We start from the raw sequence: 72,089 nt of genomic DNA on the forward strand, positions 1-72,089 counted from the left end.
GCTTCGGCGCGTCTCACTTTTCCTTCCCCGCGTTTTATCCTCTCCTTGCTGCCCTGTTCTTGAGCACCGACCGCGCCCTGTGCGCTCCACCCTCTCTCTCTCTCTTCCTCCCGACGACGCTGCACGGCCCCTTTGCAGGGCCGCTCGATCGAGCCCGAGCCCGCCGCAGTCCGGAAGGGTCAGCGCACTACCTGCTACCAGCACGACTTGCTGGAACACCTCGACTGGGGAGCCAGGCCCAGCTCTCCACAGCCTCCCCTGCAACTCTCCGATGGATCCCTGGGCGGTTGCCTGCGGTCGACACCCGCCGTTCTGACTTCGACCTCCAAGAAGCTTCTCTTCAGGGAAAAGATCCCCGTGAGGTGATGCAGTGCTGCAGGTGAGTTCAAACCTGCCCGTCGCCAGTGTAGTGTCCGAGGATCAATAATACTCAGACTGCAGGAGAACAATAAAACAGGTATTTACTGACAGAGAGTAATTCAAGACTGAAGTACAGAAGCCTGCTATGGCTTTATATACAGGGGTGGTCACTGCCGGTACTGCAGTATAGAATCAGTTCTTCTCTTAAAGGTACATACACAACAGTATACAGCCATGGTTTTGCCTGATGTGCCTCCCATAATTGAATAGCCCTTACTGTATACAGCCATGGTCTTGCCTGATGTGCCTCCCATAATTGAATAGCCCTTACTGTATACAGCCATGGTCTTGCCTGATGTGCCTCCCATAATTGAATAGCCCTTAATCTATGCAAAATGTGGAATGTGCGTGTGTGTTTGATGAGAGGGCCATAGGTGTTGGATGAGTGTTGGGCATTAGGGTTTTAAGACCCTCTGGCCATACAGTGAGGTTGAGATGGAGGGATGGAGAGGTATTGAAAAAAAGCCACTCACCCTGACGACCTGAGTGAGGTCGTTGAACTTTTTTCTACATTGAGTATGGGTCCTGGGCACCATGCTCCTGGAGGAGACGCTCTGAGCCACCACCCTCCACACTCTTCTGTACTCGTGCAGCAAAGGCCCCCTGCCACTCTCAGGGAAGAGTATAGATCTTCTGCGTTCCACCGCGCCAACCAGAGCATCCAAGGCCCGCTCGCTGAAGTGCTGAGCTCGTTCTCTCACCCTGTCCATAGTCCTTGGCGGGAAGATTTAGGCACAGGTCTCTCCAGGCCGAGATTCAAGGCTCCAATGAGCAGGGTGTGGCTGGAGAGCAAGATCGACCCTCCCCTTTACAAACTGTTCAGCGCCAGTGTGTCTGTGTTCCATCGCTAACTGACATCACCTGCGCTGCGCCCGTACTCTGAGGTAGCGCCTCGTTCCTCGGCCTTTGCACCTTAAGACAGGTGTGTAGCACCTGATTTAGCGCTCCAATCACCTGCAGGGGCGATAAAAGCCAAGTTTGCAGTCGGGGGCAATAATTAGCGCCATGCATTAAACTTTGCGCACGGCCGATAATGGCGCCCCAAACGGGGCGATACTGAATTTTTCCCCCACAGACTTTAAACTGTTTTCGTAGGAAAAGAAAAATTGAGTGAAGACAAGAGCTAGATTTTTAAAACACTGAAGGAAATATGATATGGGTGTAAATAATGGCCCAGAAATTCGGGTCGGAGGCTTCCCGCGGGTGCAAGCCTCCAACCTGCACTTACCTAGCATCGCCGGTCGTTGAGCTGTGGGCCCGCGTGGGATTCCGATCCTGGGCCTGCTCCAACTGCCGGCGCACAGTGCGTGCATATCCCAGGGGCGCAGTTAGTTCGATGCGTCCCCTGGGATCATGTGGGCCATGGAGAGCCAATGGTAGCAGGGAATGCCCATTCATAAAATTGACAGGAAGAGCTGTCAAACTTATAAATACTATAAGCCCCAAAACATCACTAAAACTTCAAATAATTTTTTTTTAAAACATCACATTGTACTCACCCATGGAGACCCGAATTTCTGGGCCAATATATTTAATTTGTACTGTCAGCACAAAATTAGAGAGTATATAATTACAAAATTAATTACAAGATTTCACATTAAAAGGATATCCCCCCCACTCATACAGTAAAGGATATACAAATAGATTTTCAGACAAAGCAGTTAATGCAGTGTTGAATGACAGTTTTACAAACTATAACTTGCACAGTTGAGGGAAGCCTTGGGTCAACTAATGAATGAGGAGAACCCACCATCCACCTAAACACCCCTGTGTACCACATACATGCCAAACCTGACCAATGAGCCATCTAACACACTGGGGGTAATTTTAACTCCCAAGAGCGGGTGGGTTTGGGGCACGAGAAGTAAAAATGGAAAAACTTTCAAATCCAACCCCAACGCGCCTCCAACACCACCCCCCCCCCACTCTTTTGGTTTTACCAGAGGTGGGTCGGAAGGCGGGCGACCAATCCGCTCTCAGGAGGCGGGTCGGTCATTGAAATCTTTTAAGGAAGATGCATGCCTTCATTTTTACATGGTTTTTATTTTTAACTAATGATAGCTGGGTTTCTCGGGGTTCGGGAAACCCAGCAGGTGAAAAGGGATGAGAAGGGCTGGACCCACAAGGCAAGTGCACTTAGAGTACTGCTTGTGGGCTTGGAGGAGCGGGACATTTTCCTCCAGGCCCAACAAGCAAATCTTTTCATAGACCCCGTGATTGTCTACCCACCCCCCCATCTCCCTCATGATCCTACCCCCATCTCCACGATCTCGCCCCCCACCCTCCTCTCTGCTGCCCGGTTGTGGCCTTGTGCTGCAGGCTTTCCTGCCCAACAGGCAGTCAGCTTGTCAATTAAGTTGGCTGTCCAGCGGGAAACCTGCAGAAAAATTTAAAACTTGTCCTGCTGTTAATTTCAGCAGAACGCCCGAGAAACCCATACTTCCAGCGTCCCGTCTGGAAATGCTTCCCCACCCCCCCCCCGCTCTCTTTACGGTCCAGAGTAAATATCGGGACCATCATTTCTGTGCAACCTAAGCTTCCTGCCAAGGAATGATGGTAAGGATTACCCATGTATACAGAACTGGGCTCGTTCCTTACTGAATGCGTCCACAAGCACTATGGCCTAGAAATTCGGGAGCGCCCGAATAGTGAGATCCGAGGCGCCCTTGGAATTGGGCTTCAGATTTCATTGTCATGGGAGCTGGCGGGGCATTGCAGTTAGGCTTGGGGCCGGGAGAATGAGAGGTCGGGAGTTGCATTGGGTGGGAGTTCGGGGGTCAGGGGTCCAAGAGCGGGTAGGGGCCGGGAGAGGCGACGATCATAAGTGTCCTTTAATGTGGGGTAGGGAGGAGCGCGTCTGCTCCTCTCAGCTTCACATTTGGGTGAGTTGTTTACCTTCTTTGTTGCAGGTGTTCCGTAGGGCTGGTTTATCCCAGTGCAGCCAGCGATGGTGCTGGCTGCCTCAGGGCAAAGCAATGTTGGAGTGGGAAACTCAAGCAGACATTAGGCCCCATATATGCATATGCAAAGGATCTAATGCCTGCTTCAGACATGGGCAGAGGACACCTCTTCTTTGTCCTTACCCAATATGGTGGGAATTGTGCTTCCTGCCTGCCATTTTGGGGCCTTAGAAGGCTGTGTAGTGCCTGAAAAACGGGCTCTACGTGACCCAATTTCTAGGCCCTTGTGTTCTGTAATGATGTAAAAACCTGAATTAAATTTGCACAATTCAATTGTGGATTATAAGGATAGGCTGGAGAAAATGGAATATTATGTGGAACATAATGGTTCCTGAGCTGCCAGAACCAAGACAGCATCAAGCCAAAGAAGGCCTAGAATGAATAAAGTAGGATGTACATTATTCCGGCACAACACATAGCAATTTCTACCCCCAAGAATCCAAATATTCCATTTTGAAAAACATCTGCCACAGAAATAGTCAAATTCTGCCAAAAGCATGACTAATAAATAGCCATCCATGTGCCGAGAGACCATACCGTGTATTACCAATGGGGTAAAATCTGAAGATAAATGAAGGGAAGGTAAACTTTTCACTCATTCTGGCTCTGTATACACACTGATGGATGTGTTCTTATCTAGTACACAAAATCTCAATACCCAGAACCTTTCCCTAATGTACAGCCATGATATGACATAAACTACAACATCAAAGACTACACTGTTTAAGAAGATGTTATACAAACAGATCTGCACCATTAATCCTTACAGGAAATGTTTCCAATTGAGAGTACCGTGATTGTTAGATTTCTCTCGAGCCCTGTTTAAGACCAATGTTAGTGAAACCTTAAAGGTTAACTAGTGAGAAGTTATATATTTTATGTTCCCCAGACATCATGGGTTCTACTCATATAAATTACATACATCACTCATGCCAAACCTCCTTCCCTTCTTGTGTAGAAACCAATCCTTAACATGGAGCCGCTAACAGGGAAGGGCCAGTACTGTTCAAACACTTTGCATCGCTGGGCAGGAATGAACTAATCTAACCTCATAGGTGCAATATTCTGAGTTTGCTCTCTTGGCCGGGCACTGTGCTTTCCGAGAGTGCCTGCTGGAAATTCCAGTCATGATTTTCCGACCATTTTGGAAAATCCTGCATGGTGTGTACCAGAATTTACGATATACACTCTTGGCAGACAGGACTTACTGCCGGAAGTGCAAAGTCAGGAAATGTCCCTCGAAATGCAAGGGCACATCATTATAATATTTGACAGCATTCCCAGCTTCTATCTCATGATGTGTCGGGAGCACCAGTAAGTCAGTGGTTGGAGCCTTGGTTGCCAACCGCCTTTGACTGGCTATTCAGTGCCAGAAAGATTTTCCAACACAACGAGAAACAGGCAGAGGGAATTGGGAGGCACAAGGCAGGGGTGCCAAGGGGGCAGCAAACAGAGGTAGTGGGAATTGTTTGATTTCTTTTCAATTGGGGCGTCCCCTTCTGTGCCCATTCCAATTGGGCATTGCACAACTGGGGCACTGCTCTGGCACACCAGTTACATTTTAGGGAGACCCTCTAAATGAACTTTTGTCAGGACCTTAATGACTCCAGTACACTGCCTGTGCACAGGCTCCCAGCACCCTTCAGATCTCTGGCCTTCACACCCAATAACATGGGAAGCAGGCACTCAATGTGATTTTGCATATGTGCTGGGGCTCCCATCACATCATTAGCCCATTGTCACTTTCATGGTTCTCTCATGGTTCAGTGTGAACTTCGTTTAGGAGCAGGACTATTCTTGATTCACCTTTGTTGCACCCTTAAGAGGGACCAGCTCAAAGCAATTTACAAATCTATGTTGTTATGATGGAGCAGCTCAAAATAATAATATCCAGATGGGCGGTAACGGATGGGAAAAATGGGCAGATATTTACTTACCATTTAAATGAATGTATTGAAAATTGTATACAACGCATGCCCCAGTTTACAAGAGACACTCTTGGTGGGCAAGGCACCTCGTCTGAAGCGTGGAGTTAGGAAATTACCCCTTATATTGCAGGGGGCAATTTTGTACGGCTGTTTTCCTTGTGTAGAGCCTCACTTGTGGGGAGTGCACATCAGAAAACGATCTCTGCTGCTGTACTTTCCACTACCAAGGCTGTATGCTGGGAGCAAAATTGCCCCTGTAGTTTTTATAGAAACATAACCAATAGCCATCATGCATTTGAGTTTATAGTATCATGAAAATGGATAGGCCATCAGATCAAAGTTGAAATCCCTTCTGCCGACTTCTGGTTCCATCTCTGTCCGCAAGATCTGTCATGATTATGGGCCATAAATATAAGATAGTCACCAACAAATCCAATAAGGAATTCAGGCGAAATTTCTTTACCCAAGAGTGGTGAGAATGTAGAATGTGCTATCTCAGGGAGTAGTTGAGGTGAATAGCAAAGATACATTTAAAGGAAAGCTAGATAAGCACATGAGGGAGAAAGGAAGATGAAGAAGGGTGGGAGGAGGCACGTGTGGAGCATAAACACCAGCGTAAACCAATTGGGCCGAAAGGCCTGTTTCTGTGCTTTTAATTTTGTGTGATGACAGTTAAGTTATGCCTTCGGCAATTCATCCTTGATTGACTTCTGCTTCCCAGGTGTCCTCTTCTTTGTTTTCTAAAATGGGCTCTGAGTTGGGCATCAACCCACTTGTCACAGAAATTGTACACTTCACGACTGGTTGAACAAACTTTTCAAAATTTGTGTCAGTTAGCTGTTTATAAGTGTTAAAAGGAATGTTATTACAGGTGCCTTGCGATTGGGTGCTTTTCTCCCGTGTGCTAACAGAATTGCATAGGCCAGATTTTTGTCTTTAACGACTGGATATAAGGCTCCGTTGGGCGAAGCACAGAAAGGAAAATCTGGTGCGGAGCATCGTACACCAGTAACAGAGTCCACATTGAAATTAATGGAAGGAAAATCCAGCGAACTTTGTAAGGGGTATGCGATCCACCCTTCCAGATTTTCCTTTCTGCTCTTCACCCAGACGATGCTTAAAACTCAAACAGTAAAGATGAAAATCTACTCCATGTCTCTAAGCTGCACGTTCCTCCGATTTCATGAGTAGATCATAAATTTTGATGAAAAATTGACATTTCTCCCATTTTTCTCAAAGTTATTTGGCACAGTTTTTACAATGGAAGAGAAAACCAAGCAAAGGGCGCCTTTGCATGACCTCCGTGTTCTCCAGGGCAGCAGCACAATTATATTTTATCCTGAAAGTATTTCATTGAACACAAAGAAAACTCAAGCTGTGTAACTCTAGTCATACAAATGATCAGTACGCTTCAAGTTCCTTTGTTTTGAATCTGTTGAACAATTTAGAACCAACTATCATTCATTTATTCCTATATCATCAGGCAGGGCAAACAATACTCCACGGCAACATTACCAATATTAGTGACAGGATATTGATGTTCTATAACTTCCTCATCAATAACACAATGCCTACCAGCACTGCAAGAGAAGTAGCTGCCGTGTGTTTCTTATGTTTCTCAGCTTGCAGTTCCTTTTTGTTATTGTTTTGCTTGCCAGAGACTAAAATGCTAGTGATGTCTGGGAAATATCATAATGCATCTTGGACATTAATCATAACCACAATTACTTTCATCTTGAGACTAATTTATTTATTGGACATAACTTACACAAACACAGTCCTGGTTTCAAACTGGTTTCAATTGCACTTCTACACACATTTTGGGCTATGGCAGCACTCAGTAGAGTCAGGAATCATACATCAAGCATTATTACCACATTCTTCTACAGAAACCTATACGCTTTGGCCTGAGTATTCAATTTAGCTGTAGGCCTAGTCTAATCCCATATAATGTATACCACATACTAAATATCCCTGTATTTTCGAGACAGTAAAACCTTGCAATTTTCATGTTCTGACATCAGTACATGCGCTCGGACAAAGCTAGAATTGTCATTCCTTGTCATTCATAAATTGTTTTAATCATAAATACTGTCTGCTTCTGTTCAATTTCATCTAGTCACGTTATTTCTTTTATAATGACAAACCATTTATTATATTGCATTTCAGAAAAACTAAGGGTCATTTTAATAAATATATACAAAATGATTAATGTGCAACTCACTGGATAAAGGGACGGGTGAAAGAAAGATAGAACAATAGATAGACAAACAGACAGAACAAGAAGTGATGTGACAATCCCAAGCAATGAAATCATGCTGTTTATTATAAGGATTTCATTGTGAATGGATTAAACAGCAACTAATGATCAAATATCGCAAAATATATGAGATTAGAAATATGAGATTAGAAACTCCTGTCAAAATTTGTTATTAAAATTTGTGTCTAGTGGATACATGTATAACATTTGCAGATCTCCAGTGTTGCTGCTTGAGGTAAGCAACGGATGGAGCAAGGGTGTAGAAATGGGGGAGGGAGGGATGCAAACATCATGGAAAATAAAGAAATCAGATTTCCTCCCAACCTCCCCAGCCCAAGCTGTTCCAGCCTGAGCCCTCCCCCCTTACATTTTTTTTCCCTCAACTATATCAGAACTATATAGCTACATACAATAACAAAATCCTTCCTCCCCTCCTAACCTCGCCTCCCCCCCCCCCCCCGCCCCCGTCTCTGCACCTGCTTAATATCTGTTACATCTCCAGCTTTTTCCAGTTCTGATGAAGGGTCCCAGACCTGAAACGTTAACTCTGTTTCTCTCTCCACGGATGTTGCCTGGCCTGCTGAGTATTTCCAGCATTTTCTGTTGTTATTTTATATAGCTACATAACTCTTTTGTCCAATAGAGTGGGTTAGGAGATGAGGCAAAGTGGCAAGTTCTGATCAGCTTTAGTAAGTTGCAGGGTGGGGGGAGGAGGTACTGGGGTTACATGCAGTGTTTTATATGTAGTACAGTATACAGTTCCCATGGCATTGCTGCTGGTATGTCAGAGGTTACACTGTTCCAAAGGTGATTCCTGGGGTGTGGAATTGGGGAGGGCAGCATGTCAAGTGAAAGATGTAAGAGCTTTGTCTGGAGACAGTGAAACAAATACATAATTAGCATTTTTCTTAAAAACTGCAGCTAGCTAAATAAATAGATATACCAACTACACAAATAAATTTGTCATAGGAATAACAGTTGTATCCAAATTCTCAGTACAAACAAAAAGAGTGCTCAAACTACTTAAAATACATTAGAAAATATCAACACTGCTGGATAGAAGCCCAAAATAATATTTACAACATGCCAAAAACATGTTAAAAGATACATATTTCACAATAACATGATTATACTTACAAATTATCTTTTTGCATTTGATGCTTTCATTCATATTTTTCATTGTGAGAAGCCTGCTATTGCAGCTAATATTCCATGTCAAAGTGGAGGTTGTATAGCCTGTTTTATTACCTTTCTTCCATGCATTATCATCCATTCATGACTACTTAACCCAAGGTTTATGCATGTGCAATGGGCCCAATATTCTGTGCACCACTTTTTTCCCCTTTTTTCCAGTTTCTGACATTCCCGCTACGATGAGCTCTGAAGACTTCACTAGTTCGTCAGTCCAATGATCCACAGAAGGTTGTCCAATTTTGTCCAATTTGCCACCTTATATATTTTTGTCCAGTTTCAGCAAATGTCTGAGACTCCAATTCCTCCAATGGCCTTCACTCTTCCTCCAGTAGTCCTCCCACACAGCAATATGATCCCAACAGTAAAAAGTAAACATTAAAGTAACAAGGGTGAAAAGTTGCAGCACAGGGCAAAAGTTCCAGCAGAATAAAATGATTTCAAGGGCTAGAAAGATTGGATGGGCGGCTGCTGGGGAACTAAAGCGATCTGCTGCAGCCGTGGCTACTTTATCATATTGAGACATCCAAGGACAGGGGAGTAAGATTATGAGGCGTACCCTGCAACCATGGTCTTGGCAAAGCAAACTATTGGCATCCTGAAGTAGGTTATCAAATGTCTGGACCATTCAGGGGAGTGCTGCAGTACAGCTCGACCAAGAGGTTTAAAATTAGTGATGCCTGTGTGTGCCTTACCCAACCTCACTCTGCAAAGGTGCCTTGCTATGGATCAGCCAGGAGAAAACAGGCAGCAGCAACGAGTGGCAGAAGACAATCCGATCCAGAAAACATGTCTTCAAAAGGAACCTGTCCTTCAGCAAGTGTCATAAGGCCAAGGGAGGATGTAATAGAGGTTTTCAAAATAATGAAAGTTTTGAGAGGGTGAAAGGTTGTTTCCATTTTTAGGTGAATTGGTAACAAGGAACATAAACTCAAGATTATCACTAGAGAAATGAAGAGGGGGGCATTAGGAGAATGTAAAATACCACAAGTAGCTATTGAGGCAGTGGCCTAGGCTTTCCACTGTCCCTCGCTGATTTTTTGAAAGATCTAGGGTGGGTTGAGGTGGAAAGGTACTCGGTCGTATCCCTACCTCTGAGCGCCTCCCTACTGTTTTCCTGGGACCAATCCTGTTGAGGAAACATATGCCCAGCCGTATGTGCGTGGGAGCATGTTAGCTACATGCAAATGAGGAAAACAGGACCTCCCTCATGGTTCCCACCATTCGAACACTGGACGCAGTTCGATGGTCAGTCGGGGCCAATAAAAATCTCTGTGCCGCTAAGGCCTGTTCAAGCATTCAGGGAGTGCTGCCTTGCACAGATCTAAGAAGGGGGAAGAAGTCAAAAACTTTAGGAAAAAACAGTGGAGCCAGCCCTCATGGCTGACCACATCAAAACTCTGCTCTGTCTTCAACAGGATTCCTTGGCGGAGGCAGGAAGGCCATCTTCAATATAATAATGATACTGAAGCGGAACATTCAAAGGGCCGGGAGGACATCATTATGACGAGTGGAAGTCCGGCCGTATCCACACCCCTGAAGATGTGCAATCGAACGGAAGGTAGAAAGCCTGGACCATCCCAGGCACGCGGTGGAAGCAGAAAGTGTTGATTTATTCTAATGTAAATTAGTTAGGTTCCTTTCAGAAAATAATATAGTATGTAAGTCATTTGAGACTTGACATATGGTAAATGAGGCATGCTTAGAGAAAAAAGATAACTTTGGACTTTTTTCGTTTAGCAATTCCTAAGTAGCTAAGTGAACTAAAAACCTTCACATCATTTAAATAGGAATTGGATAGTATTTGGGGGGAAAAAATAAAGAAAAACACAGGAAAATAGCAAGGAGTGAGATTTAGAGTAGACAGCTCCAATTACAGAGCTTGTGCCAGCTCAGGAACCATGAACCAAATGTCTTCCGTCTGTACTGTAAATTCTATGATCTTATGTAACTTTGCATCCTCTATTTGTGCTGTCAGTCTGAGAAAAAATGCATAATGTACTTCTGGTTCTTTTCCTCCTCCAAATAAACAACAGTTTGTTGAAGATAGTGCCCCTTTAAAGCAAAACATGAAAACGAAAAAGGGAAAGGAAACGGCCTTGCATTTGCTCGTCAATCCTGGCAGTTACACTGGAATCACACCTGATGGTGCCATATAGCACCGATCCGCCCCCCCACAACCACCCCTCATGGAGGCACCCCTCATGGAGGCACCCCTCCCTGACCCTGGCACTCATCCAAGCAAGGTGGCCACAATCCATGAGATTTTGGGGATCAAGGCACCTTGCCTTGCTTGGACCCCACTGATGGGCCCCACATGCACCTTTTTAGAGGCTGAAACACTTCACCTAACTGGGAGTGCTGGCCACCACTGCTCCTCTTACAGTTCTGGGAGTGAGAACTCCCAGCTTAGGGAGTCTCTGTCCGTGGCCTGTTATTGGCTTTGTAAGTGGTAGATGAAAATTCCACCCATTACAAGGCACTAAGGAAGTTTCCAGAAACGGAGGAGACTCAGCAGAACCAGGTCTCTGCCTTTTCTCTAGTGGCTAATGCCAATCTTTCGCCTGAGTTACAGCAGCAGATCGATGGAATCCCCAAGGATTTTCATGCCCAGAGTGACAAGCTCACAAATACTTACTGCACAAGCAACAAGAAGGTCTAATTTTTCATCAAAAAAGAAAGAACCATCTGAGGATCTTTCAACAGCCACACAACAGTCTGCGTCATATGATGCTTTAATCGTTAATCAATTTTGAAAAATATTGTAAAACTTATCGTAACTTTCTGGGTGGGTAACTGTGGGGGAGAAATTCGTTTTAGCCAGGAATGATGCCGGTGACGGGAGCTAACGGCTGCTGAAAATGGCCACAACACTAACGGGGCACAATTCACCTGGGGGGATGGAGCTTGTTGGCGCAGCGCTTACCTGCCGTGCAACGCTGTCCTGGGGGCATTGCTGGAGGCATCCCACCCGAAGTTTGTGTGCAGGTGCAGCGCTGCAGCTTTCCACAGCCTCTGGAAGCAAGGTTGTGGCGTTCGCAAGGAATTGTGGGCAATGAAGAGGTCTGAGAATTAAAGGGGCCATGCACTCTGAAGTAATGCAAATTAAAATGAAGTGAAACAATGCAGTTTTCAGCCTTTTCTGCCTTTTAAAAAAATAGTTAACATTAAAAAGAAGTCCCAAATGTGAATGTTGCATGCCGATTGATGTCACCACGCCGCCATTTTTTCCAGCCTTTCACTGCCAGTTACCGGCAGTGCAAAGGTAAGCACAAAAACGGCAGTCGCCACGGGAACCACCACCAGCTGGCGAAAGAGCAACGGCCAGCATTTTAGCACCATTTAATAGCACTACGGAGTGTTGCTGAGAGGAGCAATCTCTAGCTCTGTGTCTTTTAGAAGTCACATTCTAAACGTGCAATTTTATAAACGAAAAATAGAAAATACTGGATGCACAGAGCAGGTCAGTCAGCATCTGTGGAGAAAACAGACAGTAAATGATCGGGCTGAGCCCCTTGTCAGAACAGATTATGCAAGAACATTGGTGCACCAAAGCACACGCTGACCCTACACGGCATCCACATGAATGTGTATGGATTGCGATGATTTTAATGATTGCCACACTATTGTCAATTGACAGAAATGGTATTGTGCCTTCATATTATGATGTATTGATATTGGTGAGAATGAACAATGCTTCATAAAAAATAGAATAGTCACAATGTAATACTCAGCAAAGACAGAATCAAAATGGAAAAACTCAGTCTAATCCATTTCTACACAATCAGGAAAAACAAATCTCTGTATTGTGGAGCATTAGGAAACAAAAAGAGAAAAAATATTACTGGAAGCCACAGAGAAACTCTGTGGCAAAGTAAATATCGGTGTTGATACAGGGAGGAGCTTTGTCAGTACATATTTAGCAGTAATGCAACTCTATAAGTAAGTTCTTATCAATGATTATACAGCGAGCACCTGTCCGTATCCAATTTGTAAGGTTATCTTCCCTTCTAAATCCTACAAGAAGTTTATCCCAATCTGTGCCTTCCTTTCCTTAGGTGACCATGGCAACCGTATTTAGTTTTGTAAGGCTGAGCAACCAAGTAGGTCAGTATTGTAATCTTCCCGGTGTACCATTCCTTAGGGTGCCAGAGAAATCGGAGAAGGCCAATACCTCCTACTAGTCTACAACCTGACAGACCTAGCAGAGTGGGTGCATGTGTCCTTCATTATATTACTTAAATTCGATCAAGCCTATATGACCTACATGGTCCATGTCCCTTTATTAAAAGCGATAAAGGAACATAGTTTGTCTTCTACCATCCTGGTAGTCACAACGATAATAGAGTGGTTGACAAATCATGGCAATCAATCTCTGTCAATTAGTCTACAACAGTCCCAGACATGAGGTGAAGAAAATCTCTAGTGGTGGAAAGCTTCCGAAACCATGGCCTGGATATTTACAGGGGTGGGTTATGTAGGCAGCGGGGGAGCGAAGTTTCGGACGGGAAACCCGGAAGCCTCCATTTCCCTGGATGCTGTGGAGTTTTAACTCCACAGTGTGCATCTTTTGGCCTGGACAGATTTCCTGCCCAGAAGTCAGCCTGATTGACAGACTTGGCTTCCAGTTAGGCAGGCCGCAGGACTAGGAAGGTCCGAACCACGACCCCGGGGTGGGGGGGGGGGGGAGGGGAGCTCCAATCCCGGGGTGGGGGGGGGGAGAGTCCAATCCAAGGAGGGTTCAATCATGGGGAGGATTCTGATGGGGGAGCTTGGAGGGCCCAGAGGAAGCACTCCTGCTCCTACTGCCCTGCAAGCAGTGCTGAGAAGGCAGTTACCTTCTCCCTGAAGCTATCCTCGCCTTGATTCAGCTTCCGGGTTTCCCGAGGCCTTGTAAACCCAGCCACTCACCATAAAACCTGTGAAGTAGGTTAACTCAGAGGCTGCTAGCCTCATTAACATATTTAAAGTGCCAACCCACCTCCTGGAAGCAGGTTGGCTGCCTGCCCCTTGCCCCACCTCGGTAGAACCCGTAAGTCAGCGGGTTGGAGCTGGCTTTCTGATGCACTCGGAATTTTTCCTGATTTAATCCCCCACCTGGACCCAGTCCCATGCGCTCACCCATGTTAAAATTCCCCCCATAGGTCCAAAGTCACCAGTAGGCATGCTACACTTACCATATGGCTTATATTTGAATGTGTCACACAAGTCCATGCAGCAACAGTACCACTCTACATCTCTACTCCTTGATCATCTGCTTCTGCCTAATGTTTCTCATCATTGCCACATAACATATCTTTATCATATGCAAAATTGCCATGTTCTCAAAATTATAATAATAATACTTGTATTTATATTTCTTATATTCTTATGTTCTTATATTTGCATTTATACAGCCTTATCATGCCAAAATGTCTCAAATCATTTCACACAACAAAATACTTTTGAATTGCAGAAACTGTTATGTAGCTAAGCTCAATTGTTGTTGGGGTGTTGGGGTGTTGGGTGTTGGGGTGTTGGGTGTTGGGTTGCTGGGTTGCTGGGTTGTTGGGTGTGGGGTTGTTGGGTTGTGGGGTTGTTGGGTGTGGGGTTGTTGGGGTGTTGGGTGTTGGGTGGGTTGGGTGTTTGGGTGTTGGGTGGGTGGGGTGTTGGTTGTTGGGGTGTTGGGTGGGTTAGGTGTTGGGGTGTTGGGTGTTGGGTTGCTGGGTTGTTGGGTTGTGGGGTTGTTGGGTGTGGGGTTGTTGGGTGTTGGGGTGTTGGGTGTTGATGGAAAGCTGAAACAACAATTTGCTTTCCTGGTCCAAGCAGAAGTAACCTAAGGGAATGTTTATGCACTGTCGGTCATTTTTGTAGCCTAAGTGGCAGTGTCTGAGAACTATCTCATAGTGAGTGAGTGCTACGTCATCCTCATTGGAGCTATTTGCTGGCCCATGATACTTCAATCTTATACATATTGAAAAGGGTTTTCTTATTAAACCAAACCTGTAATGCCAATCAGTACCAGACCAGTGTAAAAATGAAATGCACGGACTCTGTATTCATCTCCTGTTTTGTTGCTGTAGATAAATGTTTACTTTTTGAAATAGCTGGTGTGACGAGCAAGTATTACCTGTTCTGTTCAAGATATAATAGGTACAATGGCAAGGGTGATTGGCTGTCAGCATCTTTTAACTAGTTATTAGAATTCGAATCACATCACAAACTTGCTGTGTAAGCACTAACAATGTGATACAATATCACTGGATGCCAAGTGTGAATGTACCACAGTATAGATAATGACATTGAACAACAAAGCCACTAGTGAACTAAAAACAGAAAATGTGCAGCATTGTTCAGTCAGCAACTGAAAGAGAAAATCATCACTCGCCTTTCTTTTTAAAATACTGGCCAAATCAATTGCAGATCCAGCATTTTCTGTGTTCATTTCAGATTTTTAGTAAGGTGTCAGCCTTGACTTAGTAATAGCACTTTGATCTCTGAGTCAGAAGGTTGTGGGTTCAAGCCTCACTCCATCCACAGACTTAGGCACACAATCTAGGTTGAGACTTCGAGGGGATTTTAACCTCACCCGCCCAGTAGAAACCAGACAGGTGGGAAGTTAAAATGCCCTGGATAACCAACTCACTCAAAAACGAACCATGATTTCTACTCAGATTTCTGGTCCCGCCCACCGTGGTTTTTACTCAAGCTTCTGCGCAGGCGGCTAAACCACCAGGCCAAAGCCAGTGGGTCCTTCTTTAAATATGCATCATCAGACCCGGACTGCGATTTTAACTCAGATCTAAGCAGGGAAGTTACAGTAGCTTTCCAGCCAGGCTGAAATGGGACCGCCTCGGAAGAGGCCCAAACAAGTAAGTTATTTACTTTCCTTGTGAGACCCTCCAGAACCCCCTTCCCACATCTGTCTTCGTGCTGGCGGGCGACCAAGGGCCTCCCGATTTGGCAGCCACTTCCCAACCATTTCGGGTGGGAAGTGGACTGGCAGAATGCTAATGAGGCCCAGGAGTTAAACTAGCCCGGGCCTGTTTTCTGCTGCAGCAGATGATTTTCTAATTCACCCTGCCACCTACTTGCCAAAAACCCACCCAGATTTAAAATCGGGTCATTCAATGCAGCACTAAGGGGCCGTCTTCCTGCTGTGATGTTAAACTGAAGCTTTGTCTGCCCTCCCAGATGGATGTAAAGGATCACCAAACCCTATTTGAGGAAGCGCAAGGGAGTTCTCACAGATAATCAGATTATCTGGTCATTTATCTCATTGCTTTTTGTTGGACCTTGCTGTGCACAAATTGGCTGCTATGTTTCCTTACATTAAAACAGTGACAGTCTTCAAACGTACCTCATCCATGCCAATGTTACCTCGAGACTTGACTATTCCAACGCACTCCTGGTCAGAATCCCATCCTCCACCCTCCATAAACTTAAGCTCACCAAAACTCTGCTGCCCATATCTTAACTTGCATCAAGTCCCGTTCACCCACAGCCCCTGTGCTCACTGACCTACATTGACTTCCGGTTGAGCAATGCCTCGATTTTAAAATTCTCATCCTCATTTTCAAATTCCTCCATGGACTCGTGCCTCCCTATCTCTGTAACCTCCTCCAGCCTTACAACCCTCTGAGATATCTGTGCTCCTCTAATTCTGGCCTCTTGCAGATCCCCGATTTTAATCACTCCACCATTGGCGGCCGTGCCTTCAGCTGCCAAGGGCCTAAACTCTGAAAATCCCTCCCTAAACCTCTCCACCTCTCCCTACCTCTCTTTCCTCCTTCAATGCGCTCCTTAAAACCTATCTCTTTCTGCCCTAATATCTCCTTATGTGGCTCGGTGTCAAATTTTGGTTAATAATGCTCCTGTGAAGCACCTGGGATGTTTTACTACATTAAAGGCGCTGTATAAATGCACATTGTTATTGTTGTTCATTGGCTGTGAAGCACTTTGTAATATTCTGAGGTAATGAAAGGTGGTATATAAATGCAAATTATTTTATTTGCTGATTTTTCTTTACATGTCTGGTTACAAACTCACTGATATAAGAAAGAATTATATTTTGCCCTGTCTAATTTTGCTACATTACAAATTTAAATGCTAACTTGACCTGCCAGTAAATAGCAAACAGTAATTCAGAATAATACCATGGGACAATGTTCTATTTTCTGAATTAGAATTCTATTAAAGTATCCATAAAGGTAATTGGATTTCACGTGGTTTGCTTAATATAGCGGTAGTGTTTAATTCAGTGAATATTTCTTTTCATCATGAATTTTTTGGTGAGGGATGCTGGAGCTGGGGATTAGAATATGTTCCCAATTTTTATTTCCAGTAACAGTATCGTAGCAGTCTCAAGTCAGGTATGTCATAGCTAGCCACACCGCAAAACTTTCTTTACACTGCCTCAGCAGTCTTCCTTAGTCTCAGGCTTCAAAAAACAAACCTTACAGGCAAATAGCCTGAGGCAGTCACTGTCCAGCTTTACACATGAAGAATAGTCACTTGTGCAAGGTACTGGCGGACTGTCAGCATTCATTAAACCACACCCTGGCATGAATCAGAAGGGGGGGAGGATAAGGGCAGAAAATTTGAGGAAAAACAGGAGGGGAAAAAAATTACTGGACTTTTATTTCACTTGCAAGATTGTTGGAGAGCTTCACAGATTCCTCTGGAACTTTACATTTGGAGTATATTCCCATTGTGGGTTGTTTCTGAATAGGCAGCATATGTTCAATCTGCATTATTTTTAGTCTCTTCCCCCTATATTTTTTCTGCAGAGTACCTGAAGCTCCATGAAATCAGAAGACCTGATGAATTGGATGGAAGTGTTTTACATCTCAAATAAAATGCATAATTTAGAAATTTTTTATCCATTTCATTGGATCCTCCACCCCTCAACCCCCCGCAACAGTTGCACAGAGCTTCAGTAACTCTGCAGAAAAATGTAATCCGATAAAGACGAAGAACATTAAAAATATTCTGTAATAAAGTAAACCACTGGCTGCCAAGTTACAGAAAGGATCTCCACTGAGCAATCATTGCCTTGATTTGTATGCATTATTACGGCAACCAGTCACTTCTGAAAACCTCCATTATTAGTTTACTGCTATTGATCCAAACTACAGTCAATAATAATTGTGTAATAGATTGTGACAGAATTAATTGGTGTATATCAGCCCCTGGACATCGCTGCAGGAGTTCCTCAGGGCAGTGTCCTAGGCCCAACCGACAGCACCTCCCAAACCTTCGACAGCATCTTACAAAACCCATGACCTCTACCACCTAAAAGAATAGGGGCAGGAAGGGATTGGGAACACCATCAACTCAAAGTTCCCCTCCATCCTGACTTGGAAATATATCGTTGTTCCTTCATTGTCGCTGGGTCAAAATTCTGGAACTGCCTCCCTAACCACACTATGGGAGTACCTCCACCGCAAGGACAGCAGCGGTTCAAGAAGGCGGCTCACCACCACCTCCTTAAGGGAAATTAGGGATGGGAAATAAATGCTAGCCTTGCCAGTGACATCCACATCACAAGAACGAATAAAAAAAAATCTTCAGCTGCTTCATCAATGACCTTCCCTCCATCATAAGGTCAGAAGTGGGAATGTTCGCTGATGATTGCGCAGTGTTCAGTTTCATTCGCAACTCCTCAGATAATGAAGCAGTCCGTACTCACATGCAGCAAGACCTGGACGACGTTCAGGCTTGGGCTGATAACTGGTAAGTAACATTCGCGCCACACAAGTGCCAGGCAATGACCATCTCTAACAAGAGGTAGTCTAACCACCACCCCTTGACATTCAACGGCATTACCGTCGCCGAATCCTCCAATATCAACATCCTGGGGGTCACCATTGATCAGAAACTTAACGGAACCAGCCACATAAATACTGTGGCTACAAGAACAGGTCAGAGGCTAGGTATTCTGCGGCGAGTGTATCACTTCCTGACTCCCCAAAGACTTTCCACCATCTAAAAGGCACAAGTAAGGAGTGCGATGGGATACTCTTCACTTGCCTGGATGAGTGCAGCTCCAACAACACACAAGAAGCTCGACACCATCCAGGACAAAGCAGCTCACTTGATTGGCACCCCATCCACCACCTTAAACATTCACTCCCTCCACCACCGGCGTACTGTGGCTGCAGTGTGTACCAGCAACTCGCCAAGGCTTCTTTGGCAGCCCCTCCCAAACCTGCAACCTCTTCCACCTAGAAGGACAAGGGCAGCAAATGCATGAGAACACCACCACCTGCAAGTTCCCCTCCAAGACACACACCATCCTGACTTGGAAATATATCGCCGTTTCTTCAACATCACTGGGTCAAAATCCTGGAACTCCCTCCCTAACAGCACTATGGGAGTACCTTCACCACACGGACTGCAGCGGTTCAAGAAGCCGGCTCACCACCACCTTCTCAAAGGCAATTAAGGATGGGCTATAAATTTTGGCCTTGCCAGCGACGCCCACATCCCATGAATGAATAAAAAAAGTGATTTTTGCTTAACAAGAGGTAATATCCTTGAAAAAAGTTACTTTTCTTTGGCAGGGAGGGAGAAGAGCTAGATGAGCTATTATTATTTTCAGCACAAGTCTCAGAAAAGGGACACTCTGATATGTTTCAATGTGATCTACATCAGCAAAAAAGGTTTGTCGAACACGGTTGATGAAGATGGTGTCCCTTTAATGGTAATTTGGTAAATATTGCACTAAAGAGGTCTGATAACTGCTGTTAGTCAGACAGCAAATGATTCACAATTCTGCTTCCTGATACATATGTAAGTAACACTCCCTGTGGGAACAGTCAAAAAATAACACGCACTAATAAAACTGGGGAAAATTGCCCAATACATAAAATAATTGAAAAACCATCTTTCACATTTGTGAAAGTTGAAGTCTGCAGCATTTATCCTGATTTATGATAAACCCTCAAATATGTGACATATACAAACAGCATGGACTGGTTGGGCCGAATGGCCTGTTTCTGTGCTCTATATTCTAAGTAAAAATGAGGCAGACATGTAACTTATTTTCAGTGAAACTTGCTAAATTGTAGGGATAAAAAAAATAAAACTTACACCCCTGTCTGTCTCACTGCATAAAATCTACTTCTCAATGGGCAGGTAATTGTCTCACCACTTTCTCAACAAAAATTTTTTCGCTGTTGACCTTGACAAGAATAAAAAGGGTCAGCTCTTTTCTCCTTCTCCTTCTTGGTGGTCAGTCATTGCCAATTTCTTTCTCAAGCAGAGACCACACTCTGCACTGCCCCTTTTTTTCCAGCTAATGCACAGAGTTGCTATTATAAAGTGTGCACCTGTAGAAATTACCTGTGACCTTTCCCATGGGTACTTGCAAAGACCTTTCCCCCCCGCACCCCCTTGATAAGGATAAAGAAATTAGCATTTCATTCTTCCACTTACTCCTTCTTTGGAATGCTGGCTGGCGAAATGGTAAGAATAAAACAGTTATTGAAAAAGCCTGGAGATCAGACAAGCATGGCTGAGTCCAATGGGGAAATTTGATAAGGAAATAAGATGCTTTGTAGATCAGTCTGTAGTGATTAGCCTTTTGAACGCTTGAATTAATATACATGCAACAGGGGGGCCTATTGTACAGAGGCAGCTACCACTTAGCTCTGTATTCTTCTTGCTAATGAGGAACATAATAGCTTGGCTGTTTACAAACTTATTTTAAAAGCACTCTGCTGTACTTATGTTAATGTGGTGCAGCTAAACTTGAAATTGGTCCAGTCATTCTCCACAGAGGTATGCAAAGCTACAAAGGTCTGTTTTATAACAGCTCCCATCAATCCCAGGAAAATGTTATAGTTCAGCAAGCTACTTAATTCTTTTTGTGGATGTGTGAGATCATACCTCACCCTTACCATTTGGTATTTAACAAAAGTTTTTAAAAAATGATTCTAGAAACACTGAAGAACAAAAGTGGTTTGTACTTTTCAGTAAGGACAGTTTATATCAAAACTAAACTGAAATGGTGTCAAACAAGGGATGGGTACTCACAGAGGACAAATGTGCATTAGGAATATCTGTTGAATTAGTGACACCTGAATGAAACTGAAAATTAACAATGACATGGATGCCTTTGGGAGATACATATCATATGTATAATAGCAATGTTTTTTTCCTTATTGAAGTATTTATGCAGCAGTAGGGGCAGTACAATTGCCCTCATTGGCCCCAGTCTAGGAAGGGAAAACATCAGCTAAAGTTTACCTTCCTAATTGTTATCCAGTGGCCCATGCCAGAGAGAGCACATGTGCGGATGTCAAGTGAAGACAACATGAGGCCTGATTGCTATACGCCCCCACAGTTGAATAGCCTGCCAAGTCGAGGTGCACACTACAAGACAGCGCAAGAGCGGGAGATTGAGCCGGAGAGAAAAGGGCGCCACTTAGCCGACCAGCGGGACTACAAGACAGCGCGAGATCGGGAGATCGGGCCGAAGAGAAAAGGGAGCCACTTAGCCGACCAGCGGGACTACAGGAGAGTGTGAGAGCGCGAGATTGAGCCGGAGAGAAAAGGGAGCCACTTAGCCGACCAGCGGGACTTCAAGAGAGCGAGCCCGGAGCAGCGCCAACCGACCTGGGAGGGTAAGAAGTAGAAAGATTCAAAGTGGGACGTCACAGGAAAGCAGGGAAGCGATTGGTTGGTCAGTCTTTCTCTCTTTTTCTTGGGCATTGGTTTAAATTAAGAGCCGGGATTAAAAACTAAACATTCAAAACTTAAACACTTAATTAATTAAATACATTAGAGATGGCAGGGCAGGCGATGTGCTACTGTTGTAACATGTGGGAGCTGGTGGACACCATTGAGGTCAAGGGCGACCACATTTGCAGTAAATGTTGGTTGCGCGAGGAATTTCAGCTCCGTGTTGATGAGCTGGAGTCTGAGCTTCAAACACTGCGACACATCAGGGAGGGGGAGAGTTACCTGGACGCTGTGTTCCAGGAGGCAGTCACACCCCTTAGATTAATTAATTCAAATTTGGTCCATGGTCAGGGACAGGTGGGTGTAACTACGAGCGAGGCAGGTATGGGGACCCAGGATGTAGTGGTGGAGGAGACTCAGCCCTTGGCCTTGTCCAACTGTTACGAGGTTCTTACTCTCTGGCCTCGATTTTAACTGACCCGTGGAGTCGGGATTGGAGGCGTGCGGGGGGTTAAAGTCCCGAATTCGGGGGTCCCGACACCATCCCGCCCCAAACCTGCCTCCATATAAGTTTCAAAGGAGGCGGGTACCCGCCCCACACTGGGACCCGCCTACCCGAGGCAGGAAGGGATTAGTGACAATTAACTGCCTGTTAACAGGTAGTTGACCGGCAGTTTTTAGCCTAATCCCTATTTTAAAGCTTGAAGTGTGGGATTCCCGACGGCTCCAAACCACGCCAAGTTGGAGGAGTCAGGCTGTCGGGTTGAAGGACTTGGAGGGGTCGAGATGTCGGTGTTCAGGTGAGTGATGGGTGCATGAGTGCAAAGGTAAGTGTGTTTGGTGTGTCAAATGTGTGTAAAGATGTTTAAATTACCTGTACTTACCTTTTTAGCCTTCCTTCCTCTAGGTTTCGGGAGTCCATCATCTAACCGGCACAGAAAGCAGAATGGTTGCGAACTGTCAAAAGAACATAAGAACATAAGAAGTAGGAGCAGGAGTAGGCCATACGACCCCTCAGGCCTGCTCCGCCATTCAATAGGATCATGGCTGATCTGAACCTAGACTCACGTCCACTTCCCTGACCTCTCCCCGTAAACCCTAATTCCCTTATCTGCTAGGAAACTGTCTATCTCCATTTTAAATTTATTTAATGTTGCAGCTTCCACAACTCTCTGGGGTAGCAAATTCCATAGATTTACTACCTTCTGAGTGAAGAAGTTTCTCCTCATCTCAGTTTTGAAAGGGCAGCCCCTTATTCTAAGATTATGCCCCCTAGTTCTAGTCCCACCCATCAGTGGAAACATCCTCACCGAATCCACACGATCAAGCCCCCTCACAATCTTATATGTTTCGATAAGATCGCTTCTCATTCTTCTGAACTCCAATGAGTAGAGGCCCAACCTAATTAACCTTTCCTCATACGTCAACCCCCTCATCTCCAAAATCAACCGAGTGAACCTTCTCTGAACTGCCTCGAGAGCAAGTACAGGAAACTTTGGTTTATTCGGAGGTTATATGTCCGGAATACTCGATCTAACGGCAAAAATGAGGAGCCGTTTTCTATATGTTTTTTAGTTCTCGTTGCTTTTTTTTCCCCAGTCAAGCACTGCAAGGTCTGTAGCTATAGCAACAGCTTCAGCTACAGGCGCTTGCAGCTGCAGCCGACTGTTTTGAAGCTGTTGCTAAGCAACAGGGTTTGTTGATTCACACAGAGCTTCTCAGTTCCCTATGTTTAAACATTAACTCTGGTATGTCCGGCACTTTTGATGTTACGGCACCAGCTCAATCCCGTCAGTGCCGGATATCAGAAAGTTTCCTGTATATCTTTTCTTAAATATGGAAACCAAAACTGCACGCAGTATTCCAGGTGTGGCCTCACCAATACCCTGTATAACTGCAGCAAGACTTCCCTGTTTTTATACTCCATCCCCCTTGCAATAAAAGCCAAGATTCCATTGGCCTTCCTGATCACCTGCTGCACCTGCATACTAACATTTTGTGTTTCATGTACCAGGATCCCCAGATCCCTTTGTACTGTAGCACTTTGCAATTTTTCTCCATTTAGATAATAACTTGCTCTTTGATTTTTTCTGCCAAAGTGCATAACCTCACACTTTCCAGTATTATATTTCATCTGCCAAGTCTCTGCCCACTCACAGCCTGTCTATGTCCTTTTGCAGGTTTTTTATGTCCTCCTCACTCGCTGCTTTCCCTCCCATCTTTGTATCGTCGGCAAACTTGGATATGTTGCACTCGGTCCCTTCCCCCAAATCGTTTATATAGATTGTAAAGAGTTGGGGTCCCAGCACTGACCCCTGCGGAACACCACTAGTTACTGATTGCCAGCCTGAGAATGAACCATTTATCCCAACTCTTTGTTTTCTGCTAGATAGCCAATCTTTCACCCATGCCAATATATTACCCCCAATCCTGTGATTTTTTTTATCTTGATCAGTAATCTTTTGTGTGGCACCTTGTCAAATGCCTTTTGGAAGTCCAAATACACCACATCCACTGGTTCCCCCCTATCCACCCTGTATGTTACGTCCTCAAAAAATTCGAGCAAATTTGTCAAACATGACTTCCCCTTCACAAAACCATGCTGACTCTGTCCTATTAAATTATGTTTATCCAAATGCCCTGTTACTGTTTCCTTAATAATGGACTCCAACATTTTACCAACCACAGATGTTAGGCTAACTGGTCTATAGTTTCCAGCCTTTTGTCTACTTCCCTTCTTAAATAAGGGCATTACATTAGCAGTTTTCCAATCTGCCGGGACATTTCCTGAGTCCAGGGAATTTTGGAAAATAATCACCAATGCATCCACAATCCCTACCGCTACTTCTCTCAAGACCCTGGGATGTCAGCCATCAGGTCCGGGGGATTTATCCGCCCTAAGTCCCATTATTTTACCGAGTACCACCTCCTTAGTGATTTTAATCGTGTTTAGCTCCTCCCCCCCATAGCCCCCTGATTGTCCAGTGTTGGGATATTTTTAGTGTCCTCTACTGTAAAGACTGATACAAAATACAGGTTCAGCGTTTTTGCCATCTCCATGTTCCCCACCACTAATTTCCCGGTCTCATCCTCTAAGGGTCCAACGTTCACTTTAGCCACCCTTTTTCTTTTTATATAACTGTAGAAACTTTTGCTATCCGTTTTTATACTTTTTGCTAGTTTACTTTCATAATCTATCTTCCCTTTCTTAATTAATCTTTTAGTTATTCTTTGCTGGCTTTTAAATGCTTCCCAATCTTCTATCCTCCCACTAGGTTTGGCTACTTTATATGCCCTTGTTTTCAGTTGGATACTATCCTTTATTACTTTACTTTTTTTTAATTCATTGATGGGATGTGGGCGTCACTGCCTGGCTAGGCCTGCATTTAGTGCCCATCTCTAATTGCCCTTGAGAAGATGGTGGTGAGCCGCCTTCTTGAACCGCTGCAGTCCATATGGTGTAGGTACACCCACAATGCTGTTAGGAAGGGAGTTCCAGGATTTTGGCCCAGCGACAGTGAAGGAACGGCAATACAGGTCCAAGTCAGGATGGTGTGTGGCTTGGAGGGGAACTTGTAGGTGGTGATGTTCCCATGCGTCTGCTGCCCTTGTCCTTCTAAGTGGTAGAGGTCGCGGGTTTGGAAGGTGCTGTTGAAGGAGCTTTGGCGAGTTGCTACAGTGCATCTTGTAGATGGTACACACTGAAGCCACAGTGCGCCGGTGGTGGAGGGAGTGAATGTTGGAGGTGGTGGATGGAGTGCCAATCAAGCGGGCTGCTTTACCCTGAATGGTATCGAGCTTCTTGAGTGTTGTTGGAGCTGCACTCATCCAGGCAAGTGGAGAGTATTCCATCACACTCCTGACTAAGCCACGGATGGCTATTTTTTCTTTTACTCCCCTTTTTCCTCAGTGGAATATATTTTTCTTGAAAGTTGTGAAATATCTCCTTGAATGTAGACCACTGCTCTTGTACCGTCTTACACTTTAATCTATTTTCCCAGTCCACTTTAGTCAATTCTACTCTCATACCTTCATAGTCTCCTTTATTTAAGCTCAGTACGCTGGTTTGAGATCCAACTCTCTCACCCTCCAACTGAATTTGGAATTCAACCATGTTATGGTCACTCATTCCAAGGGGATCCTTTACTAGGACATTTTTTATTAATCCTGTCTCATTACACAGGACCAGATCTAAGATTGCCTGCCCCCTGGTTGGTTCAGTTACATACTGCTCAAGGAACCCGTCCCTAATGCACTCTATGAACTCTTCCTCAAGGCTGCTATGCCCCATTTGATTTGTCCAGTCAATATGAAAGTTAAAATCCCCCATGATTATAGCTGTCCCCTTATTCCTGATTTATACTCCGACCAACAAAGTTGCAACTGTTAGGAGGCCTATAGACTACATCCACTAGTGACTTTTTCCCCTTATTATTCCTTATCTCCACCCAAACTGTTTCACTATCCTGATCCTTTGACCCAATATCATTTCTGACTATTGCAGTGATTCCATCCTTGATTAACATAGCAACCCCACCTCCCTTTCCTTCCTGTCTGTCCTTCCTAATTGTCAAATACCCCTGTATGTTTAGTTCCCAGTCATAGTCACCTTGCAGCCATGTTTCTGTAATGGCCATCAGGTCATAACCGTGTGTAGTTATTTGTACCGTCAACTCGTCTATTTTGTTACGAATGCTGCGTGCATTCAGATAAAGAACTTTCAAATATGTGTTGTGACAATTTATTCCTGCTTTTACCCCTTTTACTACTTTACCTTTATCTTTATACATTCTGTCCCTTCCTGACACGCTCTGGTTTTTAATTCCCCTGCTACCTTGCTCTATTGCCTTCTCCGCTGTCATTTTTATTTTTTGCTCTCTTAATACCACCCCCCCACTAATTAGTTTAAAGCCCTCTCTACAGCCCTAGTTATTCGATTCACCAGGATTCTAGTCCCAGCACTGGCCAAGTGAAGTCCGTCCCAACGGAACAGCTCTCTCCCTTCCCAGTACTGATGCCAGTGTCCCAAGAAGCAAAACCCATTTCTCCCACACCAGTCTTTGAGCCACGCATTTAACTCTCTAATTTTATTTACCCTATGCCAAATTTGCTCGTGGCTCAGGTAGTAATCCAGAGTTTATTACCCTTGTGGTTCTGCTTTTTAATTTGGCCCCTAGCTGCTCAAACTCCCTCAGCAGAACCTCTTTCCTTGTCCTATCTATGTCGTTGGTACCAACATGGACCACGACAACTGGATCCTCCCCCTCCCACTCCAAGTTTCTCTCCAGCCCAGAGGAGATGTCCTTAACCCTGGCACCGGGCAGGCAACACAGCCTTCGGGACTCTCGCTCTCGGCTGCAAAGAACCCTATCTATCCCCCTAACGATACTATCCCCTACCACTGCAACATTTCTTTTAACTCCCCCCACTTGAATGGCCCCCCGTTCCACAGTGCTGTGGCCAGGTTGCTCATCCTCCCTGCAGTCCCCGTTCCCATCCTCACAGGGAGTAAGAGCCTCAAACCTGTTGGACAAGAGCAAGGACTGCGGCTCCTCCAACACTACCCCCTGGATCCCAGTTGTTGTATCCGTGTGTTAATGGAGACACGGAATGCAGGAGTTGGTTTAACAGGTGTTTACTGAACAAAGTCTGGAGGTGAACTAAAAGATACAAGACACTATACAGGCTTATATAGCACGAGTGGCTACTACCGGCATTACAGTACACAGGGGCTCTTAAAGGCACATACACCACAATTCCTCCCCTTCTAGACAACCAGTTGGTGTAGTAGGTTCTTTTGGCAAGATCGATTCGGCTTGAATGCCAGTGTCGGGTTCATCTGGTTCCAGTATCACCGGATCGGAGGTAGATACTATGGGTATCTCTGCTTCATCATTAGGCGTATAGAGTTGTGGTGTAGGTTGTCCCTTTTCGGATGACTCTATGATCTGGTCAGCATGGCGCCTTATTATGCTTTCTCCAATGTCCACGGTATACATCAGCGGTCCTAGTCGTGTGCAAATAGTTCCAGGCTGCCATTTCTCGGTACGGTAGTCCCAGGCCAAAACTTGTTGACCTATCTGGAAGGTTCTAGTTGGCCTTTCATTCATGCCTTGAAATTGCTGGTTCTCTACGTCCCTTCTGATGTTTGGCTTGATCAAATCCAGCCGGCATCTTAGTCTTCTATTGAAAAATATCATGGCAGGAGTTTGGTTTGTAACTACATGTGTTGCATTCCTGTATGCAAACAAGAAGTTATCTGCCTTATGCTGTATTTTTATGTCTTCATTACCCATGGCCTTTATGGCCTTCTTGAAGGTCTGGACTAACCTTTCAGCCAATCCATTGGTGGCGGGATGGTATGGGGCGGACATGTAGTGCTTAACCCCATTGTTTTTTAAGAACTTCCTGAATTCTTCGGACACAAATTGCGGTCCATTATCAGAACAGATCTGTTCAGGCAGCCCATTCCTGGCAAATATGGTCCTTAATACTGTGATGGTTTTTTCCGTGGTGGTGGAGGACATCTTTATTACCTCCGGCCACTTGGAGTGTGCATCAACCGCTATTAAGAACATTGAGTCCATAAATGGACCAGCAAAGTCGATGTGTACCCTTTGCCATGGAGATGAGGGCCACTCCCATGGATGTAGAGGGGCTTGTGGTGGGGCGTTTTGGACCTTCTGGCATCCTAGACAGCCCTTGGTCATTTCTTCGATGTCTCCATCGATACCTGGCCACCACACAAACGCTCTGGCTAGGTTCTTCATTTTCAGCCCACCCAGATGCCCCTCGTGAAGCTCCTTTAGCACTTTATCCTGGAGTTTGGGTGGAATCACCACTCTGGATCCACACATCAAGGTTCCTCGGCACACTGACAGCTGTTCTCTTCTTTGCGAGAATGCTGGCAACAGTGGTTCGCCATGTGCTGGCCATCCCTTCACCGTTAAATCGTAGACTCGTGAGAGAGTCGGGTCATTTCTCGTTTCCTTTTCAATGGTAGAATTTGTTACTGGTAGACATTCCACTATGGTTGAGTGGAACATCTCCACTGGGTCGACTGTAGGTGCATCTTCTACCGTTGGCAACGGTAGATGCGATAAACCGTCAGCATTTCCATGCTGTTTTGATCCTTTGTATTCTATGTCATATTGGTGTGCCCCTAGGAAAAGGGACCACCTCTGTAGCCTTTGCGCTGTCATAATGGGAACGCCCTTTTTAGGGTTGAATATGGAGACGAGGGGTTGATGGTCAGTCAACAAGGTAAATTTTTGTCCGTGTAGGTAATGGTTGAATTTCTTCACTCCCCATATCAGGCTGAGTGCTTCCCTCTCGATCTGGGCAGAGTTATGCTCAGCTGAGTTCAATGAGTGTGACGCAAAAGCTATCAGCCGCTCCGAGCCATCAGGCAATCTATGCGATAATACCGCTCCTACGCCGTAAGGGGATACATCGCATGCCAGTCTGATTGGCAGTGATGGGTTGTAATGAGCCAAAACTTCCTTGGACGTGATCAAGCCTTTGCATTTATGGAAGGCACGTTTACAGTCTTCGCTCCATTTCCAAATTACTCCCGTTTGTAGCAGTTCGTTAAGAGGGTGCAGAACAGTTGACAAGTTGGGTAAAAATTTATGATAGTAATTTATCAATCCCAGGAACGACCTTAATTGTGAGACATTTTCAGGTGCTGGGGCTTTTATGACCGCTTCAATTTTTTCAGGTGACTTATGCAACCCTTCTTCGTTAATTATGTGGCCACAATATGATATTTGTTTCTGGAAAAATTCGCACTTGGGGCGATTTGCTCGTAGGCCCCGTTCTCTCAGCCTAGTGAGCACCTGCTCCAAATTGGCAAGGTGCTCGTTGTCGTTTTCTCCTGTTACAAGGATGTCGTCTAGGTAGCATTGAGTCCCCGGAATCCCTTGCAGGACTTGCTCCATAGCTCTTTGCCAGATAGCTGGAGCTGATGCTACTCCGAAAACCAGTCAATTGTACTGGTACAGGCCTTTGTGTGTGTTTATCGTGAGATACTTTTTAGAGGCCTCCTCAACCTCCATCTGTAGATATGCCTGTGCCAAGTCAATTTTGGTGAAACGTTTCCCTCCGGATAGTGAGGCGAAAATATCTTCTATCCTCGGAAGAGGATACTGTACCGTGTGAAGGATCGGGTTTACAGTCACCTTGAAGTCCCCACAGATGCGAATTTTTCTCTGTTCTTCAGATTTATCATTACTCAACGTTTTCTTCATGACCGGGATGATGGGTGTTGCCCACTCGCTCCAATCTATCTTGGATATCTTGGATGCCTTTTCCAAATTCTCCAGCTCTGCCTCGACTGCTGGACAAATTGCGTATGGCACCGGCCTTGCCTTAAAAAACTTGGGAATTGCCGCATCTTCCACTTTTATTGAGGCGGTGACGCCTTTCAAGGTTCCTAGTTCCTGTTGAAACACTTCTTTGGCGTTGGCCAAGATGTCTTTTAATCGTTCAGGTATGACATCATCATCATTTTTTTTCTTACTGGTCACCGTCAGTGCCTGAATGGAGTGCCAGTCTAAACATATCTTCCTGATCCATTCACATCCCAACAGCGGTGGACCACCATCTTGCAGAACGTATAAATACAACTTCTGTATTTCCTTGCCGATGTATACAACAGGCAACCTTATTTTCCCTCTGGGGTATACTTTCTGCCCCGTATATGTTTTCAATATAATGGATGTGTCTTTCAAAGGTATATGCGGAAATAGCCGCTCGTAATCCCGTCGACTTATGACAGTCAGAGCTGATCCTGTATCTAGCTCCATTTTAACTGGGGACCCCGCTATCGTGAGGGTAACCCAAATGGCCTGGTAATCTTCTTTGGCAATTACATTATGTAATTTGAGACAGCGTAGTCTCTTGTTTCCGGAGTCGCTATCGCTCTTCTGGTCTTCGGAGCTACTGTTCGTCATCATTTGTACCTTTCTGTACTTTTCCTTATTGATTTTTTTTTCTGTCAGTGGATTTTTTGTTTCCAGATCGGCATACACGTGCAATGTGTCCCATCTTTCCGCATTGCCTGCATGCTTTGTCCTTGAACCAGCAGTCCCTCTGGTCATGGGTGGATCTGCCGCAGCGATAACATCTCTCGAAACCCTGTGTCATTTCATGGGTGCCGAAGTCCTGTGGCTTTTGCTGTATCTCTGCAGCTCCTCTTGCTGCTGCTTCGTATGATACAGCTACACTGAAAGCCTTGTCCAGTGTTAAATCTTTCTCAGAAAGTAGCCTTTTCTGTGTTCCTTCACTTAGGAGACCGCAGATGAATTTGTCTCGAAGAGAATCTGCCAGTCCTGCCCCGAATTGGCAGTGCTTTGACAGCTTCCTTAATTCGGTGAGGTAATCAGCGTTACTTTCATTCTTGTGTTGATTCCTCCTGAAGAATTTGAATCATTCCGCTATCAGCAGCGGTGTTGGGTTTAAGTGCTCCTGTAGGGTATCAACAATTTCTTTAAAATTCTTGTCCATCGGTTTGGCTGGAGTGATTAAGTTTCGTAACAGCCCGTATGTCCTTGCGCCCATTAGATTTAGAAGTACCGATGCCTTTTTATCATCCTCTATTTCATTTGCTGTGCAATATACCTCCACTCTTTCCACATATGTGGTCCAATCCTCTACATCACTATCGAAAGCAGTAATATTGCCAGTCTTAGGCATCCTGAAAAAAAATGGCGCCTCCAGCGCTTTCCTTTCTTCCCTGCCAAGAAAAAATGGCGCTTTCCCGCCGCTGCCGCTGCTGACAACGCTGTTCTCCGCGGTTTTTATTTATACAGATATTTTTAATAGTTGGAGACTCGTTCCCGTCGGACTCTCTGGGACTTTTCCCTCCCTCTGCTTGGTCCGAACGCCGACCTGCTTTGCAGCGCTGGCCGTCTCCCGAGTGCTCCACCCTCCGTCTCTGTTTGCCTCCGCCTTCGCTGCTCGGCCCCGCTGCAGAGCTAGCCGATCGAGCCCCAGCCCGCCGCCCAGGAAGGATTATTGCAGTACCTGCCACCAGCCCGGCTAGCTGGTGAAACCACAGTTTTTTTTCCTTTTTTTTTTCTTCGACTTTCATCTGAGGAATCGATCTCCTTGAGGTGCTGCCGAATTGCAGGTAAGTCCGTTTCCAATTCATCGCCACTGTTGTATCCGTGTGTTAATGGAGACACGGAATGCAGGAGTTGGTTTAACAGGTGTTTACTGAACAAAGTCTGGAGGTGAACTAAAAGATACAAGACACTATACAGGCTTATATAGCCTGAGTGGCCACTACCGGCATTACAGTACACAGGGGCTCTTAAAGGCACATACACCACACCAGTACCTGTCTCACTCCTAGTCACACCATCCTGTCCCTGACCACGGACTACATCTGAATTAATTAATCTCAAAGGTATGACTTCCTCCTGAAACATAGAGTCCAGGTAACTCTCCCCCTCCCTGATGTGTCGCAGTGTCTGAAGCTCAGTCTCAAGCTCATCAACACGGTGCCGGAGTTCCTCTAGCATCAAACACTTACCGCAAATGTAATCACCGTGAGCATCAATGGTGTCGACCAGCTCCCACATTTCGTAGCAGTAACACATCACCTGCTCTCCCATTCTATGCAATTAATTAAATTTATTAATATTATTTAAAAGACCCTCTGCCCCTATTCTAGCTGAGGATCACACCTCTAATTAAAAGAACTTACCATCTTATAAAGGTTTTAGGAAGAAAGACAAAAACAGCTCCTCACTTCCCACTTGTCTGAACTCTCCCACTTACCAAACTCTCAGCAGAAGCACACTTTGCCACCCGCACTCCGTCAAAGTGACAGCCTGCAGCTTTCTGTGCTGGAGAGATTTCTAACTGAGTCTGTGTAGAAGGACTCGGGTTAGAAGTAAGACTGTCAGTATTTGACAGCTTCAAACAGCTGTGAAACACTGATATTTCATCTGTCAAAACGTCTTGACAGATGAAATTTCAGTCTGTGACATCACCTGTTGCCGGGTGGCCCTTAATTGGCCTGCTGAGCCCGCTGGGCGGGCTCAACAAGGTCAATCAAGTTAAAATCGTGTGGATTGGTCGCATCTCGATGGAGGCGGGACTACAACCCCGAAAGTTGTAGTCCCGCCTCCTTCCCGACTTCTGAGTGAAAATCTGTGTGGGCGAGAGCAGGGACTGCAGTGAGGATGAGCAAACTGACCACAGCACTGTGGTACAGGGAGCTATTCAAGTGGTGGGAGCAGAAAGAAATGTGGTAGTGGTAGGGGACAGTATAGTTAGGGGGATAGACGCTGTTCTCTGCAGCCAAGAGCGTGAGTCCCGAAGGCTGTGTTGTCAGGGTAAAGGACATCTCCTCTGGGCTGGAGAGGAACTTAGAGTGGGAGGGGAAAGATCCAGTTGTCGTGGTCCAGGTAGGTACTAACGACATAGGTAGGGCAAAGAAAGACGTTCTGCTGAGGGAGTATGAGCAGCTAGGTGCTAAATTAAAAAGCAGAACCACAAAGGTAATAATCTCTGGGTTACTACCTGAGCCATGTGTAAGCTGGCATAGGGTAAATAAGATCAGAGAGATGAACGAGTGGCTCAAAGATTGGTGTGGGAGAAATGGGTTTCGATTCTTGGGGCACTGGCACCAGTACTGGGGTAAGAGGGAGCTGTTTCGTCGGGACGGGCTTCATTTGAACCAGGCTGGGACCAGTGTCCTGGCGAATCGAATAACTAGGGCTGTAGATAGGGCTTTAAACTAAATAGTGGGGGGGAGGGATCCGCTGAGCGGAAATTAAAAATGAGAAGGCAAAAGTGCAGGGTAGCGATAGGGGCAATGATAACCAGAGTGTGACAGGAAGGGACAGAGCATATACACATAAGAGTGCATCAGAAAGAGGGGTCAGAGTAGTGAAAAATAGTAAAAAGACAAAATTAAAAGCTTTATATCTGAATGCCGCAGCATTCGTAACACGATAGATGAGTTGACAGCACAAATAGAAATAAATGGGTATGATCTGATAGCCATTACAGAGATGTGGTTGCAAGGTGACCAAGGCTGGGAACTGAATATTCAGGAGTATTTGCCATTTCGTAAGGATAGGCAGAAAGGAAAAGGAGGTGGTGTAGCTCTGTTAATAAGGGATGAGATCAGTGCAGTAGTGAGAAATGATATTGACTTAGAAGATCAAGACATAGGGCTCGATTTTCCAAACCCCGAGGAGGTGGGCATGGAGGCCGGACAGCACATAAAATCGGAGAAATTGGGGGCGGGTGGCAAACCCGCCCCCATCCCGCCTCCGTGCCCTTTTGCCAGGAGGTGGGAGGATGTGCAGCTTCGGGTCCCGTCTCCTGGAGGCGGGAATAGCTTTTAATCCTTTTAACTGCCTGTTAACAGGTAGTTAACAGGCAGAAAAAGGGATTAGTGCCATTTTACCTTCACAGGTGAAGGCTTCCCGACCTCGGAGAACCCCGTCGGGTTGGAGGAGACGTGGAGGAGCTCTGCGGCGGTCGGAGGCACCTGGAAGTAAGGTGTAGAGATGAGTGATGGGTGCAAGTGTGGAGTGGTAAGTATGCAAGGTAAGTGATAAGTTTAAAAAGGTGTTCACTTACCTTTTTTTACTTCTATAGCCTTTAGCCATGCTGGATCGGGAGAGCGGACAGACACCTTGTCAATTTCAGGTAATGGCTGATGGACCCTCCGATCCATCAGACATCTGAAATTTACTTTTTTACAATGTTTTTTCAGTCCTCGCCACAAAAACTAATCAAACTAAAGAGAATGTCAGTGTTTGACAGCTTCACAGAGCTGTCAAACGCTGTCATTTCTTCTTTCAAGAAGTCTTGACAGATAGCATGTCTGACGTTGACGTGATCTGTCAGTGACTTCTTCCCTAATTGGCTTGCTGAGCCTGCAGGGCAGGTTTAACAAGCTCAATCAGGGGAAAATCCCTCTGAATGGTCAGGCGAGGATGGAGGCGGGACATTGACACGACAAGCAGCAGTCCCGCCTCCAAGTCGCCTCCATTGACAAAATCCAGCCCATAGAATCAGTTTGGGTGGAGATAAAAAATAATTAGGATAAGAAGTCACTAGTGGGAGTGGTCTACAGGCCCCCAAACAGTAGCCACACTGTAGGACAGAGTATAAATCAAGAAATAATAGAAGCTTGTAAGAAAGGTATGGCTATAATCATGGGAGATTTTAATCTTCATATTGATTGGACAAAGCAAATTGGCAAAAGTAGACTTGAGGAAGAGTTCTTAGCGTGTATGCGGGATGGTTTCTTGGAACAATATGTTATGGAACCAAACAGGGAGCAGACTATTTTAGATCAGGTAATGTGTAATGAGGCTGGATTAATTAATGATCTCGAAGTGAAGGATCCTCTTGGGAAGAGTGATCATAGCCTGGTAGAATTTCAAATTCAGTTTGAGGGTGAGAAAGCTACGTCTCAAACTAGTCTCCTGAGCTTAAATAAAGGTAATTACAAAGGTATGAAGGCAGACGTGGTTAAGGTGAACTGGAAAAATATATTACAGGTTAAGACTGTAGAAAAGAAGTGGCAAACATTTAAGGAGATATTTCATAACTCTCAGCAAAGATATATTCCAGTGAGAAACAAAGACTCTAAGAGAAGGATGAAACATCCGTGGCTAACTAAGGAAGTAAAGGATGGTATTAAATTGAAAACAAAGGCATACAATGTTGTGAAGAATAGTGGAAGGCCAGATGATTGGGAAATTTTTAAAAACCAGCAAAGGACGACTAAAAAAATGATAAAGAGAGAGAGGGTAGCTTATGAGAATAAGCTAGCAAGCAATATAAAAACAGATAGTAAGAGTTTCTACAGGTATATAAAAAGGAAGAGAGTAGCTAAAGTAAAGGTTGATCCCCTAGTGGATGAGTCTGGGGAATTAATAATGGGAAACAGGGAAATGGCAGAGACTTTGAACAAATATTTTGTATCGGTCTTCACAGTAGAAGACACTAAAAGCATCCCAATAATGGATAATCAAGGGGCTATTGGGGTGGGGGGGTAATTTAAAACAATCACTATCACTAGAGAAAAAGTACTAGGCAAACTAATGGAACTAATGGGGCAGCACGGTGGCATAGTGGTTAGCACTGTTGCCTCACAGCACCAGGGACCCGGGTTCGAATCCGGCCTCGGGTGACTGTCTGTGTGGAGTTTGCACATTCTCCCCGTGTTTGCGTGGGTTTCCTCCGGGTGCTCCGGTTTCCTCCCACAGTCCAAAAATGTGCGGGTTAGGTTGATTGGCTATGATAAATTGACCCTTAGTGTTAGGGGATTAAATACGTGGGGTTACGGGGATAGGGTGGGATATGTGTTGGTGTAGGGGTTACAGGGATCGGGTGGGATATGTGTCGGTGCAGGCTCGATGGGCCGAAATGGCCTCTATCTGCACTGTGGGGTTTCTGTGATTCTGTGATAAAGGTGGACAAGTCCGCTGGACCCGATGGCCTGCATCCTAGAGTCTTAAAAGAGGTGGCTGCAGAGATAGTGGATGCATTGGTTGTAATCTACCAAAATTCCCTGGATTCTGGAGAGGTCCTAGCAGACTGGAAAACTGCAAATGTAATGCCCCTATTTAAGAAAGGAGGGAGACAGAAAGCAGGCAACTATAGATCAATTAGCCTAACATCTGTCATTGGGAAAATGCTGGAGTCCATCATTAAGGAAGTGGCAGCAGGTCATTTAGAAAATCATAATATAGTCAAGCAGAGTCAGCGTGGTTTTATGAAAGGGAAATCATGTTTGACAAATTTGCTGGAGTTCTTTGAGGATGTAATGAGCAGGGTGGATAAAGGGGAACAAGTAGATGTCATGTATTTAGATTTCCAGAAGGCATAGAAACAGAAACATAGAAGATAGGAGCAGGAGTATGCCATTCGGCCCCTTGAGCCTGCTCCGCCATTCAATGCGATCATGGCTGATCATCCAAATTCAGTACCCGGTCCCTGCTTTCTCCCCATACCCCTTGATCCCTTTAGCCTTAAGAAATATATCCAACTCCTTCTTGAATATATTTAATGAATTGGCCTCAACTGCCTTCTGTGGTAGAGAATTCCACAGGTTCACCACTCTCTGGGTGAAGAAATTCCTCCTCATTTCTGTCCTAAATGGCCTACCCCTTATCCTTAGACTGTGACCCCTGGTTCTGGACTCCCCGACCATCGGGAACATCCTTCCTGCATCTAGTCTGTCCAGTCCTGTCAGAATTTTATAAGTTTCAATGAGATCCCCTCTCATTCTTCTAAACTCCAGCGAGTACAAGCCCAATCGACCCAATCTTTCCTCATACGTCATTCCTGCCATCCCAGGTATCAGCCTGGTGAATCTTCGTTGAACTCCTTCCATGGCAAGAACATCCTTCCTCAGATAAGGTGACCAAAACTGCACACAATACTCAAGATGTGGTCTCACCAAGGCCCTGTACAACTGGAGCAAGACATCCTTGTTCCTGTACTCAAACCCTCTCGCTACGAAGGCCAACATGCCATTTGCCTTCTTAACCGCCTGCTGCTCCTGCATGCTTACCTTCAGCGACTGGTGCACAAGAACACCCAGGTCTCGTTGCACTTCCCCTTCTCCCAATCTAATGCCATTCAGATAATAATCTGCCTTCCTGTTTTTGACACCAAAGTGGATAACCTCACATTTATCCACGTTATATTGCATCTGCCATGCTTCTGCCCAATCACCCAACCTGTCCAAGTCATCCTGGAGCTTCTCGGTATCCTCCTCACAGCACACACGCCCACCCAGCTTTAAGTCGTCTGCAAATTTGGAGATATTACATCTAGTTCCGTCTAGATCAGGAATATATATTGTGAATAGCTGGGGTCCAAAGACCGATCCCTGCGGCACCCTACTAGTCACTGCCTGCCACTCGGAAAAAGACCCATGTATTCCAACTCTTTGCTTTCTGTCCGCCAACCAGTTCTCTATCCAAGTCAATACCTTGCCCCCAATCCCATGTGCCTTAACTTTACACGCTAATCTCTTATGCGGGACCTTATCGAAAGCCTTCTGAAAGTCCAAATACACCACATCCACTGGTTTTCCCTTATCTATTTTACCAGTTACATCCTCAAAAAATTCCAGTAGATTAGTCAAGCACGATTTACCTTTTGTAAATCCATGTTGACTTTGTCTGATCCTGTCACTGTTTTCCAAGTGCTCTGCTATTACATCTTTTATAATGGACTCTACCATTTTCCCCACTACCGATGTCAGGCTTACCGGTCTGTAATTTCCCGTTTTCTCTCTACCACCTTTTTTGAATGATGGAGTAACATTAGCTACCCTCCAATCCATGGGTACTGTTCCAGATTCCATTGAATGTTGGAAGATGATCAGCAATGCATCTACTATTTCTAGGGCCACTTCCTTAAGTACCCTAGGATGTAGATTATCAGGCCCTGGGGATTTATCGGCCTTCAATCCCATCAATTTCCCTAACACAATTCCCCTACAAATACTGATTTCTTTCAGTTCCTCCCTTTCATCAGACCCTATGTTCCCCAACATCTCTTGGAGGTTATTTGTGTCCTCCTTTGTGAAGACAGAACCAAAATACAGGAAACTCTCGATTTACCGGCACCGAAACAACTGGAAATCTCGGTATACCGGCAAAATTCAGGAGTAGGTTCAGTTAAGTTTTTCTTCATATTAGTGGCTGTTTCTTGATTATTGGCTGTGTAATCGGGGGTTCCTGCACTTGTTGCTAAGCAACAGGGATGCTTGGTCTGTGGCCGGGCTTCTTGCACCTGTTGCTAAGCAACAGGTAAGCTTTGATTTGTTGCTGTGTATGGAGCTCTCGTACCTTTTAACTATAACTCTCTGTAATCCGGACTTTTTGATAAGCCGGCACCACGCCGGTCCCGTCGGTGCTGGATAAAAAAGAGTTTCCTGTATGTATTTAATTGGTCTGCCATTTCTTTGTTCCCCATTATAAATTCCCCTGATTCTGACTGCAAGGGACCTATGCTTGACTTCACCAATCTTTTTCTCTTCACATATCTATAAAAGCTTTTACAGTCAGTTTTTATGTTCCCTGCAAGCTTACTCTCATATTCTATTTTCCCCTTCTTAATTAATCCCTTTGTCCTCCTTTGTTGAACCCTAAACTGCTCCCAATCCTCAGGTTTACTGATTTTTCTGGCCAATTTATATGTCCTCTCCTTGGATCTTATGGTATCCATAATTAACCTTGTTAGCCGTGGTTGAGTCACCTTTTTTGTTTTATTTTTATGCCAAACTGGGATGAAAAAATCTGCAGTTCATCCATGCGGTCTTTGAATGTTTGCCATTGCCTATCCACCGTCAACCCTTTGAGTGACATTCCCCAATCAATCCTACCCAACTCGCGCCTCAGACCATCGTAGTTTCCTTTATTTAAATTCAGGACCCTTGTCTCTGAGTCAACTACTTCATTCTCCATCTTAATGAAGAATTCTATCATATTATGATCGCTCCGACCCAAGGGGCCTCGTACAACAAGATTGCTAATTAATCCTTTCTCGTTACATAATACCCAGTCTAAGATGGCCTGATCTCTGGTAGGTTCCTCGACATATTGGTCCAGGAAACCATCCCGTAAACACTCCAGGAATTCCTCCTCCACAATATTGTTACTAATTTGGTTAGCCCAATCTATATGTAGATTAAAGTCACCCATGATGACTGCTGTGCCCTTATTGCACGCTTCTCTAATTTCCCTTTTAATGCCATCCCCAACCTCCGCATTACTGTTTGGAGGTCTATATACTACTCCCACTAACGTTTTCTGCCCCTTGGCATTTCTCAGTTCTAACCATACAGATTCCACATCATCAGAGCTAATATCCTTCCTTACAATTGTGTTAATCCCTTCTATAACCAGCAATGCTACCCCACCTCCCTTTCCTTTTTGCCTATCTTTCCTGAATATTGAATACCCCTGGATGTTGAGTTCCCAGCCTTGGCCACCCTGGAGCCATGTTTCCGTAATCTCAATCAAATTATATTCGTTTACCTCTATTTGCGCAGGTAATTCATCCACCTTATTACGAATGCTCCTTGATTAAGACACAAAGGCCTAGAAATTCATTAAGGCGCTCCCAGCTTTGTGGCCAGTTACCACCTAAAGAGGGCTTCTGCGCCAAAAATGAGTTTGCGCTGATATTCAGCGCAGCGGTATTGGCGGCGGTAGCCGTTAGCGCTGCGCCGGCACCGATGACGTCATCGGTGTGCGCAGTGCCCCGGTTCCGCCCCGAAACCGGCCCGATCCCCATATTTAGTAGTGGCCACCTCCTCCGAAGCGGCCGCAAACAGCGACCAGAAAACGGGGCCGTGCTGTAGCCTTAGTGGGGCGCTTTAAAGGGGAAGGTGCGGCCGGCCGCTTTTTCGGCGGCCGCCTGCCCGCACCTCCTTCCCCGGCCTCCTCCACCCCACCCCCCCCCCGCGGTATTGCCGGCTGCTTTCCGCGAACCCGGCACTTCTCCGTGGTGCCGGGCTCATTTGCCGGCACTCTCCAGCAGCGATCTCCCCGTTGCAGGCAGCTCCCACTTAAGAGAAGGAGGAGGCCTGCAGTACCGCAGCCTGCCGCTCCGCAGCGGCTGGCGCAGCGGCGCCAAGAGCGCTGAAATTCAGTGTCAGCACCCCAAGCGGAGGCGGGCACACCCTGGTATAGCGCCCGGTTCCGAATTGGGGCGCAAACACTGAATATCTGACGACCGCTAATGGCTCCCCGCCCAGCGCTAACTTTTGGGCGCGAGCGAGCTGGCCGCCCCAAAGTGAATTTCTAGGCCAAAGCCTTCAGGCTTGTTTTTTTAACGTCCTAGACCTATTAGAATTATTATTTACTGTGGCCATGTTTGATTTAAACTGTTGATTTCTCTGACTGCCACTTTTTTCTCCTTCCTATCTTTTGCTTTTATCCTTGTTTCCCTTTCCTCTGTCTCCCTGCTCAGGTTCCCAACCCCCTGCCATTTTAGTTTAAACCCTCCCCCAGAGCACTAGCAAACACTCCCCCTAGGACATCGGTCCCGGCCCTGCCCAGGTGCAAACCATTCGGTTTGAACTGGTCCCACCTCCCCCAGAACCGGTTCCAATGTCCCAGGAATTTGAATCCCTCCCCCTCACACCATTCCTCTAGCCATGTATTCATCTGAAATATCCTTCTATTTCTACTCTGATTAGCATGTGGCACTGGTAGCAATCCTGAGATTACTACCTTTGAGGGCCTATTTTTTAATTTACCTCCGATAAGGTGCCACATAAAAGGTTACTGCACAAGATAAGAGCTCAAGGGGTTGGGGGGAATATATTAGCCTGGATAGAGGATTGGCTAACTAACAGAAAACAGAGAGCCGGGATAAATGGGTCATTTTCAGGTTGGCAAACTGTAAGTAGTGGGGTGCCGCAGGGTTCAGTGCTGGGGCCTCAACTATTTACAATCTATATTAATGACTTGGATGAAAGGATCGACTGTAATGTAGCCAAATTTGCTGATGATACAAAGATAGGTGGGAAAGCAAATTGTGTGGAGGACGCAAAGAACCTCCAAAAGGATATAGATAGGCTAAGTGAGTGGGCAAACATCTGGCAGATGGAGTATAATGTGGAAAAATGCGAGGTTATCCACTTTGGTAGGAAAAATAAAAAAGCAAATTATTATTTAAATGGGGCGAGATTACAAAATGCTGAGGTGCAGAGGGATCTGGGGGTCCTTGTACATAAATCACAAAAAGTTAGCATGCAGGTACAGCAAGTAATTAGGAAGGCAAATGGAATGTTGGCCTTTATTGCAAAGGGAATGGAGTATAAAAGTAGGGAAGTCCTGTTACAACTGTACAGGGCGTTGGTGAGACCACACCTGGAGTACTACGTACAGTTTTGAGCTCCTTATTTACATAGAAACATAGAAACATAGAAAATCGGAGCAGAAGTAGGCCATTTGGCCCCTCGAGCCTGCTCCGCCATTCAATGAGATCATGGTTGATCATCCAAATTCAGTACCCTGTCCCTGCCTTCTCCCCCTATCCCTTGATCACTTTAGCCTTAAGAAATATATCTAACTCCTTCTTGAATATATTTAATGAATTGGCCTCAACTGCCTTCTGCGTTGAGAATTCCACAGTTTCACCACTCTCTGGGTGAAGAAATTCCTCCTCATCTCTGTCCTAAATGGCTTACCCCTTATCCTTAGATTGTGACCCCTGGTTCTGGACTCCCCCGCCATCAGGCACATCCTTCCTGCATCTAGTCTGTCTAGTCCTGTTAGAATTTTATAAGTTTCAATGAGATCCCCTCTCATTCTTCTAAACTCCAGCGAGTATAAGGCCAATCGACCCAATCTCTCCTCATATGCCATTCCTGCCATCCCAGGTATCAGTCTGGTGAATCTTCGCTGCACTCACTCCATGGCAAGAACATCCTTCCTCAGATAAGGAAATAAGGTGACCAAAACTGCACACAATACTCAAGGTGTGGTCTCACCAACTGCAGCAACACATCCATGTTCCTGTACTCGAACCCTCTCGCTACGAAGGCCAACATACCATTTGCCTTCTTAACTGCCTGCTGCACCTGCATGCTTACCTTCAGCGACTGGTGCACAAGGACACCCAGGTCTCATTACACTTCCCCTTCTCCCAAGCTATTGCCGTTCAGATAATAATCTGCCTTCCTGTTTTTGCCACCAAAGTGGATCACCTCGCATTTATCCACATTCTACTGCATCTGCCATGCAGTTGCCCAATCACCCAACCTGTCCAAATCATACTGGAGTTCCTCGGCATCCTCCTCACAGCACACACACCCACCCAGCTTTGTGTTGTCTGCAAATTTGAAGATATTACATCTAGTTCCCTCGTCTAGATCATTAATATATATTGTGAATAGCTGGGGTCCTAGGACCGATCCCTGCGGTACCCCACTAGTCACTGCCTGCCACTCGGAAAAAGACCTGTTTATTCCAACTCTTTGCTTCCTGTCTGCCAACCAGTTCTCTGTCCACGTCAGTACCTTGCCCCCAATCCCATGTGCCTTAACTTTACACGCTAATCTCTTATGTGGGATCTTATCGAAAGCCTTCTGAAAGTCCAAATACACCACATCCACTGGTTCTCCCTTATCTATTCTACCAGTTACATCCTCAAAAAATTCCAGTAGATTAGTCAAGCACGATTTACCTTTTGTAAATCCATGTTGACTTTGTCCGATCCTGTCGCTATTGTCCAAGTGCTCTGCTATTACATCTTTTATAATGGACTCTAGCATTTAAGGAAGAATATACTTGCATTGGAGGCAGTTCAGAGGAGGTTCATGAGGTTGATTCCGGAGATGAAGGGGTTGTCTTATGAAGGAAGGTTGAGCAGGTTGGGCCTATTGATGCACTATCAACAACACCAAAGACTACGAGTTGAACTTATACGAAGTAGGCTTTTATTGACTAAGAACTGGAGCATGCCTCTGCTAGTGGATCCATCCTAAGAGCTCCCGGGGGAAGGGTGGTGAGTCACCTTTATACCCGGGCTTAGGGGTGGAGCCAGGGGCGAAGACATGCCCGGACTTGTACAGAGTTAACAGTGGTTTACCACACAGACATGTACAAGGTTAACAGTGGTTTACCACATTCACCCCTCGTTTAAAAAAGAGTCCGGCGGGGTGAAGTGTTTCAAAAGTTCGTATACGAAAGTCTCTCCGGGGGTCTTGTCTGCCGTAATGAACTTCGTGGTGCCGGTTGCGGCGGTTCTTTGCCCGCGGCCGCTTCTCGCGTGGGACAGAGCACTGGCGTGTCGTCCTCTCGGGGTAGGGATGGCACCGGCATGTCGTCAGTTCGTGGTAGACACCCCGGTGGTGCGTCATGGGTAGTGGTGGTGGGTGGAGGTAGTGGATGGTGATCGATGGTGTTTCGGGTGGTACCTGAGGGTGCGAGGTCTCGAATTGAGACTGTGTCCTCCCGCCCGTCAGGATACGCCACGTAGGCGTACTGTGGGTTGGCGTGGAGGAGGTGAACCTTTTCAACCAGGGGGTCCGTCTTATGGCTCCTCACGTGTTTCCTGAGCAGGACGGGTCCCGGAGACGTCAGCCATGGCGGTAGTGATGTCCCCGAGGTGGATTTCCTGGGGAAGACGAACATCTTCTCGTGAGGTGTGGCGTTTGTGGCAGTACAGAGCAGTGATCGTATGGAGTGGAGCGCATCGGGGAGGACATCTTGCCAGCGGGAGATTTTAGGGCGAGCATGGCGGTCTTCCACACCGTTGCGTTCTCCCTCTCTACCTGTCCGTTACCCCGGGGGTTGTAGCTGGTAGTCCTGCTCGTGGCTATGCCCTTCTCGAGCAGGTACTGGCGCAGCTCGTCGCTCATGAACGACGAGCCCCTTTTGCTGTGGATGTAATTGGGGAAGCCAAATATGGCGAACAGGTCGTTGAGGCACCTGATGACTGTGGCGCTGGTCATGTCCAGGCAGGGGATGGCGAAGGGGAAACGGGAGTACTCGTCAATAATATTGAGGAAGTACGTGTTGCGGTCAGAGGAGGGAAGGGGCCCCTTGAAATCGACGCTGAGACGTTCGAAGGAGCGGGTGGCTTTAATCAGGTATGCCCTGTCTGGCCTATAAAAATGCGGTTTGCATTCGGCGCAGACCTGGCAGTTCCTGGTCATGGTCCTGACCTCCTCGATGGAGTAAGGCAGGTTGCAAGCTTTAATAAAGTGGAAGAACCTGGTGACCCCCGGGTGGCAGAGATCATTGTGGAGGGTCCGTAGCCTATCGACTTGTGCGTTGGCACATGTCCCACGGGATAGGGCGTCTGGGGGCTCATTAAGTTTCCCGGTCCGGTATAAGATATCGTAGTTGTAGGTGGATAACCCGATCCTCCACCGCAATATCTTATCATTTTTGATTTTCTCCCTTTGTGTGTTGTGAAACATAAATGCTACTGACCGTTGGTCAGTGAGCAGGGTGAAACGTTTACCGGCCAGGTAATGCCTCCAGTGCCGTACAGCCTCCACTATCGCCTGGGCCTCCTTCTCGACTGAGGAGTGTCGAATTTCGGGGCCCTGGAGGGTCCGTGAAAAGAAGGCCACGGGTCTCCCCGCCTGGTTAAGGGTTGCGGCTAGGGCGAAGTCGGATGCATCGCTCTCCACTTGGAAAGGGATGGACTCATCCACTGCGTGCATTGTGGCCTTCGCAATGTCCTCTTTTATGAGGGTGAAGGCCGCACGGGCCTCTGCCGTCAGGGGGAAGGAGGTTGACTTGATGAGGGGCCGAGCTTTGTCCGCATAGTTGGGCACCCACTGGGCGTAGTAAGAGAAGAACCCTAGGCATCTCTTCAGGGCTTTTAGGCAGTGGGGGAGGGGTAGTTCCAGGAGGGGGCGCATTCGGTCGGGGTCGGGGCCGATGACTCCGTTTTCCACCACGCAGCCAAGAATAGCGAGGCGCGCGGTGCGGAACATACATTTTTCTCTGTTGTATGTCAAATTCAGCCGTTGGGCCGTACGGAGGAATTTTTCTAGGTTGGCGTCGTGGTCCTGCCGGTCATGGCCGCAGATGGTGATGTTGTCTAGATAGGGGAAGGTGGCCTGCAGCGCGTTCTGGTCAACCATCCGGTCCATCTCCCTTTGGAAGACCGAGACCCCGTTGGTGACGCCGAAGGGGACTCGGAGGAAGTGGTAGCGGCGACCGTCAGCCTCGAAGGCCGTGTACTGGCGGTCCTCAGGCCTGATGGGGAGCTGGTGGTATGCCGACTTCAGATCAATCGTCGAGAATACCTGGTATTGTGCTATCTGGTTGACCATGTCAGATATGCGGGGAAGTGGGTATGCGTCTAATTGCGTGTATCGATTGATCGTCTGGCTGTAATCAATAACCAGGCGCTGTTTTTTGCCGGTCTTTACTACCACCACTTGGGCTCGCCATGGGCTGGTGCTGCCCTCGATAATCCCTTCCCTCAGGAGTCTTTCTACTTCTGATTTAATAAAGCTCCTATCCCCGGCACTGTACCACCTGCTTTTAGTAGCAATTGGCTTGCAGTCTTTGGCGAGGTTAGCGAACAATGGGGGGGGTTTGACCTTCAGGGTGGACAGGCTGCATACTTTGCGCGGCACCGTGTTTAAATTCTGCCGGCTGCAGACTGTAAGTGGGGGCAGGGGCCCGCCATATGCCATCGTGACGCTCTCCAGATGGCACTGGAAGTCTAATCCTAGCAGTACGGGAGCGCAGAGCTGTGGCAGGATGAGGAATTTAAAATCTCTGTACTCCACGCCGTTCACTGTCAGAGTCGCTACACAGTAGCCGCCGACGTCCGCCGTATGGGACTTTGAGGCCATAAAGACCTGGTGGCGTGTGTGCATAACCGATAGGGAGTAGCGTCGCACCGTGTCGGGGTGGATGAAGCTCTCCGTGCTTCCGCAGTCGAAAAGGCAATTTGTGGCATGGCCATTTACCTTTACGTTCATCGTGGACCTGGCTAGTTGATAGGGCCTAGATTGGTCCAGGGTGATGGAGGCCATCGTCGAGGTCGGTGGGTCGCTGTAGTATTCGCCCGTGCCGGGGGCCTGGTCCCGAAATGGTGTCCAAGATGGCGGCTCCCCCTCGGCTGGTGGTGCCCAACATGGCGGCCCGCACGGCTCACACGTGGTTGGTGGGGTCCAAAATGGCGGCCTGTACGGTTCACACGCGGCGCTGCTGGAATTGGGGGTCAATTTCGCCCTGCACACTCTCGAGTAGTGGCCTTTCTTGCCGCATTTGGAGCAGGTCGCGTCCTTTGCTGGGCATTGCTGTCTGGGGTGCTTGGCCTGGCCGCAGAAGTAGCATTTCTGGCCTCTGGTCATTGCAGCTGTAGTTGGGCTGCTGGTGGCTTGTGGCCTTACCGGGTCCCAAGATGGCTGCTCCCGTGACATCCACGTGGCCATCCGGTCAGGGGGGTAGGCGTCCATGTTCTGGAGGGCCACGTCTAACGAGTTAGCGAGGGCCACCGTCTTCTGCAGGTCGAGCCCCCTTTGTTCCAGCAGCCTCTGCCGAGTATAGTTGGACCTGATGCCAGCTATGTAGGCGTCTCGGATCAGGTCTTCCGTGCATTCCTTGGCCGTCACCGCTTTGCAATTACAGTCCCGGCCGAGGACTCTCCATGCCAGTAAATATTCGGCGCCCGATTCCCCGGGGCGCTGTTTTCGGGTAGCCAGGAGGTGTCTGGCATAGACCTCGTTAACAGGCCTCACGTATTGTTCCTTTAGCGTCGCGATGGCGGCCGCGTAAGTTGTGGCATCTCGGATGATCGAGTAGACTCGGTGGCTCACCCGTGAGCTCAAGACAAGCTGTTTCGCGTCATCTGTAGTGACGGTAGTGCTGGAGGCCTCCAGGAAGGCTTCGAAACAGCTCAGCCAGTGTTCAAAGTTATTGGCTGCATCTGCTGCTTGAGGATCCAGGTCTAAACGTTCCGGCTTCAAGATTTGTTCCATGTCGAAAATTAGTCAATAAAATTGATGCACTATCAACAACACCAAAGACTACAAGTTGAACTTATACGAAGTAGGCTTTTATTGACTAAGAACTGGAGCATGCCTCTGCTAGTGGATCCATCCTAAGAGCTCCCGGGGGAAGGGTGGTGAGTCACCTTTACACCCGGGCTTAGGGGTGGAGCCAGGGGCGAAGACATGCCCGGACTTGTACAGAGTTAACAGTGGTTTACCACACAGACACGTACAGGGTTAACAGTGGTTTACCACACCTATACTCATTGGAGTTTAGAAAAATGAGAGTGGATCTTATTGAAACATATAAGATTCCGAAGGGGCTTGACAGGGTAGATGCAGAGAGGATGTTTCCCCTCGTGGGGGAATCTAGAACTAGGGGGCATAGTTTCAGAATAAGGGGGCACCCATTTTAAACGGAATTGAGGAGGAATTTCTTCTCTCAGAGGGTCGTGAATCTTTGAAATTCTCTTCCCCAGAGAGCTGTGGAGGCTGGGTCATTGAATATATTCAATGTGGAGATGGACAGATTTTTGAATGGAAAGTGGGTCAAGGGTTATGGGGAGCGGGCAGGGACGTGGAATTGTGGCCAAGATCAGATCAGCCATGATCTTTGTCATAAATCTCATCATCGAGAAACTACCTATGACACAACACTGGACGGCCAGCTGGTGGCGCCGTCCAAGGAGTATAAATACTCGGGTGTTGGCCCAGCTTGCCAGGGACATTTTGTAAAGACAAGAAGCTAGTGGATACAACTAGACTTCCATGTTCTGAAACAAGTTGATTAAAGCCTTGCTTTATGCTCAAACCAAGTGCGTAGTGAGTTTTATTACGTCAATCTTATTGAATGGCGGAGCATGCTTGAGGGGTCAAATAACCTACTCCTGCTCCTACGTCTTATGTTCACACATGAAGAATGGCTGAAGTTGGACTGAGCTACCAGTTAGCTACTGTCAAAGCAATGAAAGAATACAATAGCATGAGTCACCTTCTGAAGAGGGGAGAAAAGGGTAGAAAAATTGGAAGAAAAAAATGTATTTATTGTTTTTGGTTTATGCCTTGCACAGGCACCCTGGTCACACAGCAGTGCTCTTTTAAAATTTGTTCTCGAGATGAGGGTAATTCTGACAAGGTTGTATGTTTTGCCCATCACTAATTGACCTGAGCAGATGATGATGGGCCTTTGTCTTGAAAGTAGCGATTGATTTTACAACTGGGTGACTTGCTAGGCTATTTCAGCGGGCTTTAAGAGTCATCCACATAGAATGGGTTCAGGATCATATGCATGTCAAGTCAGGTAGAGGCGGGTGGTAGTTGTTCCCTTCCCTGAAGGACATTAGTGGGTTTTTAATAACAATCCAGCATCATGTTGTTCTGTTCAAATACATAACAGAAAATGTCCTCGGCCCTGTAAGTATTTATTCCACATGTTCAATTGACCTTGAATGCATAATCTAGGGTGACACTCCAGTGCAATGTTGAGGAAGTGCTGCATTATTGAAGGTATTGCTCCTCAGACTGGACAATACCTCAAGGGCAGCACGGTGGCATAGTGGTTAGCACTGTTGCCTCACAGCGCCAGGGACCCGGGTTCAAATCCGGCCTCAGGTGACTGTCTGTGTGGAGTTTGCACATTCTCCCCGTGTTTGCGTGGGTTTCCTCCGGGTGCTCCGGTTTCCTCCCACAGTCGAAAGATGTGCGGGTTAGGTTGATTGGCCATGATAAAAAATTGACCCTTAGTGTTAGGGGGGATTAAATATGTGGGGTTACGGGGATAGGGCTTGGGTGGGATGGCTGTCGGTATAGGGACCGGGTGCTAGGGTTTGGATGATCAGCCATGATCTCGTTGAATGGCGGAGCAGGCTCGAATGGCCTACTCCTGCTCCTATCTTCTATGTTTCTACGTTTCTATGTCCTGCTGCCTGTTCCAGTCAGCCTATTCCTCAACCAATATCACCTAAAAAAAGAAAGGACTTGCATTTCTATAGCACCTTTTACGACCTCAGGACGTTCTGAACTGCTTTACAGCCAATGAAGTACTTTTGAAGTGTGGGCACTGTTGTAATGTAGGAAACGCGGCAGCCAATTTGTACACAGCAAGCTCCCACAAACAGCAAGGACACCAGTTAGTCTGTTTTAGTGATGTTGGCTGAGGGATAAATATTGGCCAAGACACCAGGAGAACTCTACTTCTCTTCTTCAAATAGTGCCATGGGATCTTTTATGTCCACCTGAGAGAGCAGACGGGGCCTCAGTTTAACGTCACACCCAAAAGACGGCACCTCCGACAGTGCAGCACTCCCTCAGTACTGCACTGGAGAGTCAGCGTGGATTATGTGCACAAGTCTCTGGAATGGTGTTTGATCCCACGACTATCCAACTCAGAGGTAAGAGTGTTACCACTGAGCCAAGGCAGACACTTCTTTAAAATAATAAAACTAGATTAACTGGCCATTCATGCCCTCACTGTTTGTGGAATTTGGTGCAGAAAGGCAACAGCATTTGCTGACATGACAAATAATCTCTCTGGGTGCGATCTTGCCATCCCGCCCCCAACCCGCCTCCGTGCCATCTTGCCAGGAGGCGGGTAGCTGACCCGCACCAGGTCCCGTCTCCTTGGAGGTGGGAATGGGATTACAGCCACTTAAATGCTTGTTAACAGGTAGTTAACAGGCAGATAAGAGGATTAATCACATTTTACCCACACAAGTACGGGCTTCCCGAAGGTTCCGAAGCCTGCCAGGGTCACCGAGGCGAGCAGTGGGTCTGCGGGGGTCGGAGGGGTGCAAAAGTGCGCTGTGAAGGTAAGTGATGGGTGCAAGTGTGGAGAGGTAAGTATGTGAGGTGAGTAGAAAATGTTTACTTACCTTTGTTTCTTCCTGCAGGCTTCAAATGTTGGGGATGCGGAAAGTCTCGCACCTCACCAGCAGAGATGGCAGATGACTGCTGCATTCTCCGATGCAACAACCATCTAATTTCTGCTCACAAAAGAGGTTTGATGAGTCTTGAATACAAGAACTCATCAAACAACAGAGAATGTCAGTGTTTGACAGCTTCATAGAGCTGTCAAATGATGACAATTCATCTGTCAAAATTTTTTGACAGATGAAACGTCATACGCTGACGTTCTCTGTAACCGGCTTCCCGTTAATTGGCCTGCTAAGCCCGCTGAGCGGGCTTAACAAGGTCAATCAAGGGAAAATAGCGTGGGCTGGCCAGAAGTTGATGGAGGCGGGACTAAAACCTGACAAGTGGGAGTCCCGCCTCCAAAAGCTCCCCATTGGCAAAATCCAGCCCTATGTTTCAAAAAGCAGTTCTTTGTATGAAATGATTTGAGACATTTCAATATAAAAAAGTGTCATATAAATGTAAACATTATTATTGGTTTGATTCAAAATACAGTTTCACTAATGCTTGCTCTTGCAGCTGCATCATCAACAAATGGAGCAGATTTTCCTGTTCCTGGGCTTATTGGATCGTCTATGTGCAGAGGTAAGTCAGGTGGGATGGATCTCATGCCTGTAGGGGAGCCCACCCACTTTTCCTCTATGTGCTGGCCACATGTGATCCAATACAGCCAGGTGAAGGAATGGGAAAACCTATCCCACTGTCACTTGGAACAGAATAAAAATCAGCAATGGCACTTAATGGGGCAATGATGGTGCCAATACAGTCTGTTGCAAATGTTTAGCAACATGGCACGCACAATCCGTTACCTTACCTGTGAAAGACATCTGATTGTTTCTGTTGTGAAGTCACAACACACTGCAAAGTCTGTGAAGGCATTACAAATATTTTTAATGCTACATTTTTTGTGTGCTCAATAAGATGAGGGATGTCAACAAGGAAAATGGAACACTCTTCCACTTTTGGCACCAGTGTAAGTATCGAGCACTCCCAGATTGAGATTAGGTTACAGAGCCTGAATGATGCTTGGGACTCTATTACAAGGCAGTAACATACTTGAGTTCGGATTATATCATTAGCAGTCAGAACAACGCTCAATTTGCAAAGACCATCCCGAACCTAGAAAGTTTGTAATATCTTAACTTTTTAATATAACAAATACATAGCCTTGAATTACTCACCTTAGGAGAGCTTTCTAGTTGTTATTTCACCAGCAGAATCCTCATCCTCTGTTGCTGCTCACCGGCACCACCAAGTGTTTCCTGTGCAATGCAGGGTGATCTCGTTCCAAGAGGAGGCGCAGCTCCACATTATAATATTAACCAAACTCATAATAAGGTCCAGTTTAAAGGATAAGAAGGTTTCACTGCAGAGTAATAAATGTGTTCTACAGAGACGTAACACTCTTGTCCGTATCAGGTGTCAGCCATAACTCACTGGTTGCACACTCGTCTCTGAGTCAGCAGGTTGTAGGATCAAGCCCAACTCCAGAGACTTAAGCACATAATCTAGGTTGACACTTCAGTGCTGTACCGAGGGAGTGCTGCACTGTCAGAGGTGCAATTCACATTTCTGGACTGTACAAGCCAACAGCTCAGCCTAAGTAATGTTCAAAAGAGAATTGGACATATATACCCAGAAAGAAAAACTTTGAAGGGCTATGGGGAAAAGGTGGAGGAGTGGAACTATTTGGATAGCTCTTTCAAAGAGCCAGCGAAAGCATGGTGGGCCAAATGGCCTCTGTTATAAATCTCATCATCAAGAAACTACTTATGAAATAACGCTGGACGGCCAGCTGGTGGCGCTGTCCAAGGAGTATAAATACTCGGGCGTGGGCCCCAGGTTGCCAGGGATATTTTGTAAGACAAGGAGCTAGTGAAGTACAACTAGACCTCCATGTTCTGAAACAAGTTGATTAAAGCCTTGCTTTATGCTCAAACCAAGTGCGTAGTGAGTTTTATTACGTCAATTTGATCAACTTGATATCGACTCCACACTTTGGGTGATTTCGGGAACAGCCAGCTGCGACTTGAACCGTAGAAGGGAACTCAGACAAGTAATCGATCCATCATGGACAAACTACTCAGCCCCGCCCGTCTCAACCTGGACCCGAATTCACTTACAGCTGCTAAGGTATGGAAACACTGGTATCGTACTTTCAGCAACTTACACAGGGTGTGTGGTGAAAATGTTCCTGATAAATTAGAGATACTTGCAAATTATGTATCCCCTCATGTGCTTGATTATATCGAAGACTGTGTAGACTATGTGCTGCTATCCAAATACTATATGTCAAGTCCCCAAATGAAATTTTTGCTCGGCATCTACTGGCCACAACTCGACAACAACCCGGGGAATCACTTGACAAATTCCTTCAGAAACTTTGCAGGCTCAGCAAGGATTGTAATCTTAAAGCTGCTACAGCTGAGCAGTACCAGGAGGAGTTAATTTGTGATTCCTTTATCAATGGGATTGCGTCTCCCTTCATACGTCAGTATCTGTTAGAGAATAAATCCCTCAAGTTACAGGCTGCTTATGACCAGGCATGTTCTCTGGACTTAGCAAAGAGGAATGCAGATACCTATCTTTCACCACGTGCACGGGCTGCTGCTATCACTTTTAGTGACTCCTTTGATAGGCCTCGGGCAGAAGCCCTCACGGATGACGACTCCAACCTGGCTGATGGCAACCCTACCCTAGAAACCTACACTGATGACGACCCCGCCCTAGCGGCATCTTGGCAATCTGGAAGGAAGTGTTTCTTCTGTGGAGGTGCATTCCATTATAGGAAATTTTGTCCTGCTCGCAACGCAACCTGCAATCATTGCAGCAAGAAAGGACACTTTTCTAAGGTATGCCAGTCAAGAGCCACTGTTAGTAAGAAAGGCCACTTTTCTAAGGTATACCGGTCGAGAGCTCCTGTTAGTTTTGCAGCTACTATCTATAAAACTGCTCCTCCCCTGAGAGCCACTACTAAGGTTACAGCTGCAATCTATAAAACTGCTCCTCCCCTAAGAACCACTACTAAGGTTACAGCTGTCAAGGGTAAAACTGCCCCTCCTCCCATCACAGCTGTTTTTCCCCAAAGTCTGTCCCATGCAGCCACGAAGGTTTCGGTAAATGGACACATTTTGAGTGCACTAATCGACTCATGCAGCTCTGACAGCTTCATTAGTGAGCGGGCTGTCAGTAAGTTAAAACTGCGTATTTACCCCTCGGACAGGGAAATTGCAATGACTCTGATGACACTGACCACCAATTCTTCCGGCTTTTGTCTTGTCGACCTTATCCTCAATGGCCGCACTTATTTCTCCACCCGGCTAGGGGTGCTCAAGAACCTATGCAGTGATGTGCTCCTGGGACAGGATTTCCAGAAACAACACAAAAGACTCACTTTCGAGTTTGGAGGGTCAAAGACAGAGCTTACTATTTCCAAAGCACCGTTTTGTGCGCTTTCAGCGGCTTCGCACGACGAGCCCTCCTTGTTTGCCAATCTTTCCCCCCGATGTAAGCCCATAGTCACTAAATCACGACATTTCAGCCAAGATGATCGAGCCTTTATCGAGGCAGAAATCTCTCGCCTTCTAGCTGACGGTATCATTGAGCCATGTTCATCTTCCTGGCGGGCTCAAGTCATCATTGTTAAAAATCCTCTGAAGCAACACAAGAAACGTCTTTGCATCGATTACTCGCAAACTATTAACCAGTATACCGACCTGGATGCCTACCCACTACCACGCATCGATGACATGGTCAATAACCTTGCCAACTACAAGGTATTTTCAACTTTTGATTTAAAGAGCGCATATCATCAAGTACCGTTAAAGGACTCTGACAAAAAGTATACAGCCTTTGAGGCCAATGGTCGGCTTTACCAGTTTTGTCGCCTTCCATTTGGGGTCACCAATGGGGTGGCCGTCTTTCAATGGGCAATGGATAGCCTAGTCAAACAGGAGAACTTAACGGACACTTTTCCATATCTGGATAATATCACCATTGCTGGTCATGACCAGAAGGAGCATGATGCCAACCTCCAGAAATTTTTGACGTTCTCCGTCGTCGCAACTTAACCTTAAATGAGTCCAAATCTGTGAAATCAGTACCATCAGTCAACATCCTTGGCTACTGGGTGGGCAATGGTGTCCTCAAACTGGATCCGGAGCGACTTCATCCGCTTCAGGAGCTCCCTCCCCCTACGAATCTCGGCTCTCTTCGTCGGGTGCTCGGCATGTTCGCCTATTATGCGAAATGGATACCCCACTTCTCCAACAAGATCCAGCCCCTGCTTCACGCTAAGTCATTTCCATTGGAGGCAATGGCTATTTCAGCTTTCAACCTCCTCAAGCGACAACTGGAAAAAGCCACGCTTCGTTCCATTGATGAAAATCTTCCTTTTGTGGTCGAGTGTGATGCATCGGATGTGGCGATCTCTGCTACCTTGAATCAAGGTGGTCGACCCGTTGAATTTCTGTCCAGAACTTTGCAGGGTAGCGAGCTCTATTATCCTTCTGTTGAGAAGGAGGCTACGGCCATCATCGAAGCGGTACGTAAATGGAGTCATTTTCTCGCTCGTTGCCATTTCACACTTATAACCGATCAGCGCTCCGTGGCCTTTATGCTGGATAACCGGAAACGCACTAAGATCAAGAATAACAACATACAACTCTGGTGGATGGAATTGGCTGCCTTTGGATACACCATACATTATCGACCCGGCAAAGAGAATGTGGCCCCGGATACCCTTACGCGGGCATTCTGCTCTTCTATGTCAACTTCGACTCTGGCAGATCTTCATACTGACTTATGCCATCCTGGCATTGCCCGTATGTTGCACTTTGTGCGATCTAAAAATCTCCCATTTTCTACGGAAGATGTGAAAAGAACGTGCTCCTCCTGTAAAATTTGTGCGGAGTTAAAACCGCAATTCTTCCGTCCATCGGATGGCTCGCTCATACACGCTATGCAGCCTATGCAGCGACTCAGCATTGATTTTAAGGGCCAGTGCCCTCCTCAACGCGGAACACCTACTTACTGACTATGGTGGACGAATATTCACGCTTTCCCTTTGCTTTCCCCTGTCCCAATATGCTTACATCCACATTGATCAAATGCCTTGATCAAGTCTTTTCCCTTTGAGGTATGGCCAATTTCATCCACTCTGATCAGGGTTCCTCCTTCATGTCAAGCGAACTCAAAAGTCATTTCTCCCAACGGGGAATCGCCACAAGTAAAACGACACCGTACCATCCCATTGGTAACGGATAGGTTGAGAGATACAACGCTATCATTTGGAATGCTGTTCGTCTTGCGCTGAGGTCACGCAATCTACCAGACCAGCAGTGGGAAACTATGCTCCCTGACGCATAAGAACATCAGAACATAAGAACATAAGAAATAGGAGCAGGAGTAGGCCAATCGGCCCCTCGAGCCTGCTCCGCCATTCAATAAGATCATGGCTGATCTGATCCTAACCGTCAATCCACTATCACAGGACCATCTCCTGAATCTAACAGAATTAGACACACGAAATAGGAGCAGGATCAGGCTACACGGCCCCTGGGCCCGCTCCGCTACCCACAGGGCCATGACCGATCCGAACCTAGAATCATGTCCAAATTCCTGCCCGCTCCCCGTAACCCTTAATTCCCTTTACTTCTAGGAAACTGTCTATTTCTGTTTTAAATTTATGTAATGATGTAGCTTCTACAGTTTTTTGGGGCAGCATATTCCATGGACCTACCACCCTCTGAGTGAAGTAGTTCCTCCTCATCTCAGTTTTGAAAGAGCAATCCCTTATTCTAAGACTATGCCCCCTAGTTCTAGTTTCACCCATCATCGGGAACATCTTCCCTGCACCCACCCGATCCAACCCCTTCACAATCTTATATGTTTCAATAAGATCGCCTCTCATTCTTCTGAACTCCAATGAGTAGAGTCCCAATCTACTCAACCTCTCCTCATATGTCCATCCCCTCATCCCCGGGATTAACCGAGTGAACCTTCTTTGTACTGACTCGAGAGCAAGTATGTCCTTTCTTAAGTATGGACACCAAAACTGTACGTAGTATTCCAGGTGCGGTCTCACCAATACCTTGTACAACTGAAGCAATACCTCCCTATTTTTATATTCTATCCCCCTAACAATGAAAGCCAACATTCCATTGGCCTTCTTAATCACTTGCTGCACCTGCATACTAACCTTTTGAGTTTCGTGCACCAGGACCCCCAGATCCCTTTGTACTTCAGTACTTTCCAGTTTCTTGCCATTAAGATAATAACTTGCTCTACAATTTTTCCTGCCAAAGTGCACAACCTCACACTTTCCAGTATTGTATTCCATCTGCCAAATCTCTGCCCACTTACTTAGCCTGTCGATGTCCCCTTGCAGGTTTTTTATGTCCTCCTCACTCACTACTTTCCCTCCCATCTTAGTATCATCTGCAAACTTTGATATGTTACACTCGGCCCCCTCCTCCAAATCGTTAATATAGATTGTAAAGAGTTGGGGACCCAGCACTGACCCCTGCGGAACACCACTAGTTACTGATTGCCAGTCTGAGAATGAACCATTTATCCCAACTCTCTGCCTTCTGTTAGATAGCCAATCCTCTATCCATGCCAGAATATTACCCCCAATCCCGTGATTTTTTATCTTAAGCAATAATCTTTTGTGTGGCACCTTGTCAAATGCCTTTTGGAAGTCTAAATACACTACGTCCACTGGTTCCCCTTTATCCACCCTATACGTTACTTCCTCAAAGAACTCCAGCAAATTTGTCAAACATGACTTCCCCTTCATAAAACCATGCTGACTTTGTCCTATTAAATTATGATTATCCAAATGTCCTGTTACTGTCTCCTTAATAATGGACTCCAAAATTTTACCTACCACAGATGTTAGGCTAACCTGTCTATAGTTTCCAGCCTTCTGTCTACTGCCCTTTTTAAATAAGGGTGTTACATCAGCAGTTTTCCAGTCTGCCGGGACCTTTGCCGAGTCCAGGGAGTTTTGGAAAATTATTACCAATGCATCCACAATCCCTACCACCACTTCCCTCAAGACCCTAGGATGTAAGCCATCAGGTCCAGGTGATTTATCCGCCTTGAGTCCCATTATTTTACCGAGTACCACTTCCTTAGTGATTTTGATTGTGTTTAGCTCCTCCCCCCCTTTAGCCCCCTGTTTGCCCAGTGTTGGGATATTCTTAGTGTCTTCTACTGTAAAGACTGATGTAAAATATTCATTCAGTGTTTTTGCCATCTCCATATTTCCCACCATTAATTTCCCGGTCTCATCCTCTAAGGGACCAACATTTACTTTAGCCACCCTTTTTCTTTTTATATAACTATAAAAACTCTTACTATCTGTTTTTATATTTTTTGCTAATTTACTTTCATAATCTATCTTCCCTTTCTTGATCAATCTTTTTGTTATTTTTTGCTGTCTTTTAAAGTTTTCCCAATCCTCTATCCTCCCACTAGATTTGGCTACCTTATATGCCCTTGTTTTTAGTCGAATACTATCCTTAATTTCTTTACTTAGCCACGGATGGCTGTCTTTTCTTTTACACCCTTTTCTTCTCAGTGGAATATTTTTTTTTTGGAAGTTGTAAAATAACTCCTTAAATGTACACCACTGATCATGTATCGTCTTACCCGTTGCATTCCATCAGGTCTCTCCTTTCTATTTCTACCAATGTCACACCTCACGAGCGATTCTTCAGCTTCCAGCATCGCTCCACCCATGGAACGTCTCTACCATCATGGTTGGCAGCTCCTGGCCCCGTGCTGCTCCGAAGATTCGTCCGATCGTCAAAAACCGATCCTCTAGTCGACGAGGTAGAACTTACGGACGTCAACCCCACGTACGTACACGTGCGGTACCCAGATGGCCGGGAGTCCACCGTTTCGCTCTGGGACCTGGCTCCCTGTCCGGCCGGTTCCGCGGACCCAACTGATGGAGGGACCCGCGGGGATGAGGCCGACACTCTGCGCTCCCCCGAGGATGACGCCCTAACTGGGACATCGAGGGATCTGCCGGCTGCCCCACCGGATCCGCTCAGGAAGCCGAGCGCTCCCCGTGGGATGGCCACCCCGGGCCAGGACGCCGGTCAATTCCCGGCTAACCAACGGGACATTGCCAGTTCTGCTCCTGTGGGGACCCGCACCCGGAGTCACGATCTCCCTCGGATTGATCAGAGCAACACGGGCCCTGTCGATCCACTGGTACGGATCAAGCGGCCCAGGGACCAAGACACGGTCCGGGGAGACGTGCCTTCTGGCCATAAACAAAAATCTAATAGACTGCGGCTATTCGTGGTCAACCTAATCCATTAAGAGGAAGTCGTCGGACTTCCAAGTCTTTTAGGCAGGAAGAATGTAATAAATCTCATCATCAAGAAACTACTTATGAAATAACACTGGACAGCCAGCTGGTGGCGCCGTCCAAGGAGTATAAGTACTCGGGCATGGGCCCCAGCTTTCCAGGGACATTTTGTAAGACAAGGAGCTAGTGAAATACAACTAGACTTCCATGTTCTGAAACAAGTTGATTAAAGCCTTGCTTTATGCTGAAACCAAGTGCGTAGTGAGTTTTATTACGTCAGCCTCCTTCTGTGCTATAAGATTCTATGATACGTGGCTAGAACAAAATGGCAGCTCCAATGGCAAGTGAGCCTCCAGCAGCAGTCTCTCTGCAGAGTCAGAGAAAAAAAATGCAACTTTCAAGGCATTTACACTACTTTGCTTATATAGCATTGCAATATAAACAGGGTATCAGAGGCTACTGAAGAATAATAGTCAGATGTTTGCCTGGGAATAATAAGGAAATTATTCTACAGCAAAGCTGCAAGCTAATGAAGAGCCTAGTATAATATTATAGGAGCCCATAGCCATGTATGCCTCTGTTGAGTGGTTTCTCAACGATTCCTCCCATGCTCTAAAACTGGGGCACAAGCTGACCAAGGCTGGGAACAAGTCGAGACTAACGTCACGTACCATAATACAACGGTTATGAATCAATCCATAGTTTTGGAGCACTATTTGAAATGCCTAAAAGGTCATTTTTTACAAACGTTTTAAAATAAAACAAGATACCCTGTGGATTCAGTGCAGGAATTAAAAAACTTGGCAAAAATAATAAATAAAAATAAATCTTGATTACTCTAATCCAACATTGAAGGCTGGAGACTAATAGTTGCCATGGAATTGGCTCGCTGATTGAAAATGTACATTCCAGGCATCTCTGATCATTGAGAGCTTCTTCTAGAATTCAGAAAATAATGAGGTGCTCCCAATCAGTGAGGAGTGCTGTGATGAATTATTATATAGATTACTTTCTTATATGTTACTGTATAATGGATTTGAATGTGAAACATTTTTCATAAAGTGGATTTAATGTTGTCAGAGTTCATTTTATCCACTATTCATACTAAACAGAAAGGCTTCAAGTAGGAGCAGTGCTGTTTGTCTTGGCTGCTGGTGCAGTTGTTTAAAAGTCAATCACATCTTTGGTTTTCTAGCCACAGAGCTTTCCTGAAGTCTGTACAGGAGAGCGACACAAAAGCCCGTATGCTGACAGAGGGATGTGCTGTTTTACAGCATGTGACACAATTGGCAGCAAATCTTTACATTTGCTGCTGGCATAACAGTCGCAAGGGGATAAACCAGCTCTGGACATAAGAACATGTCAGAGCATAAGAAATAGGAGCAGGAGTAGGCCATTCGGCTCCTTGAGCCGGCTCTGCCATTCAATAAGATCATGGCTGATCTTCTACCTCATCTCCACTTTCCTGCCCTATCCCCATATCACTTGATTCCCTTAATATCAAAAAATCTATCGATCTCTGTCTTGAATATACTCAACAACTGAGCCTCCGCAGCCCTCTGGGGTAGAGAATTCCAAAGATTCACCACCCTCTGAGTGAAGAAATTTCTCCTCCATCTCAGTCCTAAATGGCCGACCCCTTATTCTGAGACTGTAACCCCTGGTTCTAGACTCCCCAGCCAGGGGAAACACCCTCCCTGCACCTACCCTGTCAAGCCCTGTAAGAATTTTGTATGTTTCAATGAGATCACCTCTCATTCTTCTAAACACCAGAGAAGATAGGCCTAGCCTACTCAATCTCTCCTCATAGGACAATCCCCCCATCCCAGGAATCAGTCTGGTGAACCTTCGTTGCACTCCTTCTATGGCAAGTATATCCTTCCTTAGGTAAGGGGACCAAAACTGCACACAATACTCCAGGTGTGGTCTTACCAGGGCCCTATATAATTGCAGTAACATGTCTTTACACTTATACTCAAATCCCCTTGTAATAAAGGCCAACATACCATTTGCTTTCTTAATTGCTTGCTGAACCTGCAAGTTAACTTTCAGTGATTTGTGTACAACTTCACATTCCTCCACATTATATTCCATTTGCCATGTTTTTGCCCACTCACTTAGCTTGTCTATATCCCCTTGACGCCTCTCTGCATCCTCCTCACAACTTACATTCCCACCCAGCTTTGTATCATCAACAAATTTGGATATATTGTATTTGGTCCCTTCATTCAAATCATTGATATAAATTGTGAATAGCTGAGGCCCAAGCACTGATCCTTGCGGTACCCCACTAGTTACAGCCTGCCAACCCGAAAATGACCCGTTATTCCTACTCTCTGTTTTCCGTCCGTTAACCAATCCTCAATCCATGCTAGTATATGACCCCCTATCCCATGAGCCCTAATTTTGTTTAATAACCTCTTGTGTGGCACCTTATCGAATGCCTTCTGATAATCCAAATACACCACATCCACTGGTTCATCCTTATCTATTCTGCTAGTTACAACCTCAAAAACTCTTAACAGATTGGTCAAACATGATTTCCCTTTCAAAATCTGTGTTGATTCTGTACAATCCTATTATTATTTTCTAAGTGCCCTGTTACCATGTCCTTAATAATAGATTCTAGCATTTTCCCTACTACTGATGTCAGGCGAACTGGTCTGTAGTTTCCCATTTTCTCTCTCTCTCCTTTCTTAAATAATGGGGTTACATTTGCTACCTTCCAATTCACGGGAACCATTCTAGAATCAATGGAATTTTGGAAGATGACAACCAGTGCATCCACTATCTCTTTTAAAACCCTAGGATGTAGGCCATCAGGTCCAGGGGATTTATCGGCTTTCAGTTCCATTAATTTCTCCAGTACTTTTTTTTACTAATACTAATTTCTTTCAGTTCCTCATCCTTGCTAGACATTTGGTTGTCCAGTATTTCTGGGAGGTTTTTTCCATGAAGACAGACACAAAGGGCACCAAATTCGGGGGTGCTAACTTTTAACTTTTTGAAAAGTTAGCACCCAGCGAAATCCATTGAAAAATGTTGCAAAATTGGGCGTTTTCACCCCAGGCATGAATCGGGGTGGTAAATGAGGCACTAATGGTCTCAGTGGAGCGCTGCAGGGGCGCTATTGCCAATTTCAGCTAACTTGCGTTCAGCAATCAGACCTCAAGCCTTGACTCCAGCTTATTCCAGCTCTTAAAGGGGAGGTCATTTCAAGCTGTAGCTGCTCATTATCAGCATTGCTGCATTTGAGTGCGACCTCTCAGCGACTGAGACAGCTTTGTGCCATGGCTGCTGCAAGAGAGAGGGAGAGGGCTACTCGATTCAGCGATGTGGAATTGGAGACATTGGTGGGGGCAGTGGAGAGAAGGAGGGAATCGCTGTTCCCTTCATCTGGCAGGAGGCCATCGCCACAGATATTCAGGGACATCTGGCAAGAAGTGGCTGAGGAGGGGTCGGCCAGCACTGTCATACACCGAACCCTTACACAGTGCCGGAAGAAATTCAAAGACCTCAGTCGGGTGGTGAAGGTGAGTACATGCTTGCAGACCTCCTACATGATGTGCCTCAATAATTCCGAGACTCGATGTTAGCGAAACAAAACAAGGCTTTTATTAACTTAGAAAGTAACACGTAAGAGAGAGAGGTATCTTCCTTCTGGAGACTGAGGCCAGGCTGAGCTAGCTTACAAAAGGGGCCAGGTATGGGCGGAGCCCTACACACACAGCACATTCCAGCACATACCAATAAACAATACAATGAGGACTGGGGGAAGGGAAATGACACTGAAACCGACCACAGTCACAGGCAGTGATGAATGGAATATTTCATCACACTACATACCAGCCTCTGAACCTCTGTCTGTGCACACTGTGCAAAGCACCACTTCCCCACCACTCAACCACCAAGCATCTGCATCTACTCAAACTCACATCCTCATCCTTGCCTACATTAACAGCTATTCAACCACGGCAGGCATATCTTCCACAGACAGTTCCTTTCTTTTGCAGGCCAAGATGGCACATAATACGAGGGAGCAACAGCGGACTGGAGGGAGGGGAACCTCAACTGCGAGACCTCTCTGACCTTGAGGAGCGAGTGCTGAGGCTCGTTGGCCCGCAGGTGGCAGGTGACGTGGCCGGCGGAGACGTCGACCCAGCTGGGGACAACAGTGGTATCTTTATCCCCTCTTCTTTTCTCATCCCACTTCCCCATCAAAGCAGAAGCATTTATCACTTTCCACCTCCTGATACTGTCTGTCTTCCTTGCTCCATACCTGCCCCACCCCCCGCCCTCACCTTAATGCGAGTCTTGTGCCATTTATGCTTTCTGATAATCTCCCAGCAGATGTGGAGGCTGTACCTGAGCCTCCCCAACACACTCAAGAGGGAAAGGAAGAGGAGGAGCCAAGCACTGCGTCACTGCATTTCTCACCCGCAGGCACCAGCTCAGAGACTGGCACTTCTTCCTTAGAGGTTAGCTTAGCACAGGGGTCGGCATTGGGTGATGCACCGGGGCCTAGCGGGCTGCAGCAAGGTCAAGGGGAAAGGGAACCTCAGGCATCAGCTCCCCGGAGGGAGAGTTTGCGTGCAATTTCTGCTGCACAGGACTCAGATGAGGACCTCGATGGGGAGGCCTTTAGAAGAACAGTGATAGCCATACACTCCGAGATGATAGGTGCAATGGCAAGGGTTCCCGAGAGCCTCTTGGCATTAGAAAGGAGCATGGAGGAGTCCGCCTCCAGCATTGTACAGAGCTCTGTGCACACCATGGAGCCCATCATTGGCTGTCTGCAGATGATGGTGGACTCTCAGGGAGACCGTGTTGATCCAGACCTCATGACTCGTGTCATGGGCGATGTGGCAGCTTCCAGTGCAGCACAGGCGGAAGCGACGCAACGTCTTAGTGCTGTACTGCAAACAATGGTTGGTGGCATCGAAGCTCAGACTGCTCTCATTCAGTCTCAGCTGCATGCCACGCAATGTCTTGGTGCTGTGATGCAGTCTCATCTGGATGCCACATGTGTTCTGACTGCTGCCATCGCCGCTGGGTCCACCACAGTCCACCAGGGATCTCACGGTGTCCCAGCAGCCCACCAATCTGTGCTGCAGCAGATTGGTGGGGATTCTGAGGTGCTGCCCCGGGGGAGTGGCAGTGGGTCAGTGGAGCAGTAACCTGCTGTCCTCTCTCAGGATGACAGCATTCCTGCTCCCACCACTGCCACTCCGCCATTGCACTTGTCGCTGCCTGTCACCCAGCCAGCCCAGATTGCCGCCACCGCCCAGCCTGAGATGGTGCAGTCCACAGCCATGCCTTCTAGACCCAGAGCTGGTCGAAGGTGCCCCGCAAGGTCATCTGAAGTCTCTAGCCCTCACACACCACAGCCTTCCACCAGTCGTGCTGCAGGCACTGGGGTCACATGGCGGAGGAGCACGAGAATAGTTAAGCCAAAGGGGGATATAAGGAAATGCACAATGGTGATTCTTAAATACATTTTTTGTTTATTATACAATCAAACGTTATAACATAAATTTAAATTGGAAAGCTAAATGTTTACTGTTGTGTTTCATGTAACTAATGGGGCTTGGTTATGGAAGGCCATGTTGATGTGGTCTTGGGGAAGTCCAGAGGAACATGGTAGTGGGATGACATTCAGTTGAACCGAGCTGCTATGAGACGGTCGCGGACTGCCCTGGCAGAATTCCTATTGACTGGATGCCTCCTCCATTGCTGCTGTTGCTGCTGCTGCTGCTCCTCCTTGTCCTCCTCCATGTTTTCCTCCTGCTCCTGCTCTTGCTCCTCCTCCTTCTCCTCCTGAGGTGGTGTGTCTATGCCTGGTGGCAATGGCTGTACCCTCATAATAGCGAGGTTGTGCAGCATGCAGCAGATGACAGCAAATGGGGAGACCCGATGAGGAGAGTACTGGAGGACTCCTCCCGAGTGGTCAAGGCAGCGGAACCATTGTTTCAGTACACCTATCACTTGCTCAATCACACTCCTGGTGGTGGCATGGTGGTAGGAGTGCTGGGCAGGAGTGTTTGGGTTGCGTAGGGGGGGACATCAGTCAGGTGGAGAGCGGATAGCCCTTGTCACCAAGCACCCATTGATGTGGTGGCTGGAAAAGATCTGGCCTCCGCAAAAAACCCGGCCCAATTTAGCGCAGGGCGCTAATATCGCCGTGCCCGGGCGGAGACCAATTTGCGCCTCATGGAGCCGAATCTCACGCCCAGTATTTAGCTCTGGAGGTGGTGCTGCACTAATTCACTTTACAGCACTGCCTTCTACCAGCAGAAGTGGCAGTGATGTAAATGCAGCACTAAGTGGGGTCCACTGCAAAACACTTTAATTTTGTTTTTTTGGTCTGCCAGGTATCATCACTAGGCTTAACTGTCGCCAAACCAAAAGGTAGGGAAATGCACAAAAATCAGACTTTGGGCTGGATTTTCATTAAGCTGTCGGGAAGGAGGCAGGACTACAACTTTCGGGTTTTAGTCTGGCCAATCGACGTGATTTTCCCTTGATTGACCTTGTTGAGCCCACCCAGCGGGCTCAGCAGGCCAATTAAGGGCCACCCGGCAACAGGTGATGTCACAGACTGAAATTTCATCTGTCAAGAGTTTTTGACAGATGAAATATCAGTGTTTCACAGTTGTTTGAAGCTGTCAAACACTGACAGTCTGACTTCTAACCTGAGTCCTTCTACGCAGACTCAGTTAGAACTGTCACCGGCACTGAAAGCTGAAGGCTGTCACTTTTGACAGATCGCAGCCATTCAGCTTTCAGTTCCGGCTGAGTGATGGACTCCTGAAGCCTAGAGGAAGAAAGGCTGTTAAGGTAAGTACAGGTAATTTAAACTTCTTTACACACTTTAGACACACCAAACACACTTACCTTTGCACTAATGCATCCATCACTCACCTGAACACCAATATCGTGACACCTCCAAGTCCTTCAACCCGACGGCCCACCTGCTCTAACCTGGCATGGTTTGGAGCCATCGGGAATCCCATACAACACCCCTCAAAATAGCAATTATGCTAAAAAATGCCTGTTAACTACCTGTTAACAGGCAGTTAATTGGCACTAATCCCTTCCCGCCTTGGGTCGGCTGGTCCCAGTGCGGGGCGGGTACCTACCTCCCTTGAAACTTACGTGGAGGCGGGTTTTGGGTGGGATGGTGTCGGGACCCCCGAATTCGGGATTTTTGCCCCCCGCACACCTGAAAGCCCGCCTCACAGCCCAATGAAAATCTGGCCCTTTGTGTTTGCTTGATATGGATTGCACATTCCCTTTTCATAGGGTCACACTACACTTACTTAAGCCCAGAGAATTTAGCTGAAGATTGCAAAAAGCAAGGTTTAGTTTACGCAGGGATACCGCTGGAGGTTAACTAGCTAAAAGCATCCAGGCTACCAACACAGAGCGCTGGTGAGCTTCCTGTTGGCGTGTCCAGTTGGTACCACATTGGCTTGCAGAATAATCTGGAGTTAATATAAAGGATCTCAGTCTTCAGCGCAAGTTGTACCTCTAAATTTTATTAGTGAACAATGCTGTGTTCACTAAAAGAAAGAAAAGAAAGACGTGCATTTCTGTAGCGCCTTTCACAACCACTGGACGTCTCAAAGCGCTTTACAGCCAATGAAGTACTTTTGAAGTGTAGTCACTGTTGTAATGTGGGAAATGCGGCAGCCAATTTGCGCACAGCAAGGTCCCACAAACAGCAATGTGCTAATGACCAAATAATCTATTTTTGTTATGTTAGTTGAGGGTTAAATATTGGCCAGGACACTGGGGATAACTCCCCTGCTCATGTTCAAAATAGTGCCATGGGGATCTTTTACATCCACCTGAGAGAGCAGATGGGGCCTCAGTTTAACGTCCCATCTGAAAGACGGCACTTCCGACAGTGCAGCATTCCCTCAACACCGCACTGGAGTGTCAACCTAACTTTATGTACTTAAGTCCCTGGAGTGGGACTTGAACCCACAACCTTCTGACTCAGAGGTGAGTGTGCTACCCACTTTTTTTTTATACTTTATTGAACATTAAGAACATTTACAACATCGATCATTTCATTGTATCATACAAATCCATTCCGCCGCTCTGTACAGCCATTCCTCCACCACATTTTAACATCAAAACCTGAAGATTAATTTGTCTCCTGTAACATATATTAATCGATTGTACTTTAAAAATTGATTGTAAAATACTATCTTTAAATTCCTTTCTGAATAAAACATCCACAGAGCCTTATAATGATCTTTTTGCTTATATTTAAAATACTCTTTTAGGTTGATTCTCCTCCCCTTAAAAAACAGAGCATTCCTTCTTTGCACAATCACGAATCTAGCCAAACTGAACATTAAATTAATTGCCGCTCCGCTAGACTCGGACAGACTCTCCTGCAATCCCCATCTCAAAATGCAGTCCCACGGGATTCCCATTCTCACTCTTCGGTCCCCACCCAGCAAAAAAGCTTCACACAACTGTCGAACATAGTACTTAAAGTCATTTAACTGCGGACATAACACCAGGAAATGGGACAGAGTCTCACCCTGTGTCCCACATACTGGGCAAGTTGCCCACTCCACTCGTCCAATCTTACACAAGACCGTCATGGTAAAAATCTGGTTATGAGCCAATTTGAAATCCAGTTCAATCCACTCTGGACATTTAAAATTCGCCTACACTCCCTTCCAAATCCTGTTGAAGTCCAGCTGTGGGTATATACTCAGCAAAACTACTGACCAGCAGGTGTCTGGAATCTCCATTCTCTAATACCCCACAGAAATCTCGAGTATTACATTTGTCAAATTGGACCAAGTCCTCCCCTTTCTCCAGCAGAAAGCTTGGAAAAGCGGGACGCATTTTACTTCCTTTGGAGGTTTCCGCATTTATTTCTTCCATCCAATCCTGTGGCATTGCACTCACAATCTTCTCATACATGATTCCTATTGCTTTTCCATCTACCTCCTGATCCTCCTCCCACACCATGTCCCTCACTATCGCTTCCAGCAACCAACCTGGAATTACCTCGTATAATACATCTTTCACACATATAATACCAGCTTTTATAAAAGCTTGATTAAATAAAACCTCTCCTTCGATGTTGACCTACCTGTTCAAAAATAAGGGCTGTTCTAAAAATTCTTCAGCCCCCTTGGGCATAAACTGCACACTTTTTAAAAATTGGGCCCAAGTCTCTACAACCCCCTTATAAAACCGAGGGAGAAGTTTAATCGATTTAAAAAACATATTATTGTATTCCATATACAATATCCCCTGCCCTCCTATCCCACTTCGTTTAAAAAATGCTCAAAACTACTCTTCCAAAAGCTTGTACAGTATTTGACTTCTGAAGAAATCTCTTCAACAATTTGATTCTAAAGGATTTTTTCTTCAAATCAATATCTGGGAAATTGAGTCCTCCCTAATTTCTCCGTCCAATGATGGTATTGTAAGCCACCAAGGCTGGTTTCCCTTCCCATAAAAACCTCACACAAACCTCTCGGATGGACTTTTCCACCCACTCAAGAATATCCTCCACCGTCAATAAGTACCATAGCTTAGATAGCAGGAGAGTGGACACCACTGTCGCACTTCCTTGCACTTTTAACCGCCTTCTTTCCCATCTTCCCAAAATCTTTAAAATTTTCATAACCTTCAGTTCCCAATGTAATCGATTCACTTCATCCCTGTCTTTCTTGCACCCCATATGCACCCCCAGAACTTCCAAAACCTCCACCACCTTAAAGGGACTTTCCCCCAACCATTCCCTCCTACCCCTTCCTACAACCAGGCATTGGGACTTACTATAATTCACTCTGGCTCCTGAAGCTCTACAATACTCCTCCACTACATCCATAGCTTTCCTCACTGACTCCCCATTTCTCAATGTTAAGGTTGTGTCATCTGCATATTGGTGTATCACCGACACCAGCCCAGAACTGGGGACCACAATCCCAACTACACCTTGTTTCTTTCACATCATGTAACCTAATGGTTCTGCTACCAATGTGCACAACAATGGGGACAGGGGACAACCCTGTCTCACTGACCTCTGTATAAGAAAATACTTGGATAAAAAACCATTACATTTAACACAGCTAAATATGTTTGAATAAAAAATCCTTATCCATTCAATGAAATTATCCCCAAAACCAAATGCTTCCAAAACCTTCAATAAAAACTCATGAGAGACCCTATCAAAGGCTTTCTCTTAATCTATCTTTAATACATAAGCCTCCCTCCCACTCTCTTCCATGAGCTCTATTGCATCTCGGATTGAGACCACAGAGTCTGCGATGTCCCAGCCTATGACTCCATAGGACTAAGAGGGCAAAACTATCTGCGGCAACACCTCCTTCATACGATTTGCCATAACCCTCGCCAAGATCTTATAATCCACATTTAATAATATGATGGGCCTCCAATTCTTCAGGTCCCTTCTATCCCCTTTATTTTTATATAAGCTAAGCTTATGACACCTCTCCTCATAGATGGGGCCAGGCTTCCCTCAATTTTAATTTCCTTAAAAACTTCTAAGAGCAATGGACTTAAAATCTCGAAAAATTCTTTATAAAATTCTGCACTTAATCCATCGGACCCTGGGCTTTCCCCCCCTTCATTCCACTTATTGCTACTTTTATTTCCCCAATCCTACTTCTTTGTCACACATGCTTCTCTCATCCTCCTTTAAACCCTCTTCAATAAAAGCACTAGCCTTCTCCATCACCAAATTGGAAATGTCTTCTTTTGTATATAACTCTTGATAAAGGCTGCTAGCCGCCTCTAAAATCTCCCCACTTTCATGAATGATCTTCTCTCCAACCTTCAAGTCTCCAATTAATGATAATCTCTGTCGCAGCTTCTCTTGCTCTAGAAAATATCTAGTGCATCTTTCGCCCTCCAATGCACCTCTAGCCTTTGCACAGAGAATGGCCCCCTTGCATTTTTCAGCTTGCAATAATTCCCACACTTCCTTTAGCACCCGGAACTTAGTCTCAGCTCCCTTAGCCCCTCCGTCAACTGCTTTACAGACATCCATAAACCTTTTGTTTATATTCTCTTCTCGACGCCGGTTAGCTGCCGCTCTCTTTTTCCCATAACGTACTGAAAAACTTTTACCTCATATTTGAAATTGTCCCACCAAACTCTTCTTTCTTTCAAGAACAAAGGTTCCTTCCGAGCATTCTTTATTATATTTAAAATCCCTTCTTTATAGGTAATTTAGTTCAGGTATTGATTGTTTAAAATCCACACCCCTGAACCGGTCTTAACTCTGCTGTTCCTAATTCTAAGAACCAAAGCCGAGTGGTCACTAAAAAATACTTTTTTATAATAAATCTCCATCACCTCAGAACTTAACCCTTCCCGCAATAACACAAAATCTATTCGGCTCTGTTTTAAAACATCACCCACCCAACCCGTTCTGGAGAACTCCCTTTTTATGGGGTTCCAGTCCCTCCATAAGTCTCTCAAATTTAAATTTGCCATCATTTTTACAATCATCCCCCTGGAGTTATCATCTTTAAAGGTCATCTGGGCTGAAATGTCCATCCGAGATAAAAATACATTAAAATCCCCCACTATACAAGGATTTTCCACCTCTGCCACTTCAGTGAATAACCCCAGAAAAAATTTGCGATGCTTGCAATGGTTGTTCGGTGCATAGATATTAAAGAGATCACAATTAAATTCCTCCATTTTTACCCTTAGCCATAAAAATCTCCCCTCAGTGTCCTTGTCCACCAAGGCAACGTTCTCTTTTATGGACGGACTCACCGAAACAGCCACCCCTCCAACTTGAAAACACCTCTCCCTTCCAAACCTTCCGAACTCTTTCTAGGATATCCTCATCCCAAAAGGTTTCTTGCAGACACAACGGGGTCGATTTTCATGGACCCGTGGAGTCGGGTTTGGAGGCGTGCGGGGGGTTAAAGTCCCGAATTCGGGGGTCCCGACACCATCCCGCCCCCAACCCGCCTCCATGTAAGTTTCAAAGGAGGCGGGTACCCGCCCCACACTGGGACCCGCCTACCCGAGGCAGGAAGGGATTAGTGACAATGAACTGCCTGTTAACAGGTAGTTAACAGGCAGTTTTTAGCCTAATCCCTATTTTAAAGCTTGAAGTGTGGGATTCCCGATGGCTCCAAACCATGCCAAGTTGCAGGAGTCGGGCCGTCGGGTTGAAGGACTTGGAGGGGCCGAGATGTCGGTGTTCAGGTGAGTGATGGGTGCATGAGTGTAAAGGTAAGTGTGTTTGGTGTGTCTAAAATGTGTAAAGAAGTTTAAATTACCTGAACTTACCTTTTCAGCCTTCCTTCCTCTAGGTTTTGGGAGTCCATCATCTAACCGGCACAGAAAGCAGAATGGCTGCGATCTGTCAAAAGTGACAGCCAGCAGCTTTCTGTGCCGGTGAGCTTTCTAACTGAGTCTGTGTAGAAGGACTCAGGTTAGAAGTAAGACTGTTAGGCCTAGAAATTCAGTGGCCTGCGCCACTAGTTTGCGCCCAAAGAGGGCACTCAGTGGCTTTTGCGCCACTGGCCACACCTACCGCGATATTTAGCGGGGCGCTAATGGCGGCGTTAGCCTGTAGCGCTGCGCCACCACCGATGACGTCATCGGTGTGCGCAGCGCCCCGCTATCGCCCCGATGGCCATATTTGGTCGCGGCCGCCTCTTCAGCGCCGGCCGCAAATAGCGACCGGTACACAGGGGCCTACCTGTGGCGGTAGTGGCGCTAGTTAAGGTGGAGGTGCGGCCGGCCGCTTTTTCGGCGCCCGCCTGCCCGCACCTCCGTCCCCGGCCTCCTACAACCCCCCCCCGCGGCATTGCCGGCTGTTTCCCGAGAGCCCGGCACTTCTCCTTGGTGCCGGGCTCATTTGCCGGCACTCGCGAGCGGGGATCGCGCTGTTGCAGGCACCTCCCCCTTAACAGTGGGAGGAAGGCCTGCAGTACCGCAGCCTGCCGTGCCGCAGCATGTGGCGCTGCGGCCCTTAGCGCGCCGATATTCAGTTTCAGCGCCCCAAGCGGGGCGCGGGAAGCCTCGTTTAACAGCCCGCTTCCATTTGGGGCGCAGAAACTGAATATCCGGATGGCGCAGGTGGCTCCGCACGCAGCGGTAATTCCGGCGCCCAGGCGAGCTTGGCGCCCCAAACTGAATTTTTAGCCCTTAGTGTTTGACAGCTTCAAACAGCTGTGAAACACTGATATTTCATCTGTCAAAATGCCTTGACAGATGAAATTTCAGTCTGTGACGTCACCTGTTGCTGGTGGCCCTTAATTGGCTTGCTGAGCTCACTGGGCGGGCTCAACAAGGTCAATCAAGTTAAAATCGCATGGATTGGCCGCATCTCGATGGAGGCAGGACTACAACCCCGAAAGTTGTAGTCCCGCCTCCTTCCCGACTTCTGAATGAAAATCACCCCCAACAAGTCCGTGCCTTTAAAACCCTGCTGCAATTTCTTCTCACCCCTCAGTCCATTCACATTAATCGAGACCAATGTAATCACGGCGCTGAAGAAGGGAAGTATGCCCGATAATCTCCCCATCATTTAATCTCTGGCCCTTCCCTCCTCTCATGCTCCTTCTGTAGGGGGTTTCTCTTGCTTGCTCTGGTCTCCTGCCAGGCTTCTTGCAATAATTACCCGTGAGTGGTTCGACCCACTCGCCCCTACGGTTCTAGACCTTGGACTTAGGTGCAGGGAGCTGTAGTGCAGAAAAACTCAATAGACCAGGTCGAATAGCACAAAATGGATGCCTTTATTGAACAGTTTGCAGCATTATAAAATACATGTCATATGCACAGATTAAAACAACTACAAGCATGCACACATCTACAAACTTAACTCTATAGAAATGGGGAACACACGGCACATCGTGAAAGGGGTAACACATTACAATTACCCTTAACCCCCTCCCCTAAACCTAACTAAGTTTCGATTTGAGGG

This window comes from Somniosus microcephalus, chromosome 9 (assembly GCF_052327205.1).
Source record: "Somniosus microcephalus isolate GS21.2 chromosome 9, FLI_Smic_1.0, whole genome shotgun sequence".
NCBI lineage: Eukaryota > Metazoa > Chordata > Chondrichthyes > Squaliformes > Somniosidae > Somniosus > Somniosus microcephalus.